Below are 72,089 nucleotides of genomic sequence, written 5' to 3' on the forward strand. Positions count from 1 at the left end.
ATAAGATGATACCAGCCCCCCCCCCATTTTTTTTTAAATACCCAAGATACCGTCCACAGTACTTATGAAGATCAAAAAGAAGGAAGACCAATATATGGATGCATCAGTCCTTCTTAGAAGGAAGAAGAAAACAGGGGAGAAAAATAAAAGGTAAAATAGAGGAGAAGGAATTGAAGAAAAGATCTACATGGACTGCCTCACCTGGAGAACCACTCCATATGTAGCCACTGAACCCAAGCACTATTGCTGATGCTAAGAAATGTTTACTGGCAGGAACCAGACATGGATGTCTCCTTAGAGGTTCTCCCAGTGTCATACATATACAGATGAGGATGCTTGCAGCTAAACATCAGACTAAACATGGGGACTCCAATGAAAAAGCTAGAGAAAGAACTGAGAGAGTTGAAGAGTTTGCACCCTCATGGGAAGAATAGCACCATCATCAGCCAAAGAACTGAGGTGGAGAGTCATTGGGACAGGGAGCACCTTCATGGAAGCAAGTTGGTGGGGAAGGGTGTCATGGGAAGGGTATAACATTTAAAATGTAAATATAGAGAATATCCAATATAATTGAAAAAAGATAAATTAGACTGAAGAGTTCTTATATTGTCTCTTTTTAAAAATTAATTTTATTTGTTTACATTTCAAATGATATATCCTTTACTAGTTTCTCCTCCACAAACCCACCATTCTATCCCTCTGCTTCCCCTCTTGCCTCTATGAGGGTGCTCCTCTACCCACTCACCCACTCCCAATTCACTGCTCTAGCAAGCCCCTACAATGGAGAATCAAGCTTCCATAGGACCAAGGGTTACTGATCTCACTGATGGCATATAAGGCCACGCTCTATCACATATGTATCTGGAGCCAAGGGTCCCTACATTTGTACATTTTGAGGTTTTCTGTTCAGGACTATATGCTTTTTATTTCTGTTTCTTCTTCAAGGATTCACCAGAGAATGATTAAAATAATCTCTATTTTATTTCAAAATTCTATATTTTAATATTTTTATATTAAAATCTATATAGTAGTAACTGGGAACATTTTAAAGCTATTGCACCTTATATGCAAAAGCCAATGTACATGTAAACTCAGAGATTGTGGCAGTAATCACAGATTCAAACCAAATGTAGTCCCCGCACTAAGAGGGGGTAAGTGAACATGGACTCCCATTTCTAACCAAAAAACTACCTCTAATTGATCTCTCCTTGCAAGAAAAAAATAGCTTGCTTCAATAGAGTGTTTTTCACCACATACATTAGACACACTTGATAGTAGGTCCCATGTCTAGCAGTAGATGTATAACACAAAACAAAACTGTAGTATTTTTATAGACTTTTTGTCTCAATTTGTTTTGTTCAGTTTTTCTTTTCTTAGTAGCTTTTTCCATTGTGGTTTGCAGATCTCTGCACTGTGTATCAACTGCAATCTTCTTGAGCTTGAAGAAGAAATTCCAATTAAACTGACCACTGAATAAAGAGCTCACTCAGAAAAGAGAAGAAAATAAACTTTCTTGGAGACCACTCCCTCTCATTTAGTCATTTACCTATTTTATTACTTCTATATTTTACTAGCTAACCTATTATGTTTCCTAGAGCCTGTGTAAAATAAAAAAAATAAACTTAGTAATATATATGTATATACAAATTTGCATGTAGTAAGAATTAGTTAAAAGGGGGAACCCTGAATTTCAAAGGGAGGATGGGACGGCTTGAAGGAAAGAAAGGGAGGAAAAAATTATATTATAAATCTCAAACAATGTTTTAAATTTATTTTTTAAAGTCTACTACATTCTAGTTGGCCTTATATCTGCCTCATGGTTGTTTTCTCAGCTACTCCTCCAGTACCCACCTACCTGTTTGATACCATGCATACCCCTGCTATGGACATGGATTCTAACTTACCCTAAAATTATGAACACCAGTTAAATGCTCTCTTTTATATATTAAAAAAATCATACTGTCTCTACTAAATTTGCCAAGTTCATTATAAATTTTAGACTTTAATTTCATATCCAATATGTGGTTTGCAAATATTTTCCTAGTATATTCTTTATTTTTTAATTGTTTCCTTGGTTGTTTAGAATATTATTAATTTGATAGAGTGACAATTACTTGTTTGCTTTTTGTAAAATAAGATTTTCATACAAAGTACTAAAAATTATTGCCAGTGTTGATACCCAGATCTGTCCTTATGTTCTAGTTGATTTTTGTAAACAATATAATATAAGGGTGCAATGCCATTTTTTGCATGTTGAGATCCAGTTTTCTGAACATACTTTGCAGAAAAGAGTATCATTTCCTTGTTTTTTTTTAAATGTCATATCTTTTGTGAAATATTTTATTTTTTTAACTTCTTTTTTTTATTAAACGACTTTATTTTGCAAAACAAAGATAAATGTAAAGAGTTTAAACATTTTTTGCTTAAAATTATACATTTTTGTCAGTACTGTTTTTTCAGACATTAAAATAAATTTTACATAAAACCATGTGAATATGTTTTTTAGTCAGTACTTGATTTTTTTCAAGGGCTTGACAGTATGCATTGAAAACGTACTAGTTGCAATAAGCGTAAAGTAAATGCAAAACAAAACGCAACATGGAAATAGTCAAAGTCTTCTTGTTTTGTGAATATATGTATATTTTTTGTTTTCTTTATTTCTTGGACTTCATACAGTCTGTGAGTTGTTTCTGGGGGAGTGCAAGCCTCTGGGGTTAGCATCCCACTCTCAGTGACTGCATATTATGTCTGTTCTTTTGTGACTGGGTTATCTCACTCAGGATGATCTTCTCTAGATGCAGCCATTTTCTTTTTCTTTTTTTTTTAATTATGAAAAATGTAGTTTATTTATAAAGAAAAACCTTTAAGTATTGGAGTACAACTGAATAAAATGTATAAGTAGCAAAGGGAAGAGATCATTGTCATGATAGCACACAGTCAGGAATGTTAGTCCTCATAAGTCTCTTCACAGTAAGTCACACTCCACTGAGAAGAAAGCTGGATAGACATTTCTAGAAAGACTAGATGCCTGCAGTTATAATATCCCAGATCTCGGGTATATTAGGAAGCATTTTAATTTTTTTTTTTTTTTGTCTTCAAAACAAGATTTATTTTTTTTAACATGAAAATACATGGAAAATACATTGGTCTCTTATCTGTTACAAATAAGACTCAAATTATTAATCATAACAAGAAGTGTTTCTTGAGATATTTCCATCTACACAAAAGACTAACAGCTTATTATTTCTTTTAAAGATTTTAAACATTTTTTGCTTAAAATTATACATTTTTGTCAGTACTGTTTTTTCAGACATTAAAATAAATTTTACATAAAACCATGTGAATATGTTTTTTAGTCAGTACTTGATTTTTTCAAGGGCTTGACAGTATGCATTGAAAACGTACTAGTTGCAATAAGCGTAAAGTACATGCAAAACAAAACGCAACATGGAAATAGTCAAAGTCTTCTTGTTTTGTGAATATATGTATAGTTTTTGTTTTCTTTATTTCTTGGACTTCATACAGTCTGAGAGTTGTTTCTGGGGGAGTGCAAGCCTCTGGGGTTAGCATCCCACTATCAGTGACTGCATATTATGTCTGTTCTTTTGTGACTGGGTTATCTCACTCAGGATGATCTTCTCTAGATGCAGCCATTTTCTTAAGAATTTGGTTAAGTCATTGTTTCTGGTGGCTGAGTAGTATTCCATTGTGTATATGTACCACAATTTTTGTATCCATTCGTCTTCTGAAGGACATCTGGGTTCCTTCCAGCTTCTGGCCATTATAAATAGAGCCGCTATGAACATTGTGGTGCATATATCTTTGTTGTGTATTAAAGTGTCTCTGGGGTATATGCCCAGAAGTGGAATAGCTGGGTCTTCAGGTAGTACTATATCCAATTTTCTGAGGTATCGCCAGACAGATTTCCAGAGTGGTTGTATTAGCTTGCAACCCCACCAAGAGTGAAGAAGTGTTCCTATTTCTCCGCAGCCTCGCCAGCATGTGCTGTCATCTGAGTTTTGGATCTTGGCCAATCTGACTGGTGTGAGGTGGAATCTTAGGGTTGTTTTGATTTGCATTTCCCTGATGGCTAAGGATGTCGAGCACTTCCTCAGATGTTTCTCCGCCATTCGGTGTTCCTCAACTGAAAATGATTTGTTTAGCTCTGTACCCCATTTTTTAATAGGGTTATTTGATTCTCTGGTGTCTAGCTTTTTGAGTTCCTTGTACACCTTGGATATTAGGCCTCTATCTGATGTGGTGTTGGTAAAGATCTTTTCCCATTCTGTTGGTTGCCATTTTGTTTTCTTGACGATGTCCTTAGCCTTACAGAAACTTTGCAATCTCATTAAGTCCCATTTGTTAATCTTTGACCTTAGAGCTTGAGCCATTGGTGTTTTGTTCAGGAAATTTTCTCCTGTGCCTATGTGTTCTAAGGTTTTCCCTACTTTCTCATCTAATAGTTCCAGTGTATCTGGTTTAATGTGGAGATCTTTAATCCACTTACACTTGAGCTTTGTACAAGGAGATAAGAACGGGTCTATTTTCATTCTTTTGCATGTTGAGTGCCAGTTGGACCAGCACCATTTGTTGAATAGGCTGTCCTTTTTCCATTGAATGTTTACTGCTCCTTTGTCAAAAATCAGGTGACCATATACATGAGGGCTCATTTCTGGATCTTCTATTCTATTCCATTGATCCACTTGCCTATTTCTGTACCAGTACCATGCAGTTTTCAGCACAATTGCCTTGTAATATAGCTTGAGGTCAGGGATAGTGATTCCCGCAGATGTTTTTTTGTTGTTGAGGATGGATTTCGCTATTCTAGGTCTTTTGTTATTCCATATGAAATTGCACATTTATCTTTCCAATTCCATAAAGAACTGGGTTGGAATTTTGATGGGGATTGCATTGAATCTGTAGATTGCTTTTGGTAGGATGGCCATTTTTAAGATGTTGATCTTTCCAATCCATGAGTATGGGAGATCTTTCCATTTTCTGAGACCCTCCTCAATTTCTTTCTTTAGAGGTTTGAAGTTCTTGTCATACAGGTCCTTCACTTCCTTAGTTAGAGTCACACCAAGGTATTTCATAGTTTTTGTAACTATTGTGAAGGGTACCTTTTCCCTAATTTCTTTCTCCACATGTTTGTCCTTTGAGTATAGGAAGGCTACTGATTTGTTTGAGTTAATTTTGTATCCGGCCACTTTGCTGAACTTGTTTATCAGCTGTAGGAGTTCTCTGGTGGAATTTTTGGGGTCACTCAAGTACACTATCATGTCATCGGCAAAGAGTGATGTTTTTATCTCTTCCTTTCCGATTTGTATCCCCTTGATCTCCTTTTGCTGTCTAATTGCTCCAGCCAGGACTTCCAGTACTATGTTGAATAGGTAGGGAGAGAGTGGGCAGCCTTGTGGAGTCCCTGATTTTAGTGGGATTGCTTCAAGTTTCTCGCCATTAAGTTTGATGTTGGCTGTTGGTTTGCTGTATATTGCTTTTATTATGTTTAAATATGGGCCTTGGATTCCTGTTTCCATGACTTTTAACATGAAGGGGTGTTGGATTTTGTCGAATGCTTTCTCAGCATCTAGTGAGATGACCATGTGATTTTGGTCTTTAAGTTTGTTTATATGGTGGATTACATTGATGGATTTCCTTATGTTAAACCATCCCTGCATCCCAGGGATGAAGCCTACTTGGTCATGATGAATGATGGTTTTGATGTGTTCTTGGATTCGGTTTGCAAGAATTTTGTTGAGTATTTTTGCATCAATGTTCATAAGTGAGATTAGTCTGAAGTTCTCTTTCCTTGTAGGGTCTTTGTGTGGCTTAGGTACAAGGGTTATTGTAGCCTCAAAAAATGAGTTGGGTAATATTCCATCTGATTCTATCTTTTGGAATACCTTGGCGAATATTGGTGTTATATCCCCAATAAATGTCTGATAAAATTCTGCACTGAACCCGTCTGGACCTGAGCTTTTTTTGGTTGGGAGGCTTTTGATGACTTCTTCTATTTCTTTAGGTGTTATAAGGTTATTTAGATGGTTTACTTGGTCCTGGTTCAACTTTGGGACCTTGTATCTGTCTAGGAATTCATCCATTTCCTCCAGATTTTCCAATTTTGTGGAGTATAAGTTTTTGTAGTAGGATCTGATGATTTCTTGAATTTCCTTAGTTTCAGTTGTTATGTCACCACTTTCCTTTCTGATTTTGTTAATTTGGATACTCTCTCTTTGCCCTTTAGTTAGTCTGGCTAGGGGTTTATCAATCTTGTTGATTTTCTCAAAGAACCAACTCTTTGTTTTGTTGATTTTTTCAATGGTTTTTTTTGTTTCTATTTGGTCTATTTCTGCCCTAATTTTGATTATTTCTTGCCGTCTACTCTTTTTGGGTATATCTGCTTCCTTTTGTTCTAGTGCTTTTAGCTGTGCTGTCAGGTTGCTGATGTGAGCTCTCTCCAGTTTCTTCTTGGAAGCACTTAGGGCAATGAGTTTTCCTCTCAATACTGCTTTCATGGCATCCCATAGGTTTGGGTATGTTGTGTTTTCGTTTTTGTTGAATTCTAGAAAATCCTTAATTTCTTTCTTTATTTCTTCTTTGACCCTGCTATCCTTTAACAGAGTGTTGTTTAGTTTCCATGTGTATGTGGGCATTTTGTTGTCTTTGTTGTTGTTAAAGACCAGCCGTAGACCATGGTGATCTGAGAGGATGCATGGGAGTATTTCAATCTTCTTATATCGATGAAGGCTCGTTCTGTGTCCAATTATGTGGTCAATTTTCGAGAAGGTGCCATGGGGTGGTGAGAAGAAGGTGTATTCTTTTACTTTAGGATAGTATGTTCTGTATATATATATTAATTCTAGTTGGTTCAAAGTCTCTGCTAGTTTTGCTGTGTCCTTGTTCAGTTTCTGTTTCCCTGATCTGTCCATTGGTGAGAGTGGGGTGTTAAAGTCTCCCACTATTATTGTGTGAGGTGAAATGTATTTTTTGAGCTTTAGTAGAGTTTCTTTTATGAATGTGGGTGATTTTTTTATTTGGAGCATATATGTTAAGGATTGAGAGTTCCTCCTGACAGATTTCATCGGTAATGAGTAAAAAGTGTCCTTCTTTATCTTTTTTGATAACTTTTGGTTGGAAAATTACTTTATTCGATATTAGAATAGCCACTTCAGCTTGCTTCTTGGAGCTGTTTGCTTGGAAGCTTTTTTCCCACCCTTTTACTCTGAGATAGTGTCTGTCTCTGTCTCTGAGATGAGTTTCCTGTATGCAGCAAAAGGCTGGATTTTGTTTATGTATCCAGTCTGATAGTCTATGTCTCTTTATTGGGGAGTTGAGACCATTTATGTTAATAGATATCAAGGAATAATTGTTTCTGTTTCCTGCCATTTTTGCTTTTTGGGTTGAGTTGTGTCTGTGTTTTTTTCTTTAGTTTTCTTGTTTAGGAGTTTTCTTGTTTTTACTAGGCTGTATTTTCCCTCCTTGTATTGGGTTTTCCACCTATAATTCGTTGTAGTGCTGGGTTTGTGGTCAGATATTGTGTGAATTTTGATTTGTCTTGAAATATCTTTGTCTCTCCATCGATGGTGATTGATAGTTTTGCTGGGTATAGCAGCTTGGGCTGGCACTTGTGCTCTCTTAAGGAGTGCATGATGTCTGTCCAGGCTCTTCTAGCTTTCATAGTCTCTGTTGAGAAATCGGGTGTGAGTCTGATTGGTCTGCCTTTATATGTTACCTGACCTTTTTCCCTTACTGCTTTTAGTATTCTTTCTTTACTTTGGGCACTTGATGTTTTTACTATTATGTGTCAGGAGGTATTTCTTTTCTGGTCCAACCTATTTGGAGTTCTGAAGGCTTCTTTTATGCTCGTGGTCATCTCATTCTTGAGGGTAGGGAAGTTTTCTTCTATGATTTTGTTGAAGATATTTACTGTGCCTCTTAGTTGATACTCTTCTCCCTCTTCTATTCCTATTATCCTTAGGTTCGGTCTTCTCATTGTGTCTTGTATTTCCTGGACATTTTGGGTTAGGAGCTTTTTGTTTTTTGCATCTTCTCTGGCTGTTTTGTCTATGTTTGCAATGTTGTCTTCTGCCCCCGAGATTCTCTCCTCGATCTCTTGTAATCTGTTGGAAATGCTTGCTTCTGTGACTCCTGATTTCTTTTTTCGGTGTTCTGACTCTAGGGTTATCTCTTTTAGCGCTTTCTTTATTGTGTCAATTTCTGTTTTAATTTCCCTCTTCCATTCCTTTATTTCTTTGGTTCTGTTTTCGTCTCGTTCTTTGAGTTCTTTGAGTGTTTTTCTTGTTTCTTCTTTAAAAGCTTCTGAATCTTTTTGCTTTTCCTCCCTTTCTTGTTTAAGTAACTCTATCAGCGTCTTGAGGCATGTTTTCAGGTCTGTGTCTTCTTTCTCTGGAGTGTTTGGAATTCCTGTTTGCTACTATCAGAGAGCTGGGTTCTGGTGTTGCTAGATTGTCTTGGTTTCCTTGGGATATACTCTTTCTCTTTCCTCTTGCCATTTTGTTGTCAGTGATATGTTCTTGCCTTTCCCTTGTATCTGGTCTGTGTCCCTGGTACACTTTCCGTGTGCACTCCTCAGAGATCTCTCTACTCCCCAGCAGCCCAGGTTCCGGGTGGCAGCTGGGACAGGCTCTGCTCTGCATCCTGAAGTCGCCCCTGGGTGGGAACAGACGTTCCTAAGATCTGTTCCTGGTCACAGATGCTCAGCCTCTCTGAGCCACCTTTCCGGCTGGCTGTTGGGCCAGGCCCTGCTCTGTGTCCTGAAGTCGTCTCCGGGTGGGAACAGAAGTTCCTAAGATCTGTTCCTGGTCACTGGATTGGGGAGGACAGGGCAGGTCAGGGCAGGGGGTGCCCTTTCTGTGTGCACTCCGCAGAGATCCCTCTGCTCCCCCGCAGCCTAGGTCTCCCACTCACCAGTTGCTCAGCCTGTACGAGCGGTGGTTGGGCCAGGCTCTGCTCTGCGTCCTGAAGTCGTCTCCGGGTGGGAACAGAAGTTCCTAAGATCTGTTCCCAGTCACAGTTGCTCAGCCTGTACGAGCCGCCTTTCCGGCTGGTGGTTGGGCCAGGCTCTGTTCTGCGTCCTTGAAGTCCTCTCCGGGTGGGAACAGAAGTTCCTAAGATCTGTTCCTGGTCACTGGATCGGGGAGGACAGGGCAGGTCAGGGCAGGGGGTGCCCTTTCTGTGTGCACTCCGCAGAGATCCCTCTGCTCCCCCGCAGCCTAGGTCTCCCACTCACCAGTTGCTCAGCCTGTACAAGCAGTCTTTCTGGCTGGTGGTTGGGCCAGGCTCTGCTCTGCGTCCTGAAGTCCTCTCCGGGTGGGAACAGAAGTTCCTAAGATCTGTTCCAGGTCACAGTAGCTCAGCCTGTATGAGCCGCCTTTCCGGCTGGTGGTTCTCATTTCCTTGTTTTAATCTTTCTGTGGTTTTGCTAAAGTTAGTTGGCTATATATGTGTGAATTTATATAGATTGTCTAATCTCTTCCATTGGTCTATGTCTCTACTTTCCTGCAGGATTATGCTGCTTTGATTAATATAATTTTAATTCAGAAATCGTGGTGAATGACTGTTTTCAACTTTGTTTTTTTATTTTTCTCTCTGAATTATTTTGAGTAGTTAACATATTTGTTGTTTCATTAGAATCTTGAGAGGTTTTTTTTGTTTGCTCCTTGGAAAAATATCAAAAACTTTGCTTTAGGTTTTTCTCTTATTCATTTAAGATAGAATTTTAGTATATGGCTAAATACATATAGAAAGACATAGCCCTTTTATAAAGAATTATTATAAAATTAATTCTCTTTCAAAATATTTGCTTTATTTTGTTTGGTAAATATTTTATAGAGTTTCCTGAGTTCAGTAACAACTTTTTAAAGCAATTAATTTCTCCTTACTAGTATTACAAAGGGACTACCTTCTTTTAATAATTTAGTAATCATATAACCATCAATATGTACATAACATTCCTGGTGTAGAAGGGAAAAACATGTGTGGCACTTTTCTAAGATACCCAATAGCTTGCTAATGTAACCAAGCCATATGTATCTCAGGAAGTATCATTCCTCCTGTATTTCACACTCTCAAAATCAGCAAAGATATAAATGATGAGAAATATTTGAGATGCTTTCTTAAGTTACAACACATTCCCAGCTGTTCAGTCCCCCTCTGACTGCTTTGTAACTGTTCATGCATGCACTTACTAATTTAAAATAATTACATTTACTAAACATTTTAGTATTATTACAAACCTAGTTAAAAGACATTTAAATATCAAAACTTACTACAATTTCCATCACTGTTGTTATCATCATAAGATTTTTTACTACTGAAAGTTTGTGTTTGATCAAAATTGAGAGGGGAGAACACTAACCAGAAGCCTAATATGGTTTTTTCCTTGCCAGCACTTTTCAAAGAATTTAGAAAATGGAAAAATTATATGAATTTTAAACTAATATGTATAAACTGAAAAGAAACCCAAAGAACCACTCACTCATTTTAAATGTAACAGTTTTGGATAGCACCAAACATAATTCTGGATCTTGAATAAAATCTAACTAAACAAATGCGAACGAGGAAATATCAACATGCTCACATTGTGTGTAATGAAACCAAATACAACTTTTATAATAGCATTCACACCTATTATATTAAAATGAAAGTATACTTTGCAAAATAAGTGTAACTTACTGGTTAGAAAAACTGAATATTTTCCCAACATTTTTCTCAGTTAAAAAAAAAAAAAGAAAAGAAAAAGAAAGAAGAGCTCTGTATCCAAACCTCAATGGGATAGAACTGATCTCCCAGGAGTGCTGGCACATCTGAGAGCACAGGTGAGACCACCACTTCTGCTCAAATTCCTGACCCAAGAAGAACATACTCAGAGCCTTTAGGATACAAGAACTAAGGAATACTCTGGGACAGAATTGTTTCAGTAGCCACCTGCACCCAGAGCTGAGTCAGTGCCACAGCTTTCTGTACCCAGATCCCCCTGGGAGAGAGCTGGTCTCCAAAAGGTGCTGAGAGGCCTGAGAGCACAGGTAGGATCACTACTGTTGCTCAGGGAGACTGGACCTAAGACTTCAGGACACAGAAATCAAGAAGTAGTTTGGGACAGGATCCTTCTGGTTACTGTCTGTGCCATGTGCTGATGCTGTGCCACAGGTCTCAGTACCCAGATCCCTCTGGGAGAGAACTGGTTCTCCAGTAGTGTTGGAACATAGACTTACAGGAGGGACAAGCCGCTCTCAGCATCAGCAAGACCAGCTAACACCAGAGATAAGCAGGTCCAAAAACGTAAGAAAGAAAAAACAAGGCTACTTGACATCATCAGAACCCAGTTGTCCCAACACAGCAAGATCTGGATACCTCAACACTCCAGAAAGGCAAGATTCTGATTTAAAAGCACAACACATGATGATGTTAGAGGACTTAGGAAGATCATAAATAACTCCCTTAAAGAACTACAGGACAACGCAGGTAAACAGGAAGAAGACTTTAAAGAGGAAAAAAACAGGTGAAAGAATTGAACAAAATTATCCAGGATCTAAAAATGGAAATATAAATAATAAAGAAATCAAAAAGGGTGACAAAACTGGAGAGAAAAATCTAGGAAAAAGATTAGGAGTCAAAGACACAAGCATCACCAATAGGATACAAGAGAAAGAGTACAGGAACTCAGGTGCAGAAGATACCATAAAAAAAACATTGACACTACAGTAAAAAAAAAAAAAAAAAAAAAAAAAAAAATGCCAAATGAAAAAGCTCCTAACCCAAAACATACAGGTAATGCAGGACATAATGAGAATATCAAACCTGAAGACAGTAAATACAGAAGAAAGCAAAGATTCCCAACTTAAAGGGCCAGTAAATAATTTTCACAAAATAATAGAAGAAAACTTGCCTAGCCTAAAGAGATGACCATAAATATATATGAAGCATACAGAACTCCAAATTGATTGGACTAGAACAGAAATTTCTACCATCAGATAACAGTCAAAACACCAAATGTACAAAACAAAGAAAGAATGTTATAAACAGTAAGAGATAAATGTCAAGTAACATGTAAAGGCAGAACTATCAGAATCACACCAGACTTCTCAACAGAGACTATAGAAGATCCTGAGAGAATGTCATACAGATCCTAAGAGAACATAAATGCCAGCCCAGGTCACTATATCCAGCAAAACTCTCAATTAGCATAGATGGAGAAATCAAGATATTGCATGAAAAAAAAACAAATTTACATGACATCTTTCCAGAAATCCAGCCATACACAAAATAATACATGAAAAGCGCCACTGAAAGGAGGAAAACTACACCCTAGAAAAAGCAAGAAAGTCTTTCAACTAACCTAAAAGAAGATAGCCGCAGGAACATAATTCTAGCTTTCACAACAAAAATAATAGAGAGAAACAATAATTGCTCCCTAATATCTCTCAACATCCATGGACACAATTCCCAAATAAAAAGACATAGACAAACAGACTGGATATTTAAGGGGACCCAACATTTTACAGCATATAAGAAACACACCTCACTAAAAAATACAGACACTACCTCAGAGTACAAGGCTAGAAAACATTTTTCCAAGCAACTGGTCCCAAGAAACAAGCTGGACTAGCCATCCTAATATTTAATATAATTGAATTTCAACCAAAAATTCTCAAAAACAATAAGTAAGGACACATCATATTCATAAAAAATTCACCAAGATGAAATCTCAATTCTAAATAGCTATGATCCAAATACAAGGGTACCTACATTAATAATAAAAACCTTACTAAAACTGAAATTACACAATGCACCTGCCAAAAACTAATGGGACACATCAGCACCTTACTCTCATCAATGGACAAGTCATGTAAAAAATTAAATAGAGACAATGTGAAACTAAAAGAAATTATGAACCAAATGGATTTAACAGATACCTGTAGAATATTTCATCCTAAAACAAAGGAATATACCTTCTTCTTGATACCTCATGATACCTTTTCCAAAATTGACCATGTAATTGGTCAAAAACAGGCTTCAACAGATACAGGGAGACTTCCATGCTTCCTATCAAATCACCATAGACTAAGACTGGTATTTAATAGCAACAAAACAACAAAAATCCCTCATGCACATAGAAGCTGAACAATATTCTACTCAATAACTTGGTCAAAGAAGAAAGAAAGAAATTAAAAAATTTTTAGAATGTAATTAAAATGAAGGTACAACATACCCAAACTTATAGGACACAGTGAAAGCAGTGTTAATAGGAAAACTCATAGCTCTGAATGGCTCAAAAGCCAAACTGGAGAGGGCATACACTAGCAGCATGACAGAATACCTAAAATTCTGGAAAAGAAGAAGGAGGAGGTGGAGGAGGAGTAGAAGAAGAAGAAGAAGAAGAAGAAGAAGAAGAAGAAGAAGAAGAAGAAGAAGAAGAAGAAGAAGAAGAAGAAGAAGAAGAAGAAGAAGAAGAAGAAGAAGAAGAAGAAGAAGAAAATGCACCAACACTTAGCCAGACTAACCAGAGGGACAGAGAGAATATATAAATTATCAAAGTCAGAAATGAAAAGGGAGACATAACAACAGAAACTGAGTAAATTCAAAAAAATCATCAGATCCTACTACAAAATTATAGATTACAGATACCAGGTACCAAAGTTAAATCAGGATCAGATAAACCATCTAAACAGTCCCTAAAGAAATGGAAGCAATCATCAAAAGTCTTCCAAAAGAAGAAGTGCAGGACCTGGCAAAGCTTGATGCCCTTGTGTAGGGAAATGTCAGGGCAAAAAGGTGGGTGGATGGGGAAGCACCATTATAGAAGAAGGGGGTGTTGATAGAAGTTTTATGGAGGGGAAACTGAGATACCATTTGAAATATAAACAAAAATATTCTAAAAAGGAAAACAAAAGTAAAAAGAAACAGTCCAGGACCAAAGGGGTTTAGTGCAGAATTCTATCTGACCTTCATAGAAGACCTAACTATTCCACAAACTATTCCAACTATTCCAAACTATCCTACAAAATAGAAATAGAAGGAACACTATTCATTTTTTTCTTTGAAGCCCCATTTACACTTATATTTAAGCCACAAAAAGAACCAACAAAATAAAAAGAAAACTTCAGACCAATTTCCCTAATGGGTACCAATGCAAAATTACTCAGTAAAAGTCTTGCAAACCAAATCCAAGAATACATCAAAACAACCATCCATCACAATCAAGTATGCTTCATTCCAGGGATGCAGGGATGGTTTAATATAGTGAAATTCATCAATGTAATTCACTATCTAAACAAACTAAAGAAAAAAAAGCATGATCATCTTGTTAGATGCTGAAATGTTAAAATTTTGGAAAGAATTTTGGATGTTTAATATTCTGCAAATTTGCTTACAATTTTTTAAGATGTAATAACCTTTGGATGATGTCTTTATAAATTTCTATATATGAAATAATATCTTCTAAAAGCAGTGATTGGAAGTTCTTTTAAAATTCCAGGCTTTATAGTTCTTTTCTGGCTTCTCTGCTAAAATGTCCTATATTGTGCTGTATAACAAGGGCGAAATTAGCATGCTTCTCTAATTCTAGATCTTAGAGAGTAAACATGAAGTTGTTCCAAAGTGAGGGTTATATTAACTATTAAATTATTTTTAAAACTAAAGTCTGATGCCTTCTATATATTCTATAAATTCTCCAAGGTTTTTATTATACAAAAGAAAAAAAGTCTTGAAAAAATATTAAAGCAAAAAGCATCACAAAAATTCATTTCAAAATATGCTATTTATATATAGCAATAGTTATCATAACTATATAGTAAGAGCATTAAAACACAGAGACAATGGATCATACTGTACATCTTTAAAACAAATCAATGCACTGAAAGCCATCTGACTTAATTTAAATGAGCTAAAAACATATACGTTTTAAATGAGGTCCTTGTAATAAATTTTGCTGAGAATATAAAATAATAAAAGTAGAACCATATATCTCCTAACTACAAAACTCAACTCAAAATAGTATAAAGTCTTAAATGTGACACATAAAGCCATAAAATTACTAAAATATAACAGAGAAAATGGTTCAGGATATTAGTTGTCTTAGGTTTTTCTTGACAAGTTGCTCGAAAACATAGGAAATAAAACAAAAAATAAACAAATAAAATTAAAGCAAGAAACTTCTGTACAAAAAAATCACAAAAATGAAGATACAAAACACATAATTGAGAAACTATACATGTTAATTATGGGCTTGAGAAAAGGATAAATATGCCTCATCTACCAGGAGTTCCATCAATACCATAATAAAATTATTATCCTCCAAACAGGCATTTTTTAAAGACTTACAGTAATTTTTTGCAATAGGTATAGATAAATGCTCAGTATCAAAAGCTATCATGTAAATAAAATTCAAAATTCAACCCTTTAAGTATGGCCAGTACTGAAAGACAAAGATATGTACTGGCAAGATTGTGAGGAAAAGGAAATTCAAGTACATTCTTAGTTGGAATGTAAATTAGACTTTCTTTTATGCCTAGCAGTATGGATACTCCTCATATTTTTAAAATAAAGCTGCAATATAATTAGGAATAGCATTCCTTCATATATCCAAAAGAAATAAAATTGTTATCATTATGTCTGCACTCTCTTGTTAACTGCAGTACTGTACATAAAGAAACCAATTATAGAAAGAACCTAACTATGTATCAACTGATTAACCGACAAAAAGAAGTTAGTTTGTAGGTACACAGAATGTCATACTTAAAATCCATAATACATAATGAAGTCCTGTCATGTTAGCAACAAAGAAGAACATAGAGATTACTTTGTTTTTGAAGTAACCAAGACACAAAAAGAGAAGTGCTACATAGTATCACTCATGTGTAATGTTAAAAAAAAATCACTTAAGAGAATCTGAGAGTAAAAATATATCAGAGTTTTCACAAAGTGGGTAGATAAAAACAAAGATTCAGGTGATGTTAATAAATGACTACTAAACAGTAATTAAAATTCAAAATTATGGTATGCCATTATATAATTCAGTGATTATAAATAAAGTAATGTAACTGAATTTGCAAAAGTTAAAAAAATTAAAATTTTAGTATAAATTTGTGTTCAGTTAGGTGATATTGAAACATTGCATGTAACTAATTAATACATACTACATCCATATTTCATTCATCAGTTGAAACAAATAGTTATTTAAAATACGCAAAAGTAATTGGTAGGGCTAGATCTCTGTCATCAGGACTCCAGATATGTCTGGGGAAGGCTGAGCACAGAGATCACACAGTCACTTTTCCACAAGGACCAGCAGTGATCCTGGGGGAAAAGCCCAGGGAGGTCACACTGGAAGTTCTCAGAGAATAGAGCGCAAGGTGCTCTCTGGAAAAGGGTCCTTTTGGCCTAGAAAAAGAGCACGGTCTCTGCGATTAGGACTCAGGATCTGTGGTCAGAGGGCTGAACTCTTAAAACAGCTTGGAAAGAGCTTTCATACCTAAGCCCATGAAGACAGAACTGAGTCACTGCCATCAGAACACAATGCTTGCCACAAGGAGCTGAACACCCAGGAACAATCTCCCTCCTGAAACCAAAAGCCTTCAGACCCACAAGAGAGACAAACACCAGTCATAAATAGAAAGATCACCAACAATCACTGATAACAGGATGGCAAAAGGAAAGCACAAGAATCCAAGCATGGGAAACCAAGACAACCTAGCAACATCAGAATCCAGTTCTCCCACCACAGCAAGTAGTGGATTTCCCAAAACTCCAGAAAAACAAGCCTTAGACTTAAAATCATACTTCATGATGACATTGGAGATCTTTGGGAAGCACACAATAAATCCCTTAAAAAATTTGAGGAGAACCAGGAGAAATTGCTCAAAAAACTACAGGAAAACACAAGAAAAGAGATGAAGGAATTAAAAATGGAAATAGAACAATAAAGAAAACACAAAAGAGACAACCCTGGAGATAGAAAACCTATAAACAAAATCAGGAGTCACAGATGCAAGCATCTCCAACAGACAAAAGGAAATGGAAGAGAGAATTTCAGGGGCCGAAGACAACATGGAAATCATAGACAAAACATTTAGAGAAGATGCAAAAACCAAGAAGTTCCTTACCCAAAATGTCCAGGAGGTCCTGGACACAATGAGAAAACCAAACCTAAGGATAATAGGATAGAAGAGGTCGAAGAATATCAACTAAGAGGCATAGTAAATATCTTCAACAAAATCATAGAAGAAAACTTCTCTACCCTTAAGAAGGAGATGACCATGAGCATAAAACAAGCCTACAGAATTCCAAATAGAGTGAACCAGAAAAGAAATTCTTCCCCACACATAATAGTCAAAATGCCAAGTGTTTAAAACAAAGAAAGAATACTAAAAGCAGTAAGGGAAAAATGTCATGTAACATATAAAGGTAGACCAATTAGAATTACACCCGACTTTTCAACAGAAACTATGAAAACTAGAAGATCCTGGACAGACATAATACAGACTCTAAAAGAATATAAATGCCAGCAGAGGCTACTATATCCAGCAAAACTTTAAATTTCCATAGATGGAAAGACCAAGATATTCCAGGACAAAACCAAATTTACAAAATGTCTGACCACAAATTCAGCCCTACAAAGAATAATAGATGGAAAATCAAATACAAGGAGGAAAACCACACCCTAGAAAAGGCAAGAAAATAACTATGCAAGAAAACCAAAATGAGAAAGACACATAAAAATAATTCTACATGTAACAACAAAAATAGCAGTAAACAACAATCACTATTCCTTGATATCTGTTACCATCAACAGGCTCAATTCCCCAAGAAAGAAACATAGACTATGAGATTTGATACATAAACATGATCCAAAAATTTGCTGCATACAAAAACTCATCTCAGCAACAAATATAGATAATACCTCAGAGTAAAAGGCTGGAAAAAAAATCAAGCAAATGGTCCCAAGAAACAAGCTGGAGTAGCCATTCTAATATCAAATAAAATAGATTTTCAACCAAAAGTTATCAAAAAAAGATAAGGAAGGATACTTTTTACTCATCACCGGAAAAATCATGAGATGAATTCTCAATGCTTAACATCTATGCTGCAAATACAGGAGCACCCACATTCATGAAAGAAACCCTACTAAAGCTCAAAGTGTATATTGCCCCACTCACAATAATAGTAGGAGATTTCAACAGTCCACTCTCATCAATGAACAGATCATGGAAGGAGAAACAGAACAGAGACACAGTGAAACTAGCAGAGGTTATGAACCAATCATAATTAACGCACATCTACCGAACATTTAATCCTAAAACTAAAGAATATACCTTTTTCTTAGCACCTCATAGCACCTTCTCCAAAATTGACCAGATACTTGGTCACAAAACAATCCTCAACAGATATAAGAAGATTGAAATACTCCCATGCATCCTATCAGATCACTATAGACAAAGGTTGGTCTTCAATAACAACAAAAACAATAAAAAGCCCACATGTTACATTTTGTTTTACATGTACTTTATGCTCATTGTAACTATTAAGTTTTCAATGCATACTATCAAACCTTTAAAAAATCAAGTACTGACTAAAAAATATATTCATACAGTTTTATGTAAAAATTATTTTAAAATTGGAAAAAAAGTACTGACAAAAATATATTGTATAATTTTATGCAAAAATGCTTAAAATCTGTACATTTATCTTTGTTTTGTAAAATAAAGTTGTTTAAAAAAAAGCCCACATACACATGGACAATGCCCTACACAATAATAACATGGTCAAGGAAGAAATAAAGAAAGAAATTAAGGATTTTTTTAGAATTTAATGAAAATAAAAGCACAACATACCCAAACCTAGGGCTGCAATGAAAGCAGTACTGAGAGGAAAATATATAGCTGAGTACCTCCAAAAGAAAGTAGAGAGAGTGTACACTAGTAGTTTGACAGTACAGTTGAAAGCTCTAGAACAAAAAGAAGCAGATACACCCAAGAGCAGAAGATGGCAGGAAATGATCAAACTCAGAGCATAAATCAACCAAGTAGAAACAAAAAGAACCATACAAAAAATTCAATAGAGCTGGTTCATTGAGAGAAGCAACAAGATCAATAAACACTTAGCCAGACTAACTACAGGGTACAGAGAAAGTATCCAAATAAACAAAATCAGAAATGAAAGAGAAGACATAACACAAGATACTGTAGAAATTCAAGAAATTAGCAGATCCTACTATAAAATCCTATACTCAAAAAAAAAAAAAAAAAAAAAACTGGAAAATCTGAAGGAAATGGACAAAGTCCTAAACAGTTACCAAATACCAAGGAAAACATCTGTGGGAATCACCATCACCTGACCTCAGCTAAATTAAAAGCAATTGTGTTAAAAACCATATGGTATTGGTACAGAGATAGGCAGGTAGATCAGTGGAACAGAACTGAAGTCCAAAAAATGAAGCCTCACACATATGGTCACTTGATCTTTGACATTTGAGCTAAAAACATTCAATGGAAAAAGGATAGCCTCTTCCAACAAATGATGTTGGTTCCATTTATAGTCAGCATGCAGAAGAATACAGATAGATCCTTTTTTATCTCCTTGTAAAAAGCAAAAGTGAAAGTGGATCAAAGATCTTGACATAAAACCAGGTACACTGAAACTAATACATGAGCAATTAGAATACAAAGAACCACTGGAAACTTTTTGAACAGAGCACCGATGTCTTATGCTCTAAAACCTAAAGTTGACAAATGGGATCTCATGAAACTACAAATTTTCTGTTAGAAAAAGAAAACTGTCAAAAGGACAAAATTGCAAACAACAGATTGGAAAAGGATCTTTACTAATCCTACATCAGATAGAGGGCTAATATCCAATATATACAAAGAACTCAAAAAGTTAGATTCCAGAGAATCAAATAATTCTGTTTTAAATATGGAACAGAGAGCTAAACAAGGAATTCTCAACTGAGGAATATCGAATGACTGAGAAGCACCTAAAGAAATGCTCAACTTCCCCAGTCATCAGGGAAATACAAATCAAAACAACCCATAGATAACACCTCACACCAGTCAGATTGGCCAAGATCAAAAACTCAGATAACAGCAGATGCTGGAGAGGATGTGGAGAAAGAGGAACACTCTTCCACTACTGGGGGGGTTGTAAGCTGGTACAACCACTGTGGAAATCAGTCTGGCAGTTCCTCAGAAAATCGAATGTAGTACTACCTAAAAACCCAGCTATTCTACTTCTGAGCATATACCCCAAAGATGCTACAACCTATAATAAGGACACATGCTGCACCATGTTCATAGCAGCCCTATTTATAATAGCCAGAGCTGGAAAGAACCCAGATGTCCTTCAACAGAGGAATGGATACAGAAAGTGCAGTATATTCACATAATAGAGTACTACTCAGCTATTAAAACAATGACTTTATGAAATTCTTAAGAAAATGGGTGCATCTAGAGAATATCATCCTGAGTGAGGTAACACAGTCACAAAAGAACAGACATAATATGCAGTCACAGATGATTTGTTACTAGCCTCAGAAAGCTCTAAACATCCAAGAAGCAACTCTCAGACCATTTGCAGCTCAAAAAGAAGGAAGGCCAAAATGTGGACGCCATGCTCCTTCTCAGGAAAAAAAATAAGTGTATAGAACCCTCTCAGAGTGTGGTACACCCAGACTTTAAATCATTAATAATTCAAGAGCTAAGAATGCAGCCTTGTAGCAATTCTTGGTATTTAAACATCATTAGGTTTTACTTTAGACACCAAGAAAAATTAGACTATTTCCATTTTACATTTTGTTTTATATGTACTTTATGTTCATTGTAAATAGTAAGTTTTCATTGCATACTATCCAATCTTTAAAAAAAATCAAGTACTGACAAAAAGTATATTCATATTGTTTCATGCAAAAGAATGCTTTTAAAATCTGTACATTTATCTGTTTTTTAAATATTTTTTAATTTAAAAAATAAATAAAAGTCAAAAAATAATTAATGTGTTTAACAAAGTAAATAAGGTGAAAGAACAAGTGGTAAATTTTGATTGGTCTGTCTTATTTTAGATTCAGGCCCAGTGAATGACAGCTAAATTCTCTCTACCTTGATTATAGCTTTCATCTTAAACTCAATTCAGCGTATTACATGGACACTAGATATATAACTCAATTTCATTTACATTTCTCCATGGACTAACTTCACCTCTTTGTTTAATATTTGTATTTTTAAAGATTGGTTTATTTATTATGTATCCAGAATTTTGCCTTCATTTATGTCTGCAGGCCAGAAGAGGACATCAGATCTTATTACAGATGGTTATGAGCCACCATGTCGTTGCCAGGAATTGAACTCAGGAGCTCTAGAAGGGCAGTCAGTGCTCTTAACCACTGAGCCATCTCTCCAGCCTTTCTAACTTGATGTCATAATGCTGGAGTTCAACTATATTTTAAAAATTAATCTGGTATGCAATATGAACATGTGTGTGTGACTCTCTCCTTATTCCTAAATTTCTTGATGCATACTTGACGGAAAATGTATATTTAATCTCTGTATATTTAATTTTTAATTTTATTTACACACATGAATGTTTCTGAGTACATGTGCAGGCACATTCATGTACACTGCCACATTAATGTTTGTATACCACATATGCATATTCCAGGCTCCAACTTCCATCAGTACTTCACACATTGTATTATGTATTTTCTTATTGTTGCCATTGTGATTAAACACTATGAACAAAATCAACGTATAGAAGAAATGGTTTATTTTGCCTTTTACTTCCAAGAGAGTCTATAATGTCATGGAAGTTATGGCAGCAGATGGTCAGAGAAGGAAGCAGAGAGACTGCATTTACAAATTCTCCCAGTGACATACAGTTTTCAGAATGGTTTACCTCCAAATGTTCCAAACCTCCTTAACAACTCCAAATGGAGATCTGTTTTTATTAGAAACATCTTGCATTCAAACTATTACACATTAAATAAATAAATAAATAAATAAATAAATAAATAATCTATTATAAAATATAGTATTAAAATATACAAAAGGAGAGCAAATATATTACTCATACATGTAAGCAATGTATTTGATCATGACCATCTCTCTAACAACCCTCTGCTACTCTGCAATGTATCTTTGTCTTATTTCTGAGTCCTCAACAATTTTCATTATGTAGTAAATTATTTCATCATATATTTTGGATATTATTTGTATTTACATTTTAAATTTTATCCCCTTTTCTCCCACTCCTATCTCATCTCCCCTCCCTTTGCTTCCATGAAGGTGCTCCCTCTCCCAACTACTCACTCCACCTCACCACCTTGGCATTCTATACTGGAACAACAAGCCTTCACTGGACCAAATTCCTCTCCTCCCACTGATGCCAGACAATGCTATCTATCCTCAGCTACATATGCAGCTGGATCCATGAGTCTCTCCATGTGTGTTCAATGGGTTTAGTTGGTTGATAATGTTGTTCTTCCTATGGTATTTCAAATCCTTTCAGCTTCTTCAGTCCTTTCTCTAGATGCTTTATTACGGTCTGGGTGTACCATCCAACAGTTAGCTGCAAGCATCCTCATTTGTATCAGTATGACTCTGGCAGAGCCTCATGAAATATAATTTGTACTGGCTTACAAGTTCAGAGGTTCAATCCATTATCTTCAAGGCATAGTCATGGCAGCATCCAGGCAGGCATGGTGCAGAGTGTCCATTGTCTTCCCTTTTGCTCAGTATAGTTCTTAACCTCTTAGGTAGATCAATAAAGAAACCAAATCGATAAGAAGACAATTTATCCTTATTTGAAGGTGACACAATTCTTGTTTATATAAAATTGAGCACTCCTGTGAAGGATTTTGCTGATACGATTGCTATAGGTGGAAAGACACACCCTAGATGTGGGTAGAACCTTCTGGGGGCAGTGCAGAAAAGAGGTACAGAGAATAAAACCTTTCATTTTATTCTTTTGAACCTACTTGCCTTTACTCTAACTTGAAAATGTATCTACCCTGTTGTTGCTGCAGCATGTCTTCACTGATATCAACCCTGTTTCAATAAGCTTTTCAAAGAGTCTAGAGGTCAGCAGCTCTTCAGGTCTTCAGTACCAGACTGAAACTGCTAAAGCCTCTACCCTTGTGGACTGAGCAAATACTAAGATTGAAAATGTAGTGTTGCTTATTATTAAACTACCTAGACCCTACTGTATAGGTCAATCTAATGCATAACTCTTTTTAATATATGTTCATCCTGTTGGTTTTGTTCTTCCAGATAACCCAAACTAATATCCCATCCAAGGCAATTGGAAATATTTAGTTGCATTTTAAAAAAGCGACTTCTGGAATATGCAGAAAATATATCAAACAACATTCATGTGAAAAGTAAGTACTGAAGTATAAAAAGAAAAGTATAGCTCTGCTTTGATAGTATGTTGATATGGTGCTAGAAGCATGATGAAACTAGTTATGGAGCACATAAACAAGTAAGACAAAAATTACCTACTCTGGCAACATAATCAGAGTGAGATAGACACTCATCTTGATTATAAAATTGCTCCACAAATACTTAATTCCATTACTGAAAAAAAAAAAACAACCTGAAAGGGGGAAAGCTCTAATTTAAAGTTCTATTAATAATAGAAAATTACCTGCCATCATGAATCTGTTTCTATGAAAAGGAAAATGTCAGGGTTATATTTTTTACTTCAAATATAACCTCGCTGTTTTAGCCTCTGAATAAAAGCATTATTCAATTTGTCAGGGTTACAGGCTTTTGTCTGCTATTTGATTACATTCAATCAGCAATTGATACTAACCCTAGTGTATCTTATTCATATTGTGAATCACTTACCATTGATTATACAATGGTTTTCATCAAAGGTACAGTGGACAAATAAAAACCTAAAAGAAAAGGTTCCCTTTCCAAGAAATAATGTTAATGATGATGATGGTGGTGGTAGAGGTAGTGGTGACAGTGGTGGTGGTGGTGATGGTAGTAGTGATAATAGTAATTTTATTAATACAAAATTATTATTTATAAAGCAATAATTATACTAATATTTCAACTATGTTAAATATTTGATATATTTATATTATTTATATTTAAATATATTTATAATATATTAAATAATATAGTATACTATTAATAATATACTAAATTTAATAAATTAATTTAAAATATAATATATAAAATTATAAATTTAAATAATAAATTAAAAAATAATAATGTCATGTTTATTATTTATAAAATAATAGTATTTATTACTATTTACAATAATTAATATTATGGGATACAGGTTGTATTGTCCAATAGTTGTAGTAGTAGTAATCGTAGTAGTATAAACAATAGCAATGCTTCTTGTATCTCTGAATGAAGCTAGAATAATACCTCACACTGGAAGACAAAATGTAGAAAATGATGTTTTCATACAATTTAAAAATGAGAGAACATACTAAAGTATATCTGAAGGTTTTAACAATTAGAAATTGGAGAACTTATTCATTCATCTTCATAGAATGCTATATAAGAAATTTTACAAGAAAGTACTTAAATATGAATGTTACTTAAGAAAAATTGACCTGATTCAAATTGTATTCATTAGGGGATAATTGTAGAATATAATTCTTGAATAGAATATATTAAAATATTCTGGATGATTATTAATGCACTCTAGCGCTTAGACTAAGACTCTGGTACATTCAAAAAGTACAGAGACCTCTAATTATAATGTTTTATGAAATAATAGTACAACTATAAAAGATCACCAAAAATGGACAATGTCATCTCTTAACAAAACCATTATAATTGGAATGATTCAATAGCCTATAATCAACTAAAGAGTTGCCTAGTATTGTCTTAGTGCATTTAACTCCCCTCCCTTCTTTAGTACTGCCTTCACTTCAGGCACTGAATATATACCCTGGAATATGAAACAAGCAGGAATCAATCAACTTCTTTCCCTCTCTCTCCCTCTCTCATCCACTACCTCCTTCCCTCCCTCCCTTGCCCCCCCCCTCTGTGTATGTGTGTGTGTTCATTTGGTATTATTTCTATTGTTCATTATTTCTATTGTCCTTTAAATTGTTGATTTTTTGGTTATCTCATACATTACACCATTACAGAAAAATAAGTTTTTATAGTCTCCACTGTCTTTATACAACTGTCAGGTTCTTTCTCATATAATATATATATATGACTCATGTATTTTTGAAATATTTTCTGTTTTTTACAAAGTTTTTGAAATCTATTGTTCATTGCATACTGTTTACACTGGTAAATTTTCTTCGACATTTGATACTTCAGTTGCTACATAATCCGCTATAGCATAATTGCTTGCTTAAATTCCACGCTGCCAGATATTTTAGTCAATACTTCTACTTTCTTACCTTTCCTATCTGTATGCAATAAATTCTATCCTTTGGTTTTAACTAACTTTTATGCTTACATATAAACATGTTTTATTTTTTCATTTCTTAGTGAATGCATGAAGTACATTTCATTCCTATGTGTATCCATTTACACTTTGTTCTTATTCATTCTGCCATACTCTCCTTTCTCACTGTTCTCCTTTTCCTTTGCCTCATAAATAGATCAACTTCTGCTTTCAGGACACATGTATTCGAATATTGGCTTTTCTCATCTCTTTCTTGGTGGAGAAGTTCTCTTTGTCATTGTCTTCTTTGTACTTTCATTTCAATTGTGTGTGTGTGTGTGCGTGTGTGTGTGTGTGTGTGTAATTTGAATTTAGACTAAACAGATAAGGGAAACATTTATCATTTAAAATCTGGCCTAATTTGCTTAACATAATGAATCTCCAATCCATATATTTTTCTGGAAAGACCTTTATTTTATTCTCCTTTAAAAATGAATAAAATTCTATTTGGTATAATGCCACATTTTCTTTATCCACTCATCTGTTGATGAATATCTCATATATGTATATATCAAGAGTGCTACTTTTCAACCATATTAATCAAAGTTTCCTTGTTACCGTAAGTTCATTTCAGTTGTTGCTTTAATATACTATGCATAGAATAAAGTGTATTTTTTATATTACAATCTAATTTGAATATATTTTAAGCTGTTAATCCTCTTATGCTGGAATGAACAATCTCTCTAAAATGATCATGTTCTTTGATGTTCACTCAAAATTTATGAGATGTGTATCAAATAAAACCTTCAAAAAACTCAAAATATTCAAATTCTTGGAAACACATTTTAAATTTTCTTGTTATAATCACCTGATATGAAACATCTAAAGAAGTGCTCTACAGGAAATGCAAATCAAAACAGTCCTGAGATTCCACCTCAAACCAGTCAGAATGATTAAGATCAAAATCTCAGATGACACCAGATGTTGGAGAGGATGTGCGGAAAGAGAAACACTCCTCCATTGTTGGTGGGGTTGTAAGCTGGTACAACCACTATGGAAATCAGTCTGGTGGTACCACAGAAAATTAGACATATTTCTACCTGAAGACCAAGTTAATCCACTTCTGGGCTTATATCCCAGAGATGTTCCAAAATACAATAAGGACACACACACTACAATGTTCATAGCATCCCTATTTATAATAGCCAGCAGGTGGAAAGAACCCAGATGTCCTTCAGTAGAGGAATAGATACAAAAATTGTGGTATATCTACACAATGGAGTACTACTCAGCTATCAGAAACAATGAGATTATGAAATTATTTTTTTGCAAGTTGATTATTAGTCTTTTTTAAACTTTATTTTAAAAAAACAAAGATAAGAGAAAAACAATTTTTAAACATTTTTGCATAAATGTATACAACTACATTTTTGTCACTGCTTGGCTTTCTTTTTCTCTCTCTCTATTTTTAAAGGTTTGATACTCTGCACTAAGGTCTTACTAGTTGCAATGAGGAAAAAGTACATGTTAAAAAGGATGTAACCCAGACTTAGTCAAAGTTTTCTTGGTGTGTAAGGACTGAGCATAATGTTTTTTTGTTTGTTTGTTTTCTTTTCTTTTCTTTTTTTCTTGAGATTGAAACACTCGGTGAGTTGTTTCTGGGGCACTCCAAGCCTCTGGAATTAGCATCCCACTATTAGTGACTGCATATTATGTCTGTTCTTCTGTAACTGGGTTATCTCACTCGGGATGATATTCTTTAGATGCAACCATTTTCTTAAGAATTTGGTTAAGTCGTTGTTTCTGATAGCTGAGTAGTAATCCATTGTATAAATGTACCACAATTTTTGTATCCATTCATCCACTGAAGGACATCTGGGTTCTTTCCAACTTTTGGCTATTATAAATAGAGCTGCTATGAATATTGTGGTTCATGTGACTTTGTTGTATATTGGAGTGTCTCTGGGGTATATGCCCAGAAGTGGAATAGCTGGATCTTCAGATAGTACTATGTCCAATTTTCTGAGGAATCGCCAGACTGATTTCCAGAGTGGTTGTATAAGTTTACAACCCCAGGAACAGTGGAGAAGTGTTCCTCTTTTTCCACAACCGTGCCAGCATCTGCTGTCTTCAGAGATTTGGGTCTTGGCCAATCTGAATGGTGAGAGGTGGAATCTCAGGATTGTTTTGATTTGCATTTCCCTGATGGCTAAAGATGTCAAGAACTTCCTTAGATGTTTCTCAGCAATTCCATATTCCTCAATTGAGAAGGTTTTGTTTAGCTCTGTACCCCATTTTTATCGGGGTTGTTTGATTCTCTAGTGTCTAACTTTTTGAGTTATTTGTATACCTTAGATATTAGGCCTCTATCTGATGTGGAGTTGGTAAAGATCTTTTCCCATTCTGTTAGCTGCCATTTTGTTTTCTTGACAATGTCTTTAGACTTACAGAAACTTTGCAATCTCATTAAGTCCCATTTGTTAATCTTTCAACTTAGAGCTTGAGCCATTGGTGTTTTGTTCAGAAAATTTTCTACTGTACCTATGTGTTCTAAGGTTTTCCCTACTTTCTCTTCTAATAGTTTCAGTGTATCGGGTATAATGTGGAGATCTTTGATTCACTTACACTTGAGCTTTGTACAAGGAGATAAGAAAGGGTCTATTTTCATTCTTTTGCATGCTGAGTGCAAGTTGGACCAGCAACATTTGTTGAATAGGTTGTCCTTTTTCCATTGAATGTTTACAGTTCCTTTGTCGATATCAGGTGACAATATAACTGAGGGTTCATTTCTGGATCTTCTATTCTATTCCATTGATCCACAGGCCTATTTCTGTACAAGTACCATGCAGTTTTCAGCACAATAGCATGTAATATAGCTTAAGGTCAGGGATAGTTATTCCTGCAAATGTATTCTTGTTGTTGAGGATGGATTTTGCTATTCTAGGCCTTTTGTTATTCCAGATGAAATTGTGCATTGATCTTTCCAACTCAATGAAGAACTGGGTTGGAATTTTGATGGGAATTGCATTGAATTTGTAGATTGCTTTTGGTAGGATGGCCATTTTTAAAACATTGATCTTTCCAATCCATGAGCATGGAAGTTCTTTCCATTTTCTAAGATCTTCCTCAATTTCCTTCTTTAGAGGTTTGAAGTTCTAGTCATACAGGCACTTCACTTACTTAGTTAGAGTCACAACAAGGTATTTAATAGTTTTGTGACTATTGTGAAGGGTATCTTTTCCCTAATTTCTTTCTCCACATGTTTGTTCTTTGAATATAGGAAGGCTACTGATTTCTTTGAGTTGATTTTGTATCAATCCACTTCGGTGAACTTGTTTATCAGCTGTAGGAGTTCTCTGGTGGAATTTTTGGGGTCACTTAAGTACACTATCATGTCATCTGCAAAGACTGATGTTTTTAATTCTTTCTTTCCGATTTGTATCCCTTTGATTTCCATTTACTGTCTAATTGCTCCAGCCAGGACTTCCAGTACTATGTTGAATAGGTAGTGGGAGATTGGGCAGCCTTGTCGAGTCCCTGATTTTAGTGGTATTGCATCAAGTTTCCCACTATTAAGTTTGATGTTGGCTTTTGGTTTGCTGTATATTGCTTTTATTATGTATAGGTATGGACCTTGGATTCCTGTTCTTTCTAAAACTTTTAACATGAAGGGGTATTGAATTTTGTCAAATGCTTTCTCAGCATATAGTGAGATGACCATGTGATTTTATTCTTTGAGTTTGTTTATATGGTGGATTACATTGATGGATTTCCTTATATTAAACCATCCCTGCATCCCAGGGATGCAGCCTACTTGGTCATGGTGAATGATCATTTTGATGTGTTCTTGGATTCGGTTTACAAGGATTTTGTTGAGTATTTTTGCATCAATGTTCATAAGTGAGATTGGTCTGAAGTTCTCTTTCTTGTAGGGTCTTTTTGGGGTTTAGAAATGAGGGGTATTGTAGCCTCAAAAAATGATTTAGGTAGTATTCCATCTGATTCTCTCTTATGAAATATTTTGGAGAGTATTGGTGTTAAGTCCACAATAAATGTCTGATAAAATTCTGCACTGAACCTGTCTGGACCTGGGCTTTTTTTGGTTGGGAGTCTTTTGGTGACTTCTTCTATTTCTTTAGGTGTTATGGGAATATTTAGATGGTTTACTTGGTCCTGGTTTAACTTTAGGATCTTGTATCTGTCTAGGAATTTATCCATTTCCTCCAGATTTTTTAACTGTGTGGAGTATAGACTTTGTACTAGGATCTGGTGATTTCTTGAATTTCCTCAGTTTCAGTTGTTATGGCCCCACTTTCCATTCTGATTTTGCTATTTTGTGTACACTCTCTTTGAGCTCTAGTTAGGCTGCCTAGGGGTTTATAAATCTTGATGATTTTCTCAAAGAACCAGCTCTTTGTTTTGTTGATTATTTTGATGGTTCTTTTTGTTTCTATTTGGTCTATTTCTGCCCTAATTTGATTATTTCTTGCCATCTCCTCCTCTTGGGTGTATCTGTTTCCTTTTGTTCTAGAGCCTTTAGTTGTGCTGTCAAGTTGCTGATGTATGCTCTCTCCAGGTTCTTTTTGGAAGCGCTCAGGGCTATGAGTTTTCCTCTCAGTACTGCTTTCATTGTATCCCATAAGTTTGGGTATGTTTTTTCATTTTCATTGAATTCTAGAAACTCCTTAATTTCTTTATTTCTACTTTGACCCTGCTATTGTTTAACAGAGCATTGTCTATTTTACATGTGTATGTGGGCTTTTTTTGTTTGTGTTGTTGTTAAAGACCAGCCTTAGACCATGGTGATCAGAGAGGATGCAGGGGAGTATTTCAATCTTGTTATATCGATTTAGGCTAGGTCTTTGTCCATTCATATGGTCAATTTTCGAAAAGGTGCCATGGGGTGCTTAGAAGAAGGTGTATTCTTTTACTTTAGCATGATATGTTCTGTAGATATCTATTAATTCCAGTTGGTTTATAGTCTCTGCTAGTTTTACAGTGTCCTTGTTCAGTTTCTGTTTCCATAATCTGTCCATTGGTGAGAGTGGGGTATTAAAGTCTCCCACTATTATTGTGTGGGTGAAATGTATTTTTTGAGCTTTAGTAGGGTTTCTTTTATGAATGAGGGTGCTTTTTTATAAAACAACTTTATTTTACAAAACAAAGATAAATGTACAGATTTTAAACATTTTTTGCTTAAAATTATACATTTTTGTCAGTACTTTTTTCAGATTTTAACATAATTTTTACATAAGACTATATGAATATATTTTTTTAGTCAGTACTTGACTTTTTTCAAGGTTTCATTGTATGCCTTGAAAACTTAATAGTTACAATGAGCTAAAGTACATGTAAAACAAAATGTAACATGGAAATAGATAAAGTTTTCTTATTTTGTAAATATTTTTTGTTTTGTTTTGTTTTCTTAATTTCTTGGACTTCATGCAGTCTGAGTTTTTTCTGGGGGAGTGCAAGCCTCTGGGGTTAGCATTCCACTATCAGTAACTGCATATTATGTCTGTTTTTTTGTGACTGGGTTATCTCACTCAGGATGATCTTCTCTAGATGCAGCCATTTTCTTAAGAATTTGGTTAAGTCATTGTTTCTGGTGGCAGAGTAGTATTCCATTGTGTATATGTACCACAATTTTTGTATCCATTCATCTTCTGAAGGACATCTGGGTTCTTTCTAGCTTCTGGCTATTATAAATAGAGCTGCTATGAACATTGTGGTGCATGTATCTTTGTTGTATATTAAAGTGTCTCTGGGGTATATGCCCAGAAGTGGAATAGCTGGGTCTTCAGGTAGTACTATATCCAATTTTCTGAGGTATCACCAGACAGATTTCCAGAGTGGTTGTATTAGCTTGCAACCCCACCAACAGTGGAGAAGTGTTCCTCTTTCTCCACAGCCTTGCCAGCATCTGCTGTCACCTGATTTTTGGATCTTGGCCAATCTGACTGGTGTGAGGTGGAATCTCAGGGTTGTTTTGATTTGCATTTCCCTGATAGCTAAGTATGTGGAGCAATTCCTCAGATGTTTCTCGGCCATTCGGTGTTCCTCAACTGAAAACGTTTTGTTTAGCTCTGTACCCCATTTTTTAATAGGGTTATTTGATTCTCTGGTGTCTAGCTTTTTGAGTTCCTTGTACACCTTGGATATTAGGCCTCTATCAGATGTGGTGTTGGTAAAGATCTTTTCCCATTCTGTTGGTTGTCGTTTTGTTTTCTTGACGATGTCCTTAGCCTTACAGAAACTTTGCAATCTCATTAAGTCCCATTTGTTAATCTTTGACCTTAGAGCTTGAGCAATTGGTGTTTTGTTCAGGAAATTTTCTCCTGTGCCTATGTGTTCTAAGGTTTTCCCTACTTTCTCATCTAATAGTTTCAGTGTATCTGGTTTAATGTGGAGATCTTTGATCCACTTACACTTGAGCTTTGTACAAGGAGATAAGAAAGGGTCTGTTTTCATTCTTTTGCATGCTGAATGCCAGTTGGACCAGCACCATTTGTTGAATAGGCTGTCCTTTTTCCATTGAATGTTTACTGCTCCTTTGTCAAAATTCAGGTGACCATATACATGAGGGCTCATTTCTGGATCTTCTATTCTATTCCATTGATCCACATGCCTATTTCTGTACCAGTACCATTCAGTTTTCAGCACAATTGCCTTGTAATATAGCTTGAGGTCAGGGATAGTGATTCCTGCAGATGGTTTTTTGTTGTTGAGGATAGATTTCACTATTCTAGGTCTTTTGTTATTCATATGAAATTGTACATTAATCTTTCCAATTCCATGAAGAACTGGGTTGGAATTTTGATGGGGATTGCATTGAATCTGTAGATTGCTTTTGGTAGGATGTCCATTTTTAAGATGTTAAATTTTCCAATCCATGAGCATGGGAGGTCTTTCCATTTTCTGAGATCCTCCTCAATTTCTTTCTTTAGAGGTTTGAAGTTCTAGTCATACAGGTCCTTCACTTGCTTATTTAAAGTTACACCAAGGTATTTCATAGATTTTGTGAAGATTGTGAAGGGTACCTTTTCCCTAATTTCTTTCTCCACATGTTTGTCCGTTGAGTATAGGAAGGCTTCTGATTTGTTTGAGTTAATTTTGTATCCGGCCACTTTGCTGAACTTGTTTATCAGCTGTAGGAGTTCTCTGGTGGAATTTTTGGGGTCACTCAAGTACACTATCATGTCATCGGCAAAGAGTGATGTTTTTATCTCTTCCTTTCCGATTTGTATCCCCCTGATCTCCTTTTGTTGTCTAATTGCTCCAGCCAGGACTTCCAGTAGTATGTTGAATAGGTAGGGTTGAGTGGGCAGCCTTGTCGAGTCCCTGATTTTAGTGGGATTGCTTCAAGTTTCTTGCCATTAAGTTTGATGTTGGCTGTTGGTTTGCTGTATATTGCTTTTATTATGCTTAGGTATGGGCCTTGGATTCCTGTTCTTTCCAGGACTTTTAACATGAAGGGGTGTTGGATTTTGTCCAATGCTTTCTCAGCATCTAGTGAGATGACCATGCCATTTTGGTCTTTGAGTTTGTTTATATGGTGGATTATAATGATGGATTTCCTTATGTTAAACCATCCCTGCATCCCAGGGATGAAGCCTACTTGGTCATGATGAATGATCGTTTTGATGTGTTCTTGGATTTGGTTTGCAAGGATTTTGGTGAGTATTTTTGCATCAATGTTCATAAGTGAGATTGGTCTGAAGTTCTCTTTCCTTGTAGGGTCTTTGTGTGGTTTAGGTACGAGGGTTATTGTAGCCTCAAAAAATGAGGTGGGTAATATTCCATCTGATTCTATCTTTTGGAATAGTTTGGCGAGTATTGGTGTTATATCCCCAATAAATGTCTGATAAAATTCTGCACTGAACCCATCTGGACCTGGGTGGTTTTTTTTTTTTTTGGTTGGGAGGCTTTTGATGACTTCTTCTATTTCTTTAGGTGTTATAGGGTTATTTAGATTGTTTACTTGGTCCTGGTTTAACTTTGGGACATTGTATCTGTCTAGGAATTTGTCCATTTCCTCCAGATTTTCCAATTTTGTGGAGTATAAGTTTTTGTAGTAGGATCTGATAATTTCTTGAATTTTCTCAGTTTCAGTTGTTATGTCACCACTTTCCTTTCTGATTTTGTTAATTTGGATACTCTTTCTTTGCCCTCTAGTTTGTCTGCCTAGGGGTTTATCAATCTTGTTGATTTTCTCAAAGAACCAACTCTTTGTTTTGTTGATTTTTTCAATGGTTCTTCTTGTTTCTATTTGGTCTATTTCTGCCCAAGAAATAATGAGTGTGCTTTTGTATTTGGAGCATATATGTTAAGTATTGAGTGTTCCTCCTGACAGATTTCCCCTGCAATGAGTAAAGAGGGTCCTTCCTTGTCTTTTTTGATATCTTATGGTTGGAAATTTACTTTATTTGATATTAGGATAGCCACTCTAGCTTGCTTCTTGGGGCTGTTTGCTTGGAAGTTTTTTTTCCAACCTTTTACTCTGAGATGGTGTCTGTCTTTGTCTCTGAGATGAGTTTCCTGTATGCAGCAAAAAGCTGGATTTTGTTCATGTATCCAGTCTGATTGCCTATGTCCCCTTATTGCAGTGTTGTGTCCATTTATCTTAATAGGTATCAAGGAATAATGGTTGCTGTTTCCTGCTATTATTGCTTTTGTAGGTTGAGTTGTGTCTGTGTCTCTTTCTTCTTCTGGTTTTCTTGCTTAGGAGTTTTTTTTGTTTTTACTAGGATGTTATTCCCCTCATTGTATTGGGTTTTCCACCTATAATTCGTTGTAGTGTGGTGTTTGTGATCAGATATTGTGTAAATTTAGATTTGTCTTGAAATATCTTCATCTCCCCATTTATGGTGATTGATAGTTTTGCTGGGTATAGCAGCTTGGGCTGGCACTTGTGCTCTCTTAGGGTGTGCATGATATCTGTCCAGGCTCTTCTTGATTTCATAGTCTCTGTTGAGAAATAAGGTGTGATTCTGATTGGTCTGCCTTTATATGTTACCTGACCTTTTTCCCTTACTGCTTTTAGTATTCTTTCTTTGCTTTGGGGACTTGGTATTTTGACTATTATGTGTCCGTTGGAATTTCTTTTCTGGTCCAACCTATTTGGAGTTCTGAAGGCTTCTTTTATGCTCGTGGTCATCTCATTCTTAAGGGTATGGAAGTTTTCTACAATTTTGTTGAAGATATTTACTGTGCCTCTTAGTTGATATTCCTTGCCCTCTTCTATTTCTATTATCTTTAGGTTTGGTCTTCTCATTGTGTCCTAGATCTCCTGGACATATTTTGGGTTAGGAGCTTTTTGGTTTTTGCATCTTCTCTGACTGTTTTGTCTATGTTTACAATGTTGATTTCTGCCCCCGAGATTCTCTCTTCCATCTCTTGTAGTCTATTATAAATGCTTGCATCTGTGACTCCTGATTTATTTTTTAGTTGTTCTACCTCCAGGGTTATTTCTTTTAGTGTTTTCTTTATTGTGTCAATTTCCATTTTAAATTCCTTCTTCCATTCCTTCATCTCTTTGGTTCTGTTTTCCTCTAGTTCTTTGAGTTCTTTGAGTGTTTTTCTTGTTTCCTCTTTAACAGCTTCTGATTCTTTTTCTTTCCCTTCCATTCTTGTTCAATGATCTCTATTATCGTTTTGAGGCATGATTTAGGTCTGTGTCTTCTTTTTCTGGAGTGTTTGGCCTTCTGCTGTTTGCTGTGATGGGAGAGCTGGGTACTGGTGTTGCCAGGTTGTCTTGGTTTCCTTCGGATATGTTCTTTCACTTTCCTCTTGCCATCTTATTTTCAGTGATATGTTCTTGCCTTCCCTTTGTACCTGGTCTGTGTCTCTTGTTCTCCACTGGTCTAGGTGGCATATGGTCTGAGCCCTGTCCTACACCCAAAGCCATCGGGTGGGTACAGCGGTTCCAATGCTGGGTTCCTGGTCCCTGGATCAGGCAGGGCAGGGGTGGGCTTTCGACTTCATGAAATTCTTAATAAAATTGATGCGTCTAGAGAATATCATCCTGAGTGAGGTAACCCAGTCACAAAAGAACAGACATAATATGCAGTCACTGATAATTGGATACTAGCCCCAGTCAACTGAATACCCAAAAATCAAGCCACAGATCACATAAAGTTCAAAAGAAAAAAAAAAAGGGCCAAAAAGTGGAAGCCTCAAGCCATAGGAAAAAACAACAACAACACATGTATAGCACCCCCTCAGAGTGGGTTACACCTAGACCTTAAATCATTAATAACTTAAGAGCTAACAAGATAGCCTTATGGCAATTTTTGGCATTTATAAAATAATTATGTATAGTCTATACACACCAAAAAAACTCTGACTATTTCCCTGTTACATTTTGACGTACATGTACTTTATGCTAATGATAACTAATAAGATTTCAATGCATACTATCAAACCTTTAAAAAATCAAGTACTGACAAAAATATGTTTATATTTTTATGCCAAAATGCTTTTAAAAATCTGTACATGTGTCTTTCTCTTTTTTAAATAAAGTTGTAAGGAAAAAATAATCACTTCATAAAACTGTGGTTGAGTTTTCCTTAGAGAATATTAGCATTATAATTGAAAATCTAATAGAAATTATGTTCACTACACTATATAATATCATATATATGGGTTCTTATAATTTTCATACAATTTAAGGCCTTGAAATTGAGTGTTTTCTCTTTTGCCTTGAATTTTTCGACTGACTTACTACAAAATTCAATCTTCAATGAATAAAACTTTTAGTGCCATAAAGTAGGCTGAAAAAATTACTAAAGATGTACATCATTAATATAGCAAAAATCATAATAGGATAACCACATACCATTCTAATCTTGGTCAAAATAATATGCTAATAGTAAATATCATCTACTCACTTTTTATTAATCATTTTATTCATCTACATTTCAAATAATATTCCCTTCCAGGTTACCCCTCCACAAACCCCCCACCTCACCTCTCTCTCCCCTCCCCTTTGCCTCTATGAGGATGCTTCTCCACCCAATCACCCACTCATGCCTCAGCACTCTAGCATCCCCCTATGCTGGGCATCAGGGCTGCACAAGTCCAAGGGAAGGATTAATGTCAGATAAGGCTGTTATTCTGGTAGCATTTTTGTCTAATCTCTGCCTCATAGTTACCTGGCAACGGCCAGGTATACCTAACTCACTATAAAATGGGCTCTCCCTCCTTGCTCTTGCTTTCTTGATTTCACTCTCTCTCCATTCCTTCCCCTTTCTCTCCCCATTCCCTTCCCCGCTCTCTCTCCACATGCTTATGGCCAGCCTCTACTCCTCTCTCTCTCTCTCTCTCTCTCTCTCTCTCTCTCTCTCTCTCTCTCTCTCTCTCTCTATCTATCTCTGCCTTTTTCTGCCTCTATAACCCCCTCCTCCATCTCCTGAATAAACTCTATACTATACTTTTATGTGACTGGTCTCTCAGGAAAAAGGGGTACCTAAGCATGGGCCTGCCTAGGCAACCTCTCCCCCATATTTCACCAAACATCCACCAAAACATATCTCCCCTTCTCTTATCTTTTAATAGACACATTACATTCTCTCCTACATATGTATTTGCAGCCATGGGTCCCTCCATGTATACTCTTTGGTTGGTTGTTTAGTTTCTGGGAGCTCTGTGTTGTCCATTTAGTTGATATTGTTCTTCCTGTGGGGTTGCAGTCCCCTTCAGCTAATTCAGTCCTCCCTCAGGTCTTCAATTGGGTTCCCTCAGTCCAATGGTTGGCTGTGACTTTGGAAATCAATCTTGTGGTTCCTCAGCAAATTGGAAATTGTTTTACCTGAAGACTCCTGAGCATATACTCAAAAGATGTTCAAACATATAACAAAGAAACATACTACACTATGTTAATAGCAGCCTTATTTATAATAGCAAGAAGCTTGAAAGAACTCAGATATCTTTCAACAGAAGAAGGATATAGAAAAGGGGGTAGGTACATTTACACAATAGAGTACTACTCAGCTATTAAAAACAGTGACTTTATGAAATTCTTATGCAAATGAAAGAAACTAGAAAATATCCTGAGTGAGGTAATCTAATCACAAAAGAACCCACATGGTATGCACTCACTGATAATTTGATATTAGCCAAAAACTCAGATTACCCAAGATACAATTCACAGACCACATGAAGGTCAAAAAGAAGGAAGACCAAAGTGTGTATGTTTCAGTCCTCCTTAGAAGAGGAAACAAAATACTCACAGAAAGAAATATGGAGACAAAGTGCAGAACAAAGAATGAATGAAAGGCTATTCAGAGACTGCCCTACCTGGGTAGCCACCTCTTATGCAGACACCCAACCCAGACAATATTGCAGATGCCAAGAAGAGATTTCTGACAGGAATCTGGTATGGCTGTTCCCTGAGAGGTTCTACCAGAACCTATCTACTAAATTTTTAATACATATTTTGATACATTTTTTAACTTTCAGATTTTCCTTTCTTAGTATCATTATTTTTAGTTCCTTGATAATTTCATACAGTTCGTTTTGACCAAATTTACCCCTCTCCCAGATTCTCTTAGATCTACTATCCTTCTATTTACCAAACTTTGTGCCCTTTTCCTGTTTTATCCATCTAGTCCAGTGTTTGCTGACATGATGGTCATGAATTTATTTCTCTCCACTGGAATATATTGACCAACTAGTGGCAACACTCTTAATGAAAACTGAATCTCCCTTTCCCAGTAGCTATCAATTGCCCCATAGCTCCCAAGCTGTAGAGGGGATTTCATGTCCAAGTTCCCTCTCCATGCTAAGATTTGGTCTGATTTGAGCTAATATTCTGTTTGTATATGCTGTCATGACAGTACAAGTTTACATTCACAGTTAATGTGTCATGTATTGAGTAACTACTTGTATATATTCACCTACCAATTTCTGTTCTTACAGTCTTTTAGTTAATGTGTCATGTCTTGAGTAACTACTTGTATATATTCACCTACCAATTTCTGTTCTTACAGTCTTTATTTATCCACTTCTCTACTGATGATCACTGAGCCTTGGGAGGAGGAAGTACAGTGGAGATGTTCCATTTAAGACTGAGAATTTTACAAACTCTTATTCTCTGCACCTTGTTCAGTTTCTGATTGCTTTGTTAATCACTAGGTACTGAAAACAGCTTCTTGGATAATGGTTGAAAAGTAGATTTATCTATGAGTATAAGTTATTAGGAATCAGTTTGATATTATGTTAATTTAGCTGAATAATTGTTGCAGATTCTCCCCTTTAGCCCAAGAACTGCCTAGCCATAGGTTCTTGGTATCACTGTTAGACTTTAAAAATATTTTATGTGTAGGACTGTTTTGCCTGCATGTGAATATACAAGGAGGCCAAAATAGGGGCATTAGATACCCTAAAACTCTTAATGCAGACAGTTTTGTGCTTCTGTGTAAGTGCTAGAAATTGAACTGGTTCCCCTAGAAAAATAGCACTTCACTACTGAGCCATCTCTACAAAACCCATAAATAATGTGGAACTTAAATCCAATCAGAAAGTGGTTGGGTATCACCATGATGTCTATACAACTATTGCACTCATGAGTGCATCTTACCAGTCCAGTTGTTGAAGAGTTCAGAGCTCAGTAAAGATGATGGTTACTTTCCTCCTGCTTTGGTGTCCATAGCAACTTCCATCATTATGAAAGCTAGCCAGCAGGGATGAAGCTTCCTGATCAATACCAGCTTAGTCGCTGCATGCTCAGTGACTCAAGTATATGTTGTCTTAACAATAGTATTGTCAAATTCTGGAGGGTATTGTCAATATTCCATATTTTTAAGGGTTTATGAGTCCTCACTTATCAGCAATTTCAAAAGAGAAAACACATTTGTATCACTGGATTTTTTATGGTATTCCATTTTATATAGTAAGAGCACTGTTATAAGATTGTGACATTTCTTCAAAGAAAATGCATCCTATATATCTGACATAGGTTTAGTAGCTATAATATACAAAGAACTAAAAAGAAACATCAACATCAAGAAAATTAACCAACCAATTAAAATAAATTTAAATAGAAAGTTCTCAAATGGTGAACTACAAATGGCTAAGGAATATTTTTTTTTAACATTTTTAAATGTTCAACATCCTTAGCCATCAAAAACATCAAAATTAGAACTACTTTGCAATTTCATCCTACCTCAGTCAGAATGGCTAAAATATTTTTAAATAATAATAAATGTGAGAAGGGACGTTTGAAAATGGAAACACTTATGCACTACAAATAAAAGTGCAGGCTGCTGAAGCTATGATGGTAATCAATCCGGGAATTCCTCAAAAATCTAAAAATACATCTACACATGACCCATTTTTACTACTCTTGTATTAGTTATATTTTTGAAGCTGTGAGGAAAAACACTGTGACTAAGAAAATTACAAAATGAAGAGTTTCTTTGGGTGGTGATATCAATTCCTCTATTAAGGGACATCTGGGTTCTTTCTAGCTTTTGGCTATTACAAATAAAGCTGCTATAAAGTTGTGGAGCACAAGTTCTTGTGGTATGGTAAAGCATCTTTTAAATATATACCAAGGAGTTGTATAGCTGGATTTTCAGGTAGAACTATTTCAAATTTTCTGAGAAGCCAACAGATTGATTTCCAGAGTAGTTGTACAAGTTTGCAGTTCCACCAGCAATGGAGGAATGTTCTCCTTGCTCCACATCCTCTCTAGCATGTGTTGTCCCTTGAGTTTTTAATCTTAGCCAGTTTGATGTAAGATAAAATCTCAGGATCATTTTGATTTGCATTTCTCTGATGACTAAGAACATTGAATATTTCTTTAAGAACTTCTCAGCCATTAGAGATTACTCTGTTGATAATTTTCTATTTAACTTTGTATGCCATATTTTAATTGGATTATTTGGTTTTTGGGGAAATCTAGTTTCTTTAATTCTTTATATATTTTAGCTATAAGCCCTTTGTGGGATATAATGTTGAGAAATATCTTTTTCCAATCTGTAGGCTGCCATTTTGTCTTCTTGCCAGTGTCCTTTGTCTTACAAAAGCTCATAAAGTGAGGGTACCCATTATAAAATTCATAGACCCAAAGAAGCTAAATAAGAAGGAATGCTGAAGGGGGGATGTTTGAATCTTACTTAGAAGTGGGAATAAAATAGGCATTGGAGTCAGAGAGAGAGAAAAAAGGAGGGAGAGAGGGAGGGAGGAAGGGTGGGAGGGAGGGAGGGAACTGGGTAGGAGAGGAGATAGAGAGAAAAATGAGAGTCAGGATCAGGTATGGAGATCAACAGGAAAGAGGGCCAGAGGGCAAGAAGAATGAATGAAAATCTGCAGGTGCTGGAACTGTGGGTTGGGGGAAATCTCTAGGAAGTGCCAGAGAGCTTGGATGGGGGAGTGTCACAGGAATAAATGTGGGTAACCTCAGCTAAGATGCATAGCAGTGAGGATGTACAACCTTAAGAAGCCAATCCTGTAGCCAGGCAGTATCAGCAGTGGGGTTTCTAGCACCTCAGAAGAAGAGATGAGGGTTGTGGGATCTGGGAGGAGGTCTGTAAGGGTGGGGAGAACCAGCCTGGGTCAGAGAATTCAGGTTATAAAATGAACAAATTAATTAATTAAGGAAAAATAAAAAATAAAAAAAATTAAAGGAGATTAATGGAACTAGAAGGATTAAATTGAGGTATCAAATGCAAGAGCAGATAAAAAATTTCTTTTTTAAGGCTTTTTAAAAAATAATGTTTTCTTTTCTTCTAAAAGTTCACTTTAAAATCTGAAGTCATGGTCCAGCTAAATAACACAGTGGGCAATGGCACTTGCTATCTGGCCTGAGGCCCACACTTTTACCCTGGTATACAACCACTCACAGACAAATCTAAATTTTTTTAAAAAATTAAAATTAGGTTATGTCCAGAGAAACTGTCAGAAACAATTTTATGAGACCATAAATATCTTGCTAAAAGCAATACTAGGTCCCTAAAGATAAAAAGCTATAACTATAGGAGAAACAGGCTGGTTTTACTTAGTTATTTACCTTCTTTTCTAGTGATACATTATTGCTAGTAAACTGAAGAGAATTTTCATAAATATACTTTTCTTAGTAGATGGTGCAATCACATGGATATGATAACTAAATACATTTTAAAAGCAGGGAGATCAGTGGGGGAGGAACATGAAAGCTTCCCTGTACATACGCTTGGTGGTATAAAACAACTCTCATTGACTAACTGTTACACATTCATGTTCAAATGAGATGTCCTAAAAAGTTAACTCTAAACTACAGCCCAACACCAAAATATCTTAGACACCTTTCAAATTATGAAACAAAGATAATTATTTCAATTATTTTACTTAAAATAGAATGGACCAGAAAAAAATAGTTTTGCTTTTCCCTTTTCCCAAGACAGTCAGACATTGCTTGGTTAATAAAAATGACAAACCTAAACTTATGAATGAGAATCTTCATGAAAAGGACATTTTGAATACTTATTATTCAGAGGTTAGGGGTAAGTATGCCCCCTTCTTTGTGAACACAGGCCAGTGATTTTTAAAATGCACATTGGGAATAATCTCTAAGACGCAGTTTCACAATATTTTGCATTCATTTAAAAGTAGAGTGTATTTTATTTGTCTCCTTGCCAACATTTTGAAGTCTCCCTCCCAGGCTCCTGTCCTTTTTTAAAGAGCCCCTTAGGATTGCTTTGATGCTCCTTAAATGAAAGATTCTACACCCCAGAACACAGGAGAGTGTCAGAATTGGACTCTTTCCCAGAAAGAAGGGAATTGTTGGAGGGAAAACAATTTAAATAGAAATATATCCACCTCATCCTGAGCTGGCATTTCCTATCATCAATATTTTTTTAAACTGCTGGCAAGGACAATATTTGCAGTACTGAGGTTGAATTACTAAGGCAAGCATTGGAACTTTTACTAATAAATATTCAGCCCTTTCTTTTTAAACAAACAGTATTCCTAGTGTCCTACTTTGCTCCAAAACTGTGTGGATAAATATTCTATATCTCATGTTATGAATAAAGAACAAAAGAATCTGAATACATAACTGAAAGTCTACCTTTATTCATCCCTTTGGTCTTATTAATAAGACCAAAATATCTGCTAGCTTTTATTTATATGCAAATTTTCCTAGGTTCCAAAAAATGTTCAAAAGGGTTGACCAAATATATTAAAGCAAAACTGTTGATTTTATTTTCTATTAGATAGTACTGGTTGTCATTTCTCACTGAGAGTGCGAATAATTAAAATAAACTATTTTAGGGATTTTCTGAAGTGGCAGAACGTATTACATTTTAATAAACCAAGAAACTATGAGCATAGTACCACAGATAAGAAACTGAACAATAGTAACTCTCATTTCTAATTTAGTTTTGGGTTGGTAACAGTCTGACTTTAATACCTGGGGCAAGAAAGGCATCCTAGCAGAGTTTTAGTCTGCCCATCTGTAAAATGATGCTACTGACAAGCACAGTGTCTATCATATTGATTTTCTGTAAGAATTAAATTCAAAAGCACTTAAAGTATATAAGTAATTACTATTTTTATTTATGGAAGAAACAATTGATTTAATTTACAATGCAATATTGTTTGTGTTCAAATGCTGTGGCAAAACCAAATAAAATAGAGCAAATTCCATTTTTGTCTTTGAAATCAAATGACAGGTTTTGGTGTCCTGTCGTTGACTCATTGTATAACGAACTCATTCTGCAGCCATTTTCACATCCAAGCAAAAAGACTAAATCTTATAATTTTTAAAATTGCATTTCTGAGTAGATCATTGAGAATAAGGAATCAATCTGAAAAGTGAAAAATCTTAAGCCAAGAAACAAAGATTAATTCTCTCTCTCTCTCTCTCTCTCTCTCTCTCTCTCTCTCTCTCTCTCTCTCTCTCTCTCTCTCTCTCTCTCTCTCTCGTGTGTGTGTGTGTGTGTGTGTGTGTGTGTGTGTGTGTGTGTGTGAGAGAGAGAGAGAGAGAGAGAGAGAGGAAGGGAGGGAGGGAGAGGAAGGGAGAGGGTAGGGAGAATTGGAATGGGAAACCACACATTTTACTTTCTGATCCTCAGTAGAAAGTGTCAGACTGCCCTCTGCAGTCTTCAAAGTAGCATCACACTTGCTTGGATTAAAGAAAGTGAAAATGTTAATTGCTGAAAAACACTTCTAAACAGAGATACTAGAAAACTCTTCCTTTATTTGTCCATTTGGTTTTTCGCTTAAAGTTTGTTTCTCAACACTATTTCCATCATAAACAGCATATTTCCTGGTAGACTAATTGTTCTCATTCCTTTCTGTTGTCTCTGCATTTTATTTCTTTTGCCCTCTGCTCAATGCTTACTGACTGCCTCTAACTCCTGTTAAAAGTGTATGGATTCCCTACCATACATTTCAACTTTCATGTTTTCTATCATGCCCTAAAAGATTTTCTTAGTCACTTATATATTTATTTTCTATAATTCCAAAGAACTTTTTTTATTAGATACTCTGTATTTACATTTGAGATGTTATCCCTTTACCCTGACCAGCGCCTATCCACCCTCCCCCTCCAGTTGCCTACACAAAGGTGCACTCCCTTCTGATCCCCCTCTCCACCCCATTGCCTTGGCATTCCCCTACATTGGGAAAATGTGCTCTCTCTGGGAAAAAAAGTCTCTTCTCACATTGATGCCAGACACTGCTGTCTTCAGCTACATATGCAACTGGATCAATAGGTCTCTCAAAGTGCTCACAAAGGCTGGTATTTTGGAGGGTTTGGTTGGTTGGCAATGTTCTTATCTTCCCATGAGGTTACAACCACTTTCAGCACCTTAGGTACTTTCTTTAGCAACCTCATTGGGATCCCCGGATTCAGACCGACGGTTAGCTGCAAGCATGCTCAGCTATATCTATATGACTCTAGCATAGTCCCTGAGTGGCATCTCTGTCTGGTTTCTGCCAGTAAGTACTTTTTGGGATCAGCTATAGTGCTTGGATTTAGTGACTGCATATGTGGTGGATCCCCAGGTTAGGCGGCTTTTGGGTGATTCTTTCTTCAATCGTTTTCTATCTTCTTGTACAAAGCTCAAGTGAAAGTGGATCAAAGGTCTCCACATAAAAGCAGGTACACTGAAACTATTAGAAGAGAAAGTGGGGAAGAACTAGAACACATAGGCACAGGGGGGAAATTTCTGAATAGAACACCAATGGCTTAGGCTCTAAGATCAAGAATCGACAAATGGGACCTCATAAAATTGCAAACTTCTGTAAGGCTAAGGACAGTGTTAAGAGGACAAAATGGCAGTATAGAGATTAGGAAAGGATCTTTACCAATTCTACATCTGATAGAGGGCTAGTATCCAATATATAGGAGAACTCATGAAACTAGACTATAGATAATCAAATAGTCCTATTAAAAATGAGATACGGAGCTAAACAAAGAATTCTCAGCTGAGGAACATCGAATGGCTGAGAAGCCCCTAAAGAAATGCTCAACATACCTAATCATCAGGGAAATGAAAATCAAAACAACCCTGAGATTCTACCTCACACCAGTTAGAATGGCTAAGATCAATAACTCAGGTGACAGCAGATCCTAGTGAGGATGTGGAGAAAGAGAAACTGTCCTCCACTCTTGGTGGGGTTGCAAGCTGGTACAACCTCTCTGGAAATCAGTCTGGCAGTTTCTTAGAAAATTGGACATAGTACTACCTGAAAATGCAGCTATTCCACTTCTGAACATGTAATCCAATGATGATCCAACCTATAACAAGGACACATGCTCTACCATGTTCATAGTAGCCTTGTTTATAATATTCAGAAGCTGGAAATAAGCCAGCTGTCCATCAACAGATGAATGGATACAGAAAGTGTGATATATTTACACAATAGAGTACTACTAGTTTTTAAAAACAATGACATTGTGATATTTGTAGGCAAAGGGATGAAACAAGCGATTATCATCCTGGGTGAAGTAACCCAGTCACAAAAGAACATACATGGTATGCAAAGAACTTTTAAAAACTATTTTTACATGTATTCTTGTTTCCCTCAAATTATTTATATATATAAAACATGCTTTCTCTCACTAAACTATAAGGTTCTAGATGGAACAGAAAATGAGATGTGATTTTATGAAACTTGCAAAGTGTTTAAATGATAGGAAGTGAACAAATGTGTTGAGTTGTGATAAGATTAAGAACCTGAAAAGTTCCTATTCATTTTCATTTAAACAGGAGCCTATTTTTTCTGTTTTATAATTCAGTGTTATATATGCATAGTATAGTCTCATCATTACTTTGTCCTTAAATATATAATTTCCACTTCTATGGCAACAAAATAATAAGAATCTTTGAGTAGATTATTTCTGAGTGCTTAAATTAATCAAATTGGTTTCCTTAATATTCAATACTTATCTAACATTATCCTTTGTTTTCTTAAATTTCATTCCTTAGATATATTTATTGTTTTCCTGACCATATTTTAAGTTTTTTAAATTATTCCAATAAATAACTAAGAAAACTTCATAAAATAATATACAATCAGAATTTAACCATTAGCTTTCTTATGCTAATTTATTATAAGTCCATATTTATCCTTTAAATTTTAAAATGTAGTCTCAAATGTTTCTAAACTAAGTACTAAATCATTTTAGCATAAATCTAACTTTTTAAAGTTTTATTTCTAGGAATTTTAAAATAATTTCAACTATGAATATCATTATATTAAAAATAAATTTAGGAGAGGATATGCCTAGCCTTGCAGACTTGAAGTGCCAAGGTATAGAAAAACCTAGTGGGCCTCCACCCACTCAGAGCAGAAGAGGGGGAGAACAGGGAAGGATTGTGGAAGGAGGGAGCCAGGAGGTGGGCAACGAGTGGGATGTAAAGTGAAGAATAAATAAATAAATAAGTAAATTTTTAAAATGAGTTTAGAGCATGAAGAAATAAAGCTGATGTTTACCTCAAAGTATCATTCCTAAGGTCTAGCATCGTGTTTGAATGTTCTTGGCAAACTGTTGAAGACAAAAGTAATCTTAAGTCATATTCAGATGTAAATACTGCAAATTGAAAGGCAGTCATTACTACCTTGAAAAGAGATGTCCACTGGTACAATAATAGCATGAACATTATAGGAATAACCAACCATGTTTTAAAGGTTATATAAGACTTGATTCGCAAAATCAGATCTGTACCTGGTCCTACTCTCAGGTCAAAAAAACTATGACTAGATATATCATAGGCCCTAGAAAAGAAACTGTTATTGTTCTCCTTCTAAAGTGACAAGGATTTAAAATGATTCCTAATGATATCATTTTACCTAGTTGGTGTATCTCTCAACACTCATCATAGAAATTTCCATTTGTTGTAGATAGTGAATACCATAGAGACCCCAAACTGGCAAAGATATAGAGAATGAAAGACTATGGGATAGTCAGTCCTAAATAGAACACATATGCCACACTTCTTCCTTCTAAGGTTCAGCAATTACTATGGAAGGGAGAACAGAAACTATAAGAGCTATGGGTTTTGAATAATTCTAATGAAATCATGTCTTCTAGACACAACTGTGTAGTGGCACATAAAGAACTCATTGTGAATATTACATTATGCACAAAACTTGTGTGAGGACAAACCATACCATATTCAACAAGGCCACAACACTATGTCCCTAGCAGTGGAGTTATTTTGGCAATTGTTAGCTGTGGAGAGGAGGAGTGACAGTTCTTCCCTAAGGTAAAATCACACTCTAGTTAAAGATTACATATACAATACTATCTGAGAAGCACACATTGATTTTGATAGTTTAAAAGAAAGGCCACAAAAATGTATAGGCAGGACAAGGGGAGTGAATCTGGGAAGAGTTAATGTAGGGCTGACTATGATCTGACACATTTTATCAGATTCTGAAATAAATTTAAAAAAATGAAAGTGCAAAATGCACAAGTTATTACCTATGATCATTGTTCCACAGATTATGTCAGAGGAGACTTGATAATTCTGCCATGCCCTGAATGCTTGGTTCCTCAACCCAAACCTTCATAGAAACAAAACAAAACAAAACAAAATGTTCTTTGTCCTACCAATTTGTACAAGGAGCAATATATCAAATCCAAAGTTTTAGTTTTCTGTATAAACTGGTCAGCTAATCAACAAATACATAGACATTGCTAGGAATCAAGTTTATAAATTTGTCTACTCAGCTCCTTGTACTAGTACTGACTACACACATACACACACAAAAATTAATATGAAATTTCTTCCATAAATTCACTTCATAAGTCAGAAAATTTAAATATTCAAGGAAAGTTGAAAACTCAAGTCCTAACATGGTACAAGTAAAAACAGAATAAAACACTCTCACACACAAGACACAAGTTATAAAATAGATAATCTTCTTGTTAACTTACATATTTGTTCAATTCACATGCTGATCACTGGTCCTCCCTGTCCCTCCCTCACATACTTCCTCCCACACCTCCTCTCCTCTTCTCTGAGAGGGTTGAACCCACCCATGTAACCCTCCACCCTCACACTGCAGGGCTAGGCACTTCTCCCACTAAGGCCAATCAATACAGTCATGTTAGAATGGATTCCATAAATAAACAAAAGCTTTAGGGATAGCCTCTGCTCCAGTTATTGGGAACCCTCATGAAGACCAAGCTGTACATCTGCTACATATGTTCAGAGGAGCAGAAGGGGTCGACAGGATAAGACTATGACCAGCCCGTGGTATTTCAGTCTCTTAGATTCCCCCAGCAGTCTATGTTAGTTGATTCTTGATAGTCTTCCTGTGGAGTTCCCATCCTGTTTGGAGACCAAAATCCTTCCCCCTATTCATTCATAAAACATTTCTTTAAATGCTTCTTGGCGATTACAGTTTCCTCTGATAAGAATTCTCTCTTTAGCCCCATACACCATTTTCACTGGGTTATTTGTATTGTTGGTAGCTAACTTCTTGAATTCTTTATAAATTTTGAATATTAGCTCTCTCTTGGATGTAGGGTTAAAAAGATCATTTCCATATCTGAAGGCTGATATGATAATCTTTTTAAAAGCAACAAAAAACTTGCTGAAACCCTTTGTATTATAAATAATGATTATTATAATAAGTAAAAGGAAGCTAGATCTGAATTCATACCCTACTCACTTACCTAAACAGAAAGCTATATATATATATTTTTTTACTGCATAGGCTTAATTAAGTTGTAGTGTTAAAAGATTACAATTTACTTAAAATGGGCTTGTGAATTTAAATGTCACATGTATGATAATATGATATTTTATTTTCATTGTGGCTGGTTTCAATTAGAGAAATGGTAAATGACTTAATTCATGTTGTCACAAATGGCAAGGTGTCATTGACTTCTAAAGCTGAACAGGATGAAACCTCAAAGTACAGTCAATTTGAATGTTCTACAACTACATCAGAACATTTTAAATGTTTGCTAGCCTTGGAATATTATCTTTTCAGAATTTTGTTTAGTTCCATGCCCTAATTTTAGCCAGGTTTTCTGTTTTGTTTTGTTCTTTTGTTTGTGTGTTTGTTCTTCCTATATTCAAGATACTAACCCCCTATTAGATGAAGGTAGTAAAGCTATGTTTTCTCATTCTTAGGATATCTTGACACTTGAATGATGATGGTTTTGCTATACAGAAGATTTTAGTTTCTTGAGATTCCATTTGTAAATATTTATTCTTAATAACTGCACTACTGAAGGTCTGTTCAGGAAGACCTTTCCAGTGACAATGACTTCAAGTATAGGGAAATGGGTTGCCTTGGTCATGGTGTCTATTCTCAACAGTAAAACCCTATCTATGACAAATGATTTAAACTTTCATTGTACAAGTCTTTGACATTTTTAGTTAGATTTATTTCAAGATACTTTTAGGCTATTGTGAATAGAATATAGGAAGGAGTATACTAAATATTTGTCTAGTACCAGTAAGCTCTGAAAACAACAAGCATTATACAGGCTGATAATGTCAAATATATATGCATATGCATACAATAAAGATTAGTATAACAAAAGAGGCCATGGTGTTGAAGAGGAGCAATGAGGGGTAAATAGAAGGCTTGGTGGAAGGTAAAGGAATGAAGTAATTCAACTATAATATAATCTCAAAAATTAAAAAGTAGCTTTTCTGGCCCAGTGAAAGGTCAGGGCAACTGCCATCAAGATTCAGGACCTGGCTGCACATGGCTGAACCCACAGAGAAGCCTTGCAAACGCTCTCCCACTTGAGCCCATGGTAAGCCTGAAGGCTGCCACATACCTTCACCAGCTGTCCGGAGAGGGAACACCTGGTGATCTCCTGAGCAGATAAGAGTGGTGAACTGTGGGATCAGGTCTTCTCTGGCCCAGCTAGAGAGTCGGGTGACTGCCATCAAGACTCAAGACCCACCCGCAAACAACTAAGACCCCAGATCAGCCTTGCAAGTGCTCTTCCAACTGAGCCCACAGGGAGCTTGCCACACACACTTCAAGCTGTCTGTGGAGAAATATCCTTTAGCACCTGGAAAACAGCTACAGTGGTGCACTCTGGGATCAGGTCCTATCTGACCCAGAGAGAGGGTCAGGTGAACACCATTAATCATTAAAGTTAGGACCTGCCTGCAAACAGCTGAGCTCTGAGAATAGCCTTAGAAGAGCTCTCCTACATAATCCCATGGAGACAGAACAGAGTCACTGCAATCAGAACTCACTGCCTGCCTGCAAAGAGCAAAACACCCAGAAGCAATTTCTTTTCTGAGCCCACAGGCACTCAGATCCACAGGAGAGACAGGCTCTAGTCAGAGACAACAAGATCACCTATAATCACAGATAACAAGATGGCAAGAGAAAAGCCAAGGATCCTAAGCAACGAAAACCAAGACAACTTGGCAACATCAGTACCCAGCTCTCCCACTACCACAAGAAGCAGATTGCCAAACATACCAGGAAAAAAAGACCTAGACTTGAAATAATACATGATGATGATGATGATGGAGATTGTTGAGAAGTGCGTGAATAGCTCCCTTAAAAATTTACAGAACAGACATAAACAAATAGAAGCGCTTAAAGAAGAAACACTGCTACCAGGAACAGCTGAGATCCAGGGACACAGGCCTGGTGAGACTGTACTGTGAGTAGCCGAGCTACAGAGAGATCTGGGCCGAGCAACTGGAAACCCCCCTATTTGTTCAGGGGAGCAGGAACTCTGTCGTAGGGACTCCTACGTTTCCAACCAGAGGGCAGAGGGCCCGTGCATGCAGAATAGGCGCTCAGGCCATCTGCCACCAGGAACAGCGGAGATCCAGAAACGCAGACCTGGTGAGACTGCACTGAGAGTAGCTGGGGCACAGAAAAGGCTGGGCCTAGAGCCCTGAAAGTGTCCCCCATTGGTTCAGGGAGTAGAAACTCTGTTGTAGGAACTGAGTTTCCAACCAGAGGGCACATGCGTGCAGAACAGGCACTTAGGCCATCTGCCACCAGAAACAGCTGTGATCCAGGGACACAGGCCTGGTGAGACTGCGCTGTGAGTAGCCAAGGCACAAAAAGGTCTAGGTCGAGCACCTAGAATGAGAGCCCCAGCCCAATTGGTTCAGGGGAGAAGGAACTCTGTCATAGGGACTTGGTTTTCAACCGGAGGTCCGGTGCATGCAGAACAAGCACTCAGGCCATCTGCCACCAGGAACAGCTGAGATCTAGGGACACAGGCCTGGTGAGACTATGCTGCGAGGAGCCAGGGTGCAGAGATGTCTGGGTCAAGTGTGCCGAAAGCACACCCCCTCATTGGTTCAAGGGAGCAGGAATTCTGCCATGGGGACTCAGTTTTCACCCAGTGGGCCATTTCATGCAGAAAAAACTCTCAGGCCATCTGCCACCAGGAATAGCAGAGATCCAGGGACACAGGCCAAGTACACAGGAGAGACAAGAAACTATCACTGACAACAAGACCACGTATATTCACAGACAACAAGATGGCAAGAGGAACATGAACAAACATACCCAAGGGAAACCAAGACAACCTGGCAACACTAGAACCCAGCTCTCCCATCACAGCAAACAGCAGAATGCCAAACACTCCAGAAAAAGAAGACTCAGACCCGAAATCATACCTCAAGAAGATGATAGAGATGCTTAAACAAGAACAGGAGGAAAATCATAAAGAAATAGAAGTTTTTAAAGAAGAAACAAGAAAAACACTCAAATAAATCAAGGAAATAGAGGAAAACAGAACCAAAGAGATGAAGGGATTGAAGAAGGAATTTAAAATGGAAACAATAAAGAAAACACTAAAAGAGACAACCCTGGAGGTAGAAAACCTAAAAAAAGAAATCAGGAGCCACAGATGCAAGCATTTCCAACAGACTACAAGAAATGGACATCATTAGACATCAGGGAAATGCAAATCAAAATAACTCTGAGATTCCACCTTACACCAACCAGAATGGCTAAGATCAAAAATTCGGATGACAGCAGATGCTGGCAAGGATTTGGAGAAAGAGGAACACTTCTCCACTGTTGGTGGGGTTGTAAACTGGTACAACCGCTCTGGGAATCAGTCTGGTGATTCCTCAGAAATTTGGACATAGTACTATCCAAAGACCCAGTTATTCCACGTCTGGGCATTTACCCCAGAGATGCTCTAATATACAAAAAGGGCACATGCTCCACAATGTTAATAAAAGCCCTATTTATAATACTCAGAAGTTGGAAAGAACCAAGATGCCCTTCAATAGAGGAATGGAAAGAGAAAGTGTGGTACATTTACATAATAGAGTACTACTCAGTTATTAGAAACAATGGCTTCATGAAATTGGTAGGCAGATGGATGGATATAAAAATTGTCGTATATATACATAATGGAGTACTACTCCGCTATCAGAAACAATGACTTTATGAAATTCTTAAGAAAATGGCTGCATCTAGAGAATATCATCCTGAGTGAGATAACCCAGTCACAAAAGAACAGACATAATATGCAGTCACTAATAATTGGATACTAACCCCAGAAAGCTCTGGACACCCCAGAAACAACTCACAGACTATATGAAGTTCAAGAAAAACAAAGGCCAAAAAAAGAAAAAAAGAAAATGAAAAACCATTATGCTTAATCGTTACACACCAAGAAACCTTTAAAAAAATCAAGTACTGACAAAAATGTTTTCATATACTTTTATGCAAAAATGCTTAAAATCTGTACATCTATCTTTTTTTAAATAAAGTTGTTCAATTTATGAAAAAAAAAAAAAAAACTCTTACCCATAATTGCTCCTATCTTAAAGAACTACATGGGGAAAAATAGAGGAAACACAAAAATCACTCAAAGAAATAAAGAAAAAAAAACAACCAAACAGTTGAAGGAATTGAAAACAGAAATAGAAACAATAAAGAAATCACAAAAACAGACAAACATGGAGATAAAAAATCAAAAAAAGAAATCAGAAGTCACAGATACAAGCATTGCCAACAGACTACAAGAGATGGAAGAGAGGATCTCAGGGGCTGAAAACAATATTGAAAACAGACAAAATAGTCAGACAAAATGCAAAACGCAAAAAAGCTCATAACCCAAAATGTCCAGGAAATCCAGGACACAATTAGAAGATGAAAGCTGAGGATAATAGGTGAAGAAGAGAGCAAAGAATATTAACTAAAGGCACAGTAAATACCTTCAACAAAATCACAGAAAAAAAAAACTTTCCTGCTCTTAAGAATGAGATGACCATGAACATACATAAAGCCTACAGAACTCCAAATAAATTGGGCCAGAACAGAAACTCCTCCCTTCACTTAATAGTTAAAACACTGAATATTCAAAACAAAGAATCCTAAAAGCTGTAAGGGAAAAAGGACAAGTAACATATAAAGGCAGACCAATCAGAATTACACCAGACTTCTCAACAGAGACTAGGAAAGCTAGAAGATCCTGGACAGATGTAATACAGACCCTAACAGAACACAAATTCCAGCCCAGGTTACTATATCAAGCAAAAGTATCAATCTCCATAGATGGAGGAACCAAGATATTCCAGGACAAAACCAAACTTATTCAATGTCTGTCCACAAATCCACCCCTACAAAGGATGATAAATGGAAAATCCAACACACAAAAGGAAACTAAATCGAAGGAAAAAAAATCATGCAAGAAAACCAAAAGAATGAAAAACACAAACATAAATCTACCTCTAACAACAAAAATAACAGTAAACAACAATCACTCTTCCATAATTTCTCTTAACATCAATGGGTTCAATTCCCCCATTAAAAAGACATAGACTGGATACATAAACAGGATTGAGCATTTTTCTGCCTACAGGAAACTCATCTCAGAGACAAAGACGGACTACCTCAGAGTAAAAGGCTGAAAAAAAAAAAAGACACAGTGAAACTATCAGAGGTGATAAACCAACTGTAATTAACAGACATCTACAGGACATTTCATCCAAAAACAAAAGAATATACTTTCTTTTCAGCACCTCATAGTACCTTCTCCAAATTAACCATATAGTTGGTCACAAAACAAGCCTCAACACATACAAGAAGATTGAAATAATCCCATGCATCCTTTCAGATCATTATGGAATAAGGTTAGTCTTTAATAACAACAAAAGCAACAAAAACGCCCCACATTCACATGGAATCTGAACAATCATATGCTTAATGATAACATGGTCAAGGAAGAAATAAAGAAAGAAATCAAAATTTTTTCTTTTTTAGAATTTAACGAAACTGACACCACTACATACCCAAACTTATGGGATGCAATGAAAGCAGTACTAAGAGGAAAATTCATTGAAAGAGCATACACTAGCAGCTTGAGAGCACAGCTGAAAACCATAGATCAAAAAGAAGCAGATATACCCAAGAGGAGTAGACTGCATGAAATAATCAAACTTGGAGCAGAAATCAACCAAATAGAGGCAAAAGTTCTATACAAAGAAACAACAAAACCAAGAGATAGTTTTTTGAGAAAATCAACAAGGTTGATAAACCCTTAGCCAGATTAATTAGAGAGCAAAGATAGAGTGTCCAAATAAACAAAATCAGAAAAGAAAGGGGAGACATAACAACAGAAACTGAGGATATTCAAGATATCATTAGATCCTACTACAAAAGCCTATACTCAATAAAACTGGAAAATCTGGAGGAAATGTATAAATTTCTAGACAGATACTAGATACCAAAGGTAAATTGAGTACTAGTTAAACCATCTAAACAGTCCCATAACACCTAAAATAATAGAAACAGTCATCAAAAGCCCCAAACTGAAAAAAGCCCAGGACCAGGTTTAGTCAAAAATTCTATCAGACATTTATAAAAGACATAAAACCTATACTCTCCAAACTATTCCACAAAATAAAAACAGAAGGAACAATATGCAACTTGTTCATTAAGCCACAATTATGCTCATACCAAAACCACACAAAGACACTACAACGAAAAAGAAATTAAATCTATTTCTCTCATGAATATTGCTGCAAAAATACTCAATAAATTTCTTGAAAACAGAATCCTAGAATATATCAAAACAATCATCCACCATGGCCAAGTAGGCTTTATCCCAGAGACTCAGGGATGGTTCAAGACACAGAAATCCATCAATGTAAGCCACCATATAAACAAAGTCAAGGATAAAACCAAATGATCCTCCCACTAGTTACTGAGAAAGCATTTAAATTTTTAACACACCTTCATGATAAAGGTCTTGGAAAGATAAGGAATCCATGGCCCATACCTTAATGTAATAAAAGCAATATACAGCAAACTGACATCAAAAGAATTAGAGAGAAACTTGAAGCAATCCCATTAAAATCAGGGACTAGATAAAGCTGCCCATTGTCCCCCTACCTATCCAATATAGTACTGGAAGTCCTGGCCAGAGCAATTAGACAACAAAAAGAAATCAAAGGGATTCACATTGGAAAAGAAGAAGTAAAAATATCACTATTTGCAGATGATATGATAGTATAATTAAGTGACCCACAATATTCTACCAGAGAACTTTTACAACTAATAAACAACTTCAGCAAAGTGGCTGGCTATAAAATTAATTCAAACAAATCAACTGATATGCAATTGATAAACAGGCTGAGAAAGAAATTATAGAATTGACACCCTTCCAAATAGTCACAAAGAATATAAAATATCTTGGGGTGACCCTAACCTAGCAATTGAAGGATCTGTATGACAATAACTTCAAGACTCTGAAGAAAGAAATTGAAGAAGATCTCAGAAGATGAAATGATCTCCCAAGCTCATGGATTGGCAGGATCACCGTTGTAAAAATGGCCATCTTGCTAAAAACAATCTACAAATTCAATGCAATCTCCATCAAAATTTCAACTCAATTCTTCATAGAGTTGGAAAAAGCAATTTGTAAATTCATCTGGAAAAACTACAAAACTAGAGTAGTGAAATCTATTCTCAAGAATAAAAACACTTCTGGAAAATCACCATTCCTGATCTCAAGCTATATTACAAAGCAATCGTGATAAAAAAAACAAAAACAAAAACAAAAAAAAAAAAAAAAAAAAAAAAAAAAATCTGCATGGTATTGGTACAGAAATAGGCAGGTAGATCAATGGAACAGAATTGAGGACCCAGAAATGAACCCACTCACCTATGGTCACTTGAACTTTGACAAAGGAGCTGAAAACATTCGATGGAAAAAGAACAGCCTCTTCAACAAATGCTGTTGTTTCAAGTGTCACTCAGCTTGCAGAAGAATGCAAATTGATCCTTTCCTATCTCCTGTACAAAGCTCAAGTGCAAGTGGATCAAAGATCTCCACATAAATCCAGGTACACAGAAACTATTAGAAGAGAAAGTGAAGAGCTAGAACACATGGGCAAAGAGGAAAATTTCCTGAACAAAACCTACCAATGGCTTATGCTCTAAGATCAAGAATTGACAAATGGGACCTCATGAAATTGCCATTTTATGAAATGAAATGGCAGCCTACAGATTTGGAAAGGATCTTTACCAATTCTACATCTGATAGAGGGTTAGTATACAATATATACAAAAAACTCATGAAGCTAACCTATAGATAATCAAATAATCCTATTAAAAATGGAGCACAGAACTAAACAAAGAATTCTCTGAGGAATATCAAATGACTGAGAAGGACATAAAGAAATGCTAAACATCCCTGATCATCAGGGAAATACAAATCAAAACAACCCAGAGATTTCACCTTACACCAGTTAGAATGGCTAACTTAAAAATCTTAGGTGACAGATGCTGGCAAGTTATATGGAGAAAGAGGAACATTCATCCACTGTTGTTGGGGTTGTAAGCTGGTACATCTAGTCTGGAAATCAGTCTGGCAGTTCCTCAGAAAACTGGACATAGTACTACTTGAAAACCCAGATATTCCACTTCTGGGCACGTACCTGAAAGATGATCCACCATGCTCTACCATTTTCATAGAAACGTTATTTATAATAGCCAGAATCTGGAAAGAACCCAGATGTCCTTCAGTAGATGAATGGATACAAAAAGTGTGGTACATTTACACAATGGAGTACTACTCAGGTATTAGAAACAATGACTTTATGAAATTCCTAGGTAAATGAATGGAACTAGAGACTATCATTCTGAGTAAAGTAACCCTGTCACAAAAGAACACACATGGCATGTACACAATGATAAGCAGATACTAGCCTAAGAAAGCTCTGAAAACCCAATACCCAAGAAACAATTCACAGACATTATGATGCTCAACAAGAGGAAAGGCCAAAATGGGGATGTCTCAGGGTGAGGGAGGTGGAGAGAAGGAAGTCTAAGAGGTCAGAGGATGAGAGGGTAGAGGTCAGGAGGTAGAGGAAGGGAGAGGACAGATTTAGAGGTGGAGGAACATGGAGCTTCCCAAGGACCAGCTGAACCCAGGTGATATTTATTGGTGTTAAAAAGGTATGAACATTAAGTATTTTACAGGTCTTATATCTAATATAGAAGGACAGTTTGTGTCTGTGACTGTTTGATGTGATTTTGTTGTGTAGAGGCTTTGTGAATTGAGAGTTGAATATATAAACCTGTATGAAAAGCTATCAGGCTGTGGAAGGAATTGGAGGGGGAGGGGAGTTGGGTGGGGGGAAGCTTAACATTTGAAATGTAAGTACTGAAAATATCCAACAAACAAGCACATTACCTTACAAATAATCCCAACATAAAATGGGAAGGTTCAATTGGAGTCTGCAGACTAGGCAGCCCTTCTTGGGGAAGTGGAATTAACATTAAAATACAAACAACTTCAGGACAATCTACATATCCCTGCATCTGTGAAATAAAGCCTACTTAATCACATAAATGATCTTTTTGATATGTTCTTGGATTTGGTTTGTAAGAATTTTATTGAGTATTTTTTAAATCAATGTTCATGAGTAGAATTGGTCTGAAGTTCTCTTTCTTTGTAGGGTCTTTGCATGATTTAGGTATGAGCATTATTGTGGCTCCAAAGAATGAGTTTTGTAGTGTTCTCTCTGTTTCTATTTTGTGGAATAGTTTGGAGAGTATTGGTATTAGGTCTTCTATGAATGTCTGATAGAATTATGCATTAAACCCATCAGGTTCTGGGTTTATTTGGTGGGGTAGGACTTTTGATAACTGCTTTCATTCCTTTAGGGTTTATGGGAATATTTAGATAGTCTATCTGATCCTGACTTAACTTTGGTACCTGGTATCTCTCTAGAACATTATTCATTCCCCTTAGATTTTCCAGTTTGGTTGAATCTAGGCTTCTGTAGTAGGATCTGATAGTTTCTTGAATTTTCTGTTTCTATTTTTATGTCTTCCCTTTTATTTCTGATTTTGTTAATTTGGATTCACTCTCTTTGCCTTCTAGCTAGTCTTGTTGGTTTTCTCAAAGAACCAGCTCCCTTTTTAAAATTCTTTGTATATTTCTTTTTGTCTCTACTTGTTTGATTTCAGCCCTGAGTTTGATTATTTCCCGCCATGTACTCTTCTTTGGTGTATCTACTTCTTTTTGTTCTAGAGCTTTCAGCTGTGTGTCAGGTTCCTAGTACATGCTCTCGGAAGTTTCTTTTTGGAGACACTCAGAGATATGGGTTTTCCTCGTAGCATGGCTTTTGTTGTATACCATAGATTTGGGTATGTTTTCCCTTCATTTTTATTTTAATTCTAAAAAGTTCTTGATTTTTTTTCTTTATTTCTTCCTTGACCAATTTATCATTGAGTAGAGCAGGTTACCAGTCCTGATGGCTGTGAGCTAGCCACAACATATAACTTTTATGCTGTTGACTGCTTTGAGCAATTGATTGCCATAATATACATGTACAAAATTACATTATTCTGAGTCATGGGTGGGAAAGAGTATATAACTTAAGCTGTGCAATATCTTATGTTGTATATGCAGATTTTATGAAAAAAACCTAAGGCACTGTAATGTGGATTATTGCACTGTGTCTTAAATGCATGTCAAATTTAGGCTCACTAAACAGTAAAATAGAAAGTTAAGTCTTAAATGATGACAAGGTATATCAATAACCTAGTTGTAAGGTCTAGCAAAGGTTCAGTTTCTTTGAATGTAAGAACTATTTTCATAAAATTATATCAGAACCCTACACCTATGAAATTTCAACAACATTGTTGCTTAAACTGAATCATCATAATAACACCAACTGATATGCCAGTATAAAGAGTAGGAATTCCACTAGCTACTAGTGGTCAATAGGAGCTGAGAGTGGGAGAATAAATACTGAAACAATTACTACCTATTCTGAGCATTTAATATCTCTTAATTTAGCCTTCACTTAAAATATAACTTGTCTAAAATCTTGTTTACAACTATTTATTTTATTTTGTTACATATCTTTGATGTTTTGTACCTCCCTTTGCTCTTTAAAAACATATTTTAATACTTTATAACTGAGGTTTCATGGAGTCAAAAGTACAGGCAATATAAATTTAATTTTTTTAAGTTGAGAGATGTTCATATGATACATTCTGATTATAGTTACTCCTCCCTCATCTCTTCCCAGATACTCCCTACATTCCCACTTCCAATTCTATGCCTTCTTATTATCTTTTAAAACAACAGTCAAAGTAAAAGCACAACAAAAACAAGCATAAAATAAAAGATCTGAACAAAACAAAAGAAACAAAGAGATCAAAACAAAAAAGAACACATACACAGGAAACACGCACATACACACAGTAAAAACACAAAATTTTAAATGACAGTATACAAGCAAATGTCCAATAAGAAAAATAATGTCTGAACAAAGCAATATGGCCCAAAAACTCTACAAATTGAGTACTGTGATGGTTTGTATGTATGCTCAGCCCAGGGAGTAGCAATATTAATGGGTATGACCCTGTTGAAGTAGGTGTGTTATTGTGGGTATGGGTGTAGCTTTGACATGAGATATGGAGATGCAGACTTTGGAGTTTGCCCAGCTGGTTTTCTGTCTTGCTTTGGGTATTAGAGATAACTGATTAAATGAATCTCACAAGAGATCTTAAAAAAATTGGGCTTTTAATATTTTTCTAACTCTATAGACTATGGGGACTCTGGAAGATGGACTAAATGTATTTTGCATTATGCTCTGTTTATATATGGCTCCAATAGACTCATATGTTTGAACAAATTTTGGTGGGCCCAAGAGTGTAATGTGACCATTTGTGTATACTTGGCTCAGGGAGTGGCACAATTAGCAGGTATGGCTTATTGGAGTAGCTGTGTTTCACTGTGGGTGTGGGCTTTAATACCTTCATCCTATTGGCCTGGAAGTCAGTATTCTGCTAGCAGCCTTCAGAGGAAGATATGGAACTCTCCCCTCCTCCTGCACCATGCCTACCTGCATCCTGCCATGTTCCCAACTTGATGATAATGGACTTATCCCCCGAACCTGTAAGCCAGTCCTAATTAAATGTTGTCATTTATAAGACTTGTCTTGATCATGGAGTCTGTTCACAGCGGTAAAACCCTAACTAGGACAACTATGATTGAATTCCTTTTAGTGTTGGTCATAACAAAGTGAAAAGTAAGGAAGGAAAATATTTTTCAATTGCTTGACAACATGCCTAAGATTATTAGTTTGATTAGAATTGTGGAACATATATTCTTCTTCATTCCATGATGATATCAACTGTCATTCTCATATAATATAACACTAGTTTGCATTATGTGATATTAGGAAAGAGTTCTAGACTCTAAGCCAAAGGTACTGGGCTCTCATTCATGACTATCTTGAGTGAGATTAGGAGTGGAATTGAGCAGACAAGAGCAGAACTGAGGGCTCTTATGAGTGAGGAGAAAAAAGAAGGAACAGGTGTGAGAAATAAGATGAAACTTACTTTACTTAATAATCTGCCAGTCTTCAAATTTGTTTCTAACATTTCTAAAGTAAACCTAATAGTAAACTACAAATCTCTAAATATATTTGGTTAAAAATGAAAGGAAAGGAAATGAAATGAAATAAAATGAAAGGAAATGAAATACAGAATGTCCTTTCAATTTGGGGGTGGGGTATAGAGAAATTCTAATCCAGCAATATGGATGTTGTGGTAAAGGATATCATCCAAATACCTTCAAAGTCTATGTGATCTGGCTGAAATACAGACATACACATCTTTAATCCTCAACAATGTAGATAAGTTTAGTTTGTAGAAGGAAGCAGATATGTTTGAAAATGACACCTAATTTAGGTACAAAGTGACAAATTAGGGAAAAAATTGATAAAATGAGTCAGAGATAGGATATCCTCCACTCTCAAGACTGGAAAAAGAGGTTACTTAAAAGGCCAGCTCAGGAGTCAGTGAATTCTGCTGAGTTCAGTTGAGTGCAGAGCAGTATAGTTGAGAAGAGCTCAATTCATTGCCATGCAGTCTCTGCAGTGTAATTTGTGGAGTTCAGAGGCAGTTCCACAGCAATTCAGTGAGAAGCTCCAAGAAGTCAGTTTGGAGAGGAGTTTGAGCTAGAAAAGCTGAATTGAACCTGCCAGGCAGAGTTCAGAAAAAGCTAGTAAGAGTAAGCATACTGAGCAGTAAGCCTCCTAAGCAAAAATTATCTGGTGAATGGGGGTGGTGGTGTTTGTTTGTTTCCTTGCTTGCTTGCTTGCTTGCTTGCTTCATTGCTTGCTTGCTTGCTTGCTTGCATGCTTTGAGACATTGTCATTCAATGTAGCTCTGGATGTCCTGGAATTCACTGTGTAGCCCTAGCTGACCTCAAACTGCCTCCTTAGCAACAGATATAAAACTATATATCCCAACACCCAGCAATGATAATATTTCCTCAGTTTAAATAATCATTAATATCTTCTAGCCTTGCCCTAATTCAACCACAGGGGTTCCCAACTTAAATTGATTGGTTTGTATCTGTATCTGTCTCAGTCAGCTGCTTATTGGTCTTCTCAGAGAACAGCCATGTTAGGTTCCAGTTCAATTTTAAATGGATTTTAAAGAACGTGTGTATCATTACAAATTCTCATTTTGCTCTAAGCAAAATATAAACTAAAGACAATTTCATCATTATTTTCTCTTATGACATACTCATTTCCAATAGACTATAAGAGATGGAAGAGAGAATCTTGGGAGCAGAAGACAACATTGTAAACATAGACTAAACAGCCAGAGAAGATGCAAAAAACAAAAAGCTACTAATCCAAAATGTCCAGGAAATCCAAGACACAATGAGAAGACCGAACCTAAGGATAATAGGAATAGAAGAGGGAGAAGAGTATCAACTAAGAGGCACAGTAAATATCTTCAACAAAATCTAAGAAGAAAACTTCCCTACCCTTAAGAATGAGATGACCACGAACATAAAAGAAGCCTTCAGAACTCCAAATATGTTGGACCAGAAAAGAAATACCTCCCCACACATAATAGTCAAAACACCAAGTGCCCAAAGAAAAGAAAGAACACTAAAAGCAGTAAGGATAAAAGGTCAGGTAACATACCAAGGCAGACCAATCAGAATCACACTCTGTTGATTTCTCAACAGAGACTATGAAATCTAGAAGAGCCTGGACAGACATCATGCACACCCTAAGAGAGCAAAAGTGCCAGCCCAAGCTGCTATACCCAGCAAAACAATCAATCACCATAGATAGAGAGACCAAGATATTCCAAGACAAGACTAAATTTACACAATATCTGACAACAAACCCAACATTGAAATGAATTATAGGTGGAAAACCCAATACAATGAGAAAAAATACATCCTAGTAAAAACAAAAAAACTCCTAAGCAAGAAAACCAAAAGAAGAAAAAGACACAGACACAACTCAACCCACTACAGCAATAATAGCAGGAAACAGAAACAACTATTGCTTGATATCTATTAAGATAAATGGACTCAACTCCCCAATAAAGAGACATAGGCTATCAGACTGGATACATAAACAAAATCCAGCATTTTGCTGCATACAGGAAACTTATCTCAGAGACAAAGACAGACACTATCTCAGAGTAAAAGGTTGGGAAAAAACTTCCAAGCAAACAGCCACAAGAAGCAAGCTGGAGTGGCTATTAAAATATCGAATAAAGTAAATTTCCATCCATAAGATATCAAAAAAGACATCAGATAGAGGCCTAATATCCAAGGTATACAAGGAACTCAAAAAGCTAGACACCAGAGAATCAAATAACCCTATTAAAAAATGGGGTACAGAGCTAAACAAAACGTTTTCAGTTGAGGAACACCGAATGGCCGAGAAACATCTGAGGAAGTGCTCCACATCCTTAGCCATCAGGGAAATGCAAATCAAAACAACCCTGAGATTCCACCTCACACCAGTCAGATTGGCCAAGATCCAAAACTCAGATAACAGCAGATGCTGGCAAGGCAGCGGAGAAAGAGGAACACTTCTCCACTGTTGGTGGGGTTGCAAGCTAATACAACCACTCTGGAAATCAGTCTGGCGATACCTCAGAAAATTGGATATAGTACTACCTGAGGACCCAGCTATTCCACTGCTGAGCATATACCCCAGAGACACTTTAATACACAACAAAGATATATGCACCACAATGTTCATAGTGGCTCTATTTATAATGGCCAGAAGCTGGAAGGAACCCAGATGTCCTTCAGAAGATGTATGGATACAAAAATTGTGGTACATATACACAATGGAATACTACTCAGCCACCAGAAACAATGACTTAACCAAATTCTTAAGAAAATGGCTGCATCTAGAGAATATCATCCTGAGTGAAATAACCCAGTCACAAAAGAACAGACATAATATGCAGTCACTGATAGTGGGATGCTAACCCCAGAGGCTTGCACTCTCCCAGAAACAACTCACAGACTGTATGAAGTCCAAGAAATAAAGAAAACAAAACAAAACAAAAAAAAATATTTACAAAACAAGAAAACTTTATTTCCATGTTACACTTTATTTTACATGTACTTTATGCTCATTGTAACTATTAAGTTTTCAAGGCATACTATCAAACCTTGAAAAATATATTCATATAGTTTTATGTTAAAATTATGTTAAAATTGAAAAATAAGTACTGACAAAAATGTATGATTTTAAGCAAAAAATGTTTAAAATCTGTACATTTATCTTTGTTTTGTAAAATAAAGTTGTTTTTAAAAAAAGAACATTTATTGCTTTTGCAGAGGAGTAGAATTTTGTTCACAAAACACGGGGAGCAGACAAAGTCTTGTAATGCTGTTTGCAACCGATCTGGCATGTTTTGGTCTGTGCAGACTCCTATAAACATGCACATACAAAAAGACACATATGTATAGACATAATACAAAGTAAATCTTTTAAAAATAATTTGGAATATAAAAATATGTGGAGGTCCACTATATTGTCTTTTATATAAAATTTCAAAAAAAAATTATAGCATTAGAAAGAATAAAAGAGATGGAAGCAAAACTTCACAGTAAAACTAAAAAGCTTACAGCAAATTCATTTAATCACATAAATCTATGACTGTAGATTCTTTAAACTATAAAAATGTTATTGGTAAATATATATATGTGTGTGAAAGATAGCTATGGAAACAAATGACTTCAAAACTTCTAACTCAGGTAGGACTTAGAAAATTAAGAGTTGATATAAGTAGAAAATATGTGGCACATAGTAATAAAAATAAAAACTGTGTATTATATATCAGAAAACATACAATATTTAACATTTTCATTGGTTTTCTGTAGGCTACAGAGCAAACTATTTCTTGTTTCAAGAGCTTAAGATCTTTTCCGATCAATGCAAAAGCAATCCAGAAAACAATCTAAAGTCATTCAAAATACTGAGATTCTACTAAATCAATAGGAATAATAAGAAGTTTCAAGAAGAGCTTAGATAAATTAATGGATTTATTTTCAAAGGATTTTCTAAAGCTTTGTTACTGCTTGGATAATATCTTTAACTTTTGAAAGACAACATAACTAAGGATATATAACTCTAATTGTTGCATATAAGATCTCTGGTGACAGAGACAAAATGATAGACAAAAAAGCCAATGTTTTAAGACACTATGAATGGGATTAAAATTTCTCAGTATTTACTTTTAAATATTAAGACCATCATATTGATGTGAGTAACACCTTGCTTAATTATATTTTTATTTGTGTAAAAGTCAATGCCAGTTGGCTGTTAGAAAAGTAAACTACATTCAAAATTTTAAATTTTCGATATAAACTATTTCTACATATTGAAATCCTTATACAAAATTTAAAAAAAAACATGATTTAAATGTACTTGCCTAGCTATGTATTTGAATGTTATTGCAAACATCTTTGGCCAATGTAATTAACACTGATTTTATTTATAAATGTTAGTTTTAAATAAATCATAGATTTTAGGAAGAAAATAAATTTTTGTGCCTGTATCTATATAATTTAAAAGATTGTGGTGTCTGTTATCTATTTCTTTGATCTAGACACTTTTGGAAATTACCTTCAAATTCAGTCATTAAAATAACCCTCCTCTTTGACATGTCTCTTTATACCAGTTAAAATATAATCCAATCAATTTGGCAATAATGCAAATGAATTTCATTTATATCATCTAAGTGTACTTTATACAGCATTATATTTTAATTAGTATTGTACCTGACAATAGCTGGCAAAAGTCAATATAGTAGGTCTCAACTTACCTATTTGTCAGTCCATAAAGATCTGTAAGTATTGAATTATGCTTTTCTTTTGATTTTTTAAAAGGTCTATTGTTATATAGGGAAGAAAACTGAAATATAAAAATGATGAATTTTAATTTTTATTTGCTTATTCTGCCTCATAAAAGACATTATTTGTTTAAAATCACCCATACAACTATAGATGTTACTTGTGAACATCAGTTCATAGATTCATATTTAAATTCATACATCACAATATCAAAATATGGTGGACTGACACTCATCTCATCAAAACATCATTGTCTATCAGCTGTTTATCAACAAATTATAATGCTTACTTTAAAGGTCTGGTGCCTAAATACAAATTTATTTATACAGTAAAGCTTATTAATTTTATCTGAATTATATAGAATTTATATTATTTATTATTTCATTAATACAGATTTTGAAAAGAAATATGAGAATAAGGTTTCTTCTTCATGGTCTGCAAACTGAGCCATACTGAAAGCAACCACCATATCTCCTCAGATAAGACAAAGAAATCCCAGGAAGTAAAACATAATCTTCAGTATCATAGGTACAGTAATATTATTTAACTTAATTAACTGTTTTAAAAACCTTGATTAGACAATATATCAAATACTTAAATCTTAAACACAATATCATGAAATGTAATTTGTATTTTTAGGACTACTCCTAATCTGTCCTTTTACTGTTGTCATAATAGTGACACATTATAGGTATTCTATTATTTACTCTACACAGTTTTGAAGCACTAGAACAAAACAGTACAAAAGCCCATAGAGAGCACTTATTTTTTAAGCTACATAAATATTTATACAATATATTAATAGTCTTTGGAAACAATAATAGATATTGCAAAAGTAAACATATTACTTTTGAAAATACCCTGTGTTTTTCTATCCTACTCTTTTATTTCCATGAAGATTACAATAATAGAGTTTCCCAAATATTTCTTGTTCATGGCATCTTACCGTAATTTTTCAATGTATTTTTGCACTCAAAGAAACCACAGACATGCCTAATTTTCCAGTATGCATATACATGCCCACAATTTCATCATAGATTGAATAAACAATATGCATAAAAGAAAATTATTTTCATTTATTTTCTATTTTTATATTACCAACGTACATTTATAAAAGAATACATACACATGAAAAATGAATAAATTCTTGCATTCTACAATCATATGATCATACAACTTTATCATCAAGCCCACATTGGTTTTTATACAATGGTTACTTTATTATAACAATCACTGAAAATAATGCTTCTTAAAATATGAAGGAATATGATATTGTTTATTCCTTTGTGTCATACTAAAGACCATTTGAAAAATACACATCATTATCTAAGATACTTCATGTATATATATATAAGTGTGTATGGTATATAAATGAGAGAGAGAGAGACAGAGAGACACACACACACACACACACACACACAGAGACAGAGAGAGAGAGAGAGAGAGAGAGAGAGAGAGAGAGAGAGAGAGAGAAGTAGAGGGACAGAAAGAAAGTAGTTACAGTACAATATTGCTAAAATACTACTACCATATACTAGAATTTAATAAATAACAGGCCAGGGCATTTTATTGATTGATTGATTGATTTATACAATGTTACTTCTTTGGGAGTTATTGGCTAATGTGGTTCCACAGACTCTCAAACATTACAATAAATTGTCAGTGCTCTTGGTGACCCTCCAGAACTTGACAGAAATTCCTGAAGACTCCGTGTATCTGACTTACAAAACATGGAAAAATCCCTGCTGGCTAGCTCCCACAGTGTTGGAAGGTGCTATGCATATTACAAGAGGAGAAAAGTGATCAATAATTCCCACAACATTTGTTAATCCTGAACACTACAATAATGACTGGGCAGAAAATGTATGCCCACTGGTGAGTTATATCATGTGACTAACCATCATCTTTCAGATTGGATTTAAAACATGCTTTAAAGGATGAAACTCATGCTTGATTATATTATCAAGGCCAGGATCCAATGGCTATGCAGAACAGAAACACTAAAAAATAAATTAAAAATGAGCATAGTATTAAACTGACTTCTAATGACCTATTATGGCACCTACATATCAATAAAACACTCAACATACATGTCAGAATTTTCTATTTGCACTATATGGTAATTAATGTAAATATTGTTTGCTAAGGTACAAACAATAAGAGAATGCAGAGTTCTCAGCACTAAAATAAACATATATACTCCATCTACACACATCCAAGTTTCAGAAATCATTATATAAAAATAAATAGTAAAAGAGCCAGAAGTTGTGAATAACCTTTGCACTCACATTAATACCACAGTATAAAACATAATATAACTTTAATAATCCCCAGTCTTTAAATGCAGATTTTAAAAATTTTATATTTAAAACTATAATTATAATATTTCATCATTCCCTTTCCTTTCTCCAAAATCTCTACTATATTCCACCATAGTCTTTTTCAAATTCATGGCATGTTTTTCAGTAACTGTTATTAAATACATATTATGTATGTATATACATACATATATACACCTAAATGTAACCTGCTCTGTCTATATAATGCTAATTACTAAAAAAATAATTCTGGTAGTATGTAAATTTATGTTAAGTTGATACGTGATTGGACAGTGGAGGTAGACAGAGAAAAAGGTAGGAAAACAGAAGAGGAATGGAGTGGCTATTCTAATATCAAATAAAGTAAACTTCCAAACCAAAGTTATCAAAAAAAAAAAAATAAGGAAGGACACTTTTTAATCATTACCGGGGAAATCTGTCAGGAGGAACTCTCAATGCTTAACATATATGCTCCAAATAACAAAGCACCCACATTCATAAAAGAAACCCTACTAAAGCTCAAAAAATACATTTCACCCCACACAATAATAGTGGGAGACTTTAACACCCCACTCTCACCAATGGACAGATCATGGAAACAGAAACTGAACAAGGACACTGCAAAACTAGCATAGACTTTGAACCAACTAGAATTAATAGATATATACAGAACATATTACCCTAAAGTAAAAGAATACACCTTCTTCTCACCACCCATGGCACCTTCTCGAAAATTGACCACATAATTGGACACAGAGCGAGCCTCAATCGATATAAGAAGATTGAAATACTCCCATGCATCCTCTCAGATCACCATGGTCTATGGCTGGCCTTTAACTACAACAAAGACAACAAAAAGCCCACATACACATGGAAACTAAACAATGCTCTGTAAAAAAGGAATTAAGGATTTTCTAGAAATCAACAAAAACAAAAACACAACATACCCAAACCAAAGGATGCAATGAAAGCAGTACTGAGAGGAAAACTCATAGCCCTAAGTGCTTCCAAAAAGAAACTGGAGAGAGCTTACATCAGCAACCTGACAGCACAGCTAAAAGCCCTAGAACAGAAGGAAGCAGATATACCCAAAAAGAGTAGACAGTAAGAAATAATCAAAATTAGGGCAGAAATAGATCAAATAGAATCAAAAAGAACCATTGAAAAAATCAACAAAACCAAGAGTTGGTTCTTTGAGAAAATCAACAATATTGATAAACCCCTAGCCAGACTAACTAGAGGGCAAAGAGAGTATACAAATTAACAAAATCAGAAAGGAAAGTGGGGACATAACAACTGAAACTGAGGAAATTCAAGAAATCATCAGATCCTACTACAAAAACTTATATCCACAAAATTGGAAAATCTGGAGGAAAAGGATGAATTGCTAGACAGATACAAGATCCCAAAGTTAAACCAGGACCAAGTAAACCATCTAAATAACCCTATAACACCTAAAGAAATAGAAGAAGTCATCAAAAGTCTCGCAACCAATAAAAGCCCAGGTCCAGACAGGTTCAGTGCAGAATTTTATCAGATATTCATTGGGGATATAACACTAAGACTCTCGAAACTATTCCAAAAGATAGAATCAGATGGAATACTACCTAACTCATTTTTTGAGGCTACAAAAACCCTCCTACCTAAACCACACAAAGACCCTACAAGGAAAGAGAACTTCAGACCAATCTCACTTATGAACATTGATGCAAAAATACTCAACAAAATCCTTGGAAACCAAATCCAAGAACACATCAAAACGATCATTCATCATGACCAAGTAGGCTTCATCCCTGGGATGCAGGGATGGTTTAACATAAGGAAATCCATCAACGTAATCCACCATATAAACAAACTCAAAGAACAAAATCACATGGTCATCTCACTAGACGCTGAGAAAGCATTCAACACAATTCAACACCCCTTCATGTTAAAAGTCCTGGAAAGAACAGGAATCCAAGGCCCATACTAAAATATAATAAAAGCAATATACAGCAAACCAACAGCCAACATCAAACTTAATGGCGAGAACCTTGAAGCAATCCCACTAAAATCAGGGACTCGACAAGGCTGCCCACTCTCTCCCTACCTATTCAACATAGTACTGGAAGTCCTGGATGGAGCAATTAGACAGCAAAAAGAGATCAAGGGGATACGAATCAGAAAGGAAGAGATAAAAACATCACTCTTTGCCCATGACATGATAGTGTACTTGAGTGACACCAAAAATTCCACCAGAGAACTCCTACAGCTGATAAACAAGTTCAGCAAAGTGGCTGGATACAAAATTAACTCAAACAAATCAGTAGCCTTCCTATACTCAAAGGACAAACATGTGGAGAGAGAAATTAGGGAAAAGGTACCCTTCACAATCGTCACAAAAACTGTGAAATACCTTGGAGTGATTCTAACTAAGCAAGTGAAGGACCTGTATGACAAGAACTTCAAACCTCTAAAGAAAGAAATTGAGGAGGATCTCAGAAAATGGAAAATTCTCCCATGCTCATGTATTGGAAAGATCAACATCTTAAAAATGACCATCCTACCAAAAGCAATCTACAGATTCAATGCAATCCCCATCAAAATTCCAACCCAGTTCTTCAAGGATTTGGAAAGATCAATGTGCAATTTCATATAAAATAACAAAAGACCTAGAATAGCGAAATCCATCCTCAACAACAAAAAAATATCTTGGGGAGTCATTATCCCTGACCTCAAGCAATGTTACAAGGCAATTGTGTTGAAAACTGCATGGTACTGATACAGAAATAGGCATGTGGATCAATGGAATAGAATAGAAGATCCAGAAATGAGCCCTCATGTATATGGTCACCTGATTTTTGACAAAGGAGCTGTAAACATTCAATGGAAAAAGGACAGCCTATTCAACAAATGGTGCTGGCCCAACTGGCACTCAGCATGCAAAAGAATGAAAATAGACCCTTTCTTATCTCCTCGTACAAAGCTCAAGTGTAAGCGGATCAAAGATCTCCACATTAAACCAGATACACTGAAACTATTAGATGATTAAGTAGGGAAAACCTTAGAACACATAGGCACAGGAGAAAATTTTCTGAACAAAACACCAATGGCTCAAGCTCTAAGGTCAAAGATTAAAAAATGGGACTTAATGAGATTGCAAAGATTCTGTAAGACTAAGGACATTGTCTAGAAAACAAAACGGCAACCAACAAAATGGGAAGAGATCTTTACCAACACCACATCAGATAGAAGCCTAATATCCAAGATATACAAGGAACTCAAAAAGCTAGACACCAGAGAATCAAATAACCCTATTAAAAAATGGGGTACAGAGCTAAACAAAATGTTTTCAGTTGAGGAACTCTGAATGGCCGAGAAACATCTGAGGAAGTGCTCCACATCCTTAGCCATCAGGGAAATGCAAATCAAAACAACCCTGAGATTCCACCTCACACCAGTCAGATTGGCCAAGATCCAAAACTCAGATGACAGCAGGATGCTCGCGAGGCTGCAGAGAAAGAGGAACACTTCTCCACTGTTGTTGGGGTTGCAAACTAATACAACCACTCTGGAAATCAGTCTGGCGATACCTCAGAAAATTGGATATAGTACTACCTGAAGACCCAGCTATTCTACTTCTGGGCATATACCCCAGAGACACTTTAATACACAACACAGATATATGCACCGCAATGTTCTTAGCAGCTCTATTTCTAATAGCCAAAAGCTGGAAAGAACCCAGATGTCCTTCAGAAGATGAATGGATACAAAAATTGTGGTACATTTACACAATGCAATACTTACTACTCAGCCACCAGAAATAATGACTTAACCAAATTCTTAAGAAAATGGCTGCATCTAGAGAATATCATCCTGAGTGTGATAACCCAGTCACAAAAGAACAGACATAATATGCAGTCACTGATAGTGGGATGCTAACCCCAGAGGCTTGCACTCCCCCAGAAACAACTCACAGACTGTATGAAGTTCAAGAAATAAAGAAAACAAAACAAAAAAAATTACAAAACAAGAAGACTTTGACTATTTCCATGTTGTGTTTTGTTTTGCATGTACTTTATGCTCATTGTAACTATTAGGTTTTCAATGCATACTGTCAAGCCCTTGAAAAAATCAAGTACTGACTAAAAAATATATTCACATAGTTTTATGTAAAAATTAGTTTAATATCTGAAAAAACAGTACTGACAAAAATGTATAATTTTAAGCAAAAAATGTTTAAAATCTGTACATTTATCTTTGTTTTGTAAAATAAAGTCGTTTTAAAAAATAAAATAAAAAAAAGAGGAAGGGAAAAATGAAGAAGAAATCAAGATAGAGCCAAAGAAAGC

Source organism: Micromys minutus (genome assembly GCF_963924665.1).
Source record: "Micromys minutus genome assembly, chromosome: X".
NCBI lineage: Eukaryota > Metazoa > Chordata > Mammalia > Rodentia > Muridae > Micromys > Micromys minutus.